Source organism: Mesoplodon bidens (assembly GCF_964165515.1).
Source record: "Mesoplodon bidens genome assembly, chromosome: 6".
Lineage (NCBI taxonomy): Eukaryota > Metazoa > Chordata > Mammalia > Artiodactyla > Ziphiidae > Mesoplodon > Mesoplodon bidens.
The window spans coordinates 105,565,368-105,637,456 of NC_138162.1; the positions used below are offsets into that span (position 1 = coordinate 105,565,368).

At 38.1% G+C, this 72,089-nt stretch overlaps 1 protein-coding gene across 1 annotated transcript; it reads left to right on the plus strand.

The window, feature by feature from the left end:
• Positions 1-6,909: 6,909 nt before the first annotated feature.
• ADAM7 (ADAM metallopeptidase domain 7) lies at positions 6,910-47,447 on the plus strand (the record flags this gene model as incomplete). The annotated part of the gene is given in 22 exon segments (XM_081237941.1): positions 6,910-6,981; positions 8,338-8,414; positions 9,450-9,642; positions 10,929-10,982; positions 14,556-14,624; positions 17,518-17,593; positions 17,596-17,686; positions 19,985-19,992; positions 19,995-20,068; positions 21,483-21,613; positions 22,459-22,633; positions 24,058-24,147; positions 25,174-25,369; positions 25,775-25,877; positions 26,883-27,069; positions 31,502-31,582; positions 32,718-32,796; positions 33,933-34,038; positions 34,628-34,727; positions 38,040-38,111; positions 46,310-46,366; positions 47,403-47,447. Coding segments are annotated over 22 exon segments (2,136 nt in total).
• Between the last annotated feature and the right edge of the window lie 24,642 nt (positions 47,448-72,089).

Below are 72,089 nucleotides of genomic sequence, written 5' to 3' on the forward strand. Positions count from 1 at the left end.
TTTTGCACACTTCCGGTGAAGGTGTTGAGTAGGGAGTTGGCTGTAAAGGTCTATCGCTCAGATGACTGGAAATAGAAAGTGTGAGGCATATCGTAGAGAATTAAACCATAACTGAAGATGAGATGGATGTGGAACAAGTGTACAGTTAAGGGAAAAGAAGATATGGGATAATACCTTGAGGAACTCCATAATTTAAAGGTTGGGTAAAAGATACAGCCCTCAAGTTGCCAGAGAGCTAGAAAGAAATTAAGAAGAGTATGTGTCAAGGTACTTCAATAGAATATTTCAAGGGGGAGGGTATGGTCAACAATACTGAGAGGGCAAGTAGATGAGGAACCAAAGTATCCATTGGCTATAGAAATTGTGAAATCATCAGAGATATTAGTTAGCTATATCAGTAGAATAATAAAGGCAGTGCAAGTGGGATGTGTTAGGATGAGTTGGAGGTGAGGAAATTGGCACAAGAAACATAGATCAACTTTGTGAGAAGTTTAACTGAAAAGGTAATGAAAGAGGGTGATGGTGGCGGTCTGTGGACTATAGGATTGAGGGTAGGATTTTGTGAAAGGGAGAGATTTTAGATTATTTAAATGTCAAAAGATACTTAAAAGAAAGCTTCCCATGGTAGATTGGTTCCATTCATGGGAATATTATAGGGATAATCAATAATGTGAGATAGGGGAGGGGATAAAATCCCAGATAAGGGATTGTATTGCAAAGGGATCTCTCTTCTAATATAACAAGAGAACACATGCGTATAGATAGGTTTGTACAGGTCTTCTGCACATTTGCCCGTTAACGTTTTCTTTTTGTATTGATTTGAAAGAGCTCTATATTATAAGGATATGTGCCCTTACATTTTATTATATATGTTGCATACATTTCTGGAGTTTTTATTTGTCTTTTAATTGTAATTAATTTTTGATTTATGGCATAAATCAGTTTTCATAAATAAGTTTGGATGAAAGTGGTCAAAAGGTGCAAACTCCCAGTTATAATATAAATAAGTACTAGGGATGGAATGTACAACATGATGACTGTAGTGAACAGGGTTGTCTGGTATATCTGAAAGTTGTTAAGACAGCAGATCTTAAGAGCTCTCATCGCAAGGAAAAATATTTTTTTTGGTATCTGTATGAGATGAATCATTTCATAACATATGATGTCAAATTATTTAATGTACACCTTAATCTTATACAGTGCTGTAATCAATTACATCTCAATAAAACTTGGAAGAAAAAAAAGGAAGTTATTTCCCTTCATTTCCCCCTCTTGCCCCAGTGACTCTCTGGGTTCTTTTATCGGGATGGGGGGTGAAATATTCATTTCGATTGTGTTTCATTCAGTACTCTAAAGACCATTATCCTCATGTTCCTGGCCCAGGCCTTTATTTAGCTAGGAAAAAAAGTTCTCAATACTTCTGTCTAGTTTTTGTATCAAATCTTCCTTAACAGTTCTTATAAGTGGCTTTCAGCATAGAAAGACCTTCTTCAACCAAACTTTATATAAAGATTCTTCAATAATTTTTTCCAAGTCATAGGTGATTTTTTTCACTTTTGAATTTTTAATACATCTGGAATCATATTTATATCAGGCATAAAGTAGGGATCTCTGCCCAGCCCACCTCCTCCACCACCACCATCTCAGTGGTTGCCTTTAATTAGTACATGACGTCCACTTTATAGGTTTTAGCCTCAAGCACCTCACAAATTGTGTAACATGATCAAGGAACACTTCCTTGTGCTGGATCAAAACTGCCTGTCTATCTGCTAGGGTCTTCATCCTCACTGCGGAAGCAAGGACCTGTGCATGTCTCTTCTCAAGCACATGTGCCCCACTTTCGCCAGAATCATTCAGAATGTTTCCCAGGAGTTTATTCTTCACAATTTTACTCATTTCTCAGATTAAAGGTATGTCATAATCTTTTTATGAGGGTTTTCCTATGATGCTATGAGGTAATGTCTCTCTCATCATTAAGTTTAAATTGTAAATGATAAAAACATTAATATCCATTGATGATTTTGCTGAGAACATAGCATAGGATTTGGACTAGATTATGGCTAATCTTGAGATTCTACAAGTTTATGAAATGCAGTATCACTCTTAAATACTCTGATGGGCCGTGAGTAGGAGGAAGGAGTGGATTTTACTGAATATCTGCAAGGCAGCAGACACTTTTAGCCATCAGCCACTTTGTATATTAACATGCTCAAAATTCTATATTATTATCTCCACTTCACAGGTAAAGAAATTGAGACTAATATCTACAGATCAGGAAGATTAGATATGCTACTTATGGTCATACTGCTAATAAACTAGTAAAACTTTGGTTCAGATAAGAGCAGATTCCAGAATCCTATACTCTCTTCTCTATACCTCTCTGTAGTGGGGTTGACAGGGCTCACCTGACAGATGACTACCACTTTGATAGGTAAAGCATAGAAGATTATCTCAGTATCTAAAATCCCCTCCACAGGGGAAGGCCTTATATTAGCTATGAGAACTGTTGGCTCAGAAAATTTCCTCCTCCTCCTTCCTAGTCAACTTCTCTCAAAACCTGTTCACAGAGGTTTCACTCATCATAGATTATTCTGTCCAGCCTGGAAGTTTTTATAAATAGAGTTACACTGCATGTGCCCTTTGTGTAAGGCTTCTTTAGTTTAGCATTCCATAAAGAGATTCATTCATGTAGTTCATGTAGCAGAAGTGTGGTTCTTTTACTTTCTGAGTACTACTCCATGATGTGTATGTGTATATATATGTGTGTGTGTATGTGTATATATACATATAGATATGTGTGTATATATATACACACACACATATATACATACACATTACCATTTTTTTATCCATTCTATTGACGGAGACCTTGGCTGTTTCCAGTGTTTGGCTATCATGAGTAAAGCCTGAATGAGCATTCTTGTATATAGTCCTTTTATAAATATACGTTTTCATTTCTCCTTGGTGAACACCAAGGAGTGAAGTTTCTGGATCATAGGGTATGTATATGTGTAGGTTTATAAAAAAATTGTCAGATCATTTTCCAAACTACTGCGAACAATGTATGAGAATTCTAGTTGCTCCAAATCCTCTTTGTCATTTTGTGTTCTCACCCCTTTTTAATTTTAGTTATACTGGTGGGTTTGTGGTGATATTTCATTTTGGATAAGTTTTCAGTTCCCTGTTGAAAACTGTTTAATGTGATTATTGACCATTTGTATATCTTTTGTAAAGTGCCTGTTTAAATATTTACCCTTTTTTTTTTTTTTCTTTTTGCGGTATGCGGGCCTCTCACTGTTGTGGCTTCTCCCGTTGCGGAGCACAGGCTCCGGATGCGCAGGCCCAGCGGCCATGGCTCACGGGCCCAGCCGCTCCGCGGCATATGGGATCCTCCCAGACTGGGGCACGAACCCGTATCCCCTGCATCGGCAGGCGGACTCTCAACCACTGCGCCACCAGGGAGGCCCTATTTACCCATTTTTAATTGGGTTAATTGTCCTTTACTGAGTTGAAGATCTTCATATAATTTGGAGATTAGCCCTTTGTCAGATATATTTCTTGTTAACTGTTTTCTCCATCCTGTTACTTTTTATATTCATTTTCTTAATATTCTTTTAAAAAGTAAAATTTATAATTTTGAAGAAATTTCGATTTACTAAATTTTCTAACGTTTTCATGGTTTTAGCTTTTAGTTTTGGTCTATCATCTTGAATTTGTGTTTGTGTGTGTGTGTGTGTGTGCGTGTGTGTGTGTGTGTGTGTAATCTGAAGGTGGGTCAAGGTTCTTGGTTTTGCATATACATAGCCAGCCTCTTTTGTTGAATTGCCTTTCTTTGGCTTGGATAGCTTTTGCACCTTTGACCAAAAGCAAATGACTATTTCTGAGCTCTCTCTTTTATCCTGTTCACCTACTTTTCAATCCCCAAGCTATGACCACATTGTCTTGATTACTGAAGCTTTAAAGTAAGTCTAAAAGCCAGTGTGGGTAACTTCTACAATTTTGTTCTTCTTTTGCAGAATTAAAAAAAATTCTAGATCCTTAGCATTTCTCTATAAAATTTAGAACTCACTTGTTAATTTTTATTTTTTAAAGAGCCTGCTAGAATTTTGGTTGTGATTTTACTGAATTTATACATGAATCTGAAAGAACTGATATCAACAATATTGAGTCTTCATGTTGCATCTCTATATTAATTTAGATCTTCTTTAATTTCTATCAACAATGTTTTGTAGTTTATAGTGTACAGCTCTCATATGTCTTTGATTAGATGTATTTCTACATATTTAATGCCTGCAATGCTCTTGTAAGCAGAATTGATTTTATTATTTCATTTTTCTATTGGGATGTCTTAATCTATGGATTTATCTATTGTTTCATAGATGAGAGATTTTCATCAGCAAATATTGGCAGTTGTATATCTTTCTTTCTAGTCATTATTCCTTTTATTTCTATGCTTTATTGTAATGGCAAGGAACTCCAGTACAATCTGAGTAGAAATAGAAGAGTTGGCAATCTTACAGTATCCCTGATCTTAAGGGAAAAGTGATAAATATTGAATGATTAATATTATATTGCCAGTAGACTTGTCATTTGTGTACATTATGAGATTAAGATAGCTCCCTGAGAAGCTCACTGAAAGCATTTCATCTGCATCCATTGAAATGTCCATATGGTAATTTACACTGATTGATATTTGAATGTTAAACCATACTTGCATCCCTGTGATAAAACCCTCTTTGCTGTTTACAGTTCACGAAGATTTTCTTAAGGATTTTGACACCATGTTAACGACAGATATTATTCTGCATTTTTAGTTTTGTGTGTGTGTGATGTCTTTGTCACATATTTAATATTAAGAGGTGAATTGGGAAGTGTTCTCTCTTCCTATATTTTCTGAAGAATTTTATTTTTAGATTGTTGAATAGAATTCATGAATGAAACTACCTGTGGCTTGAGGGGTTTTTTGTGTGCATGTGTGGGAAGGAGGTTTTATGATTACAAATTCAATTTTATTGAGAGGGTTATTCAGATTTTCTATTTCATTTTATGTCAGTTTTAAATTGTAATTTACAAGGAAAATGTATATTTCATGTAAGCTGTCAAATTTTTGGTATAAAGTGTTTCATAATATTCTCTGATTATTCTTTTAATATCTGTGGTACCTTTAATGATAACCTTTTCATAATTCTAATATTGGTAATCTGACTTCTCCCTCTTTTTTTTCTTGACAAATCTAAAGAGGTTTATCAATTTGTTGATCTTTTCAAATAACCAACATTTGAATTTGTTTATTATTGCTATTGTCTGTTTATTTCACTGAATCCATCTATTATCTTTATTATTTAATTTATTCTACTTATTTAGTATTTACTTTTTTATGAAAACATTTGATCTTTTTGTCATAGTATTTAAAATATTTAAAACCACGACATTTCCTTCAAGCATTAATTTAGATGCATTTCAAACACCCTGACGTCTTTTATTTTTATTATCATTCCTTTCAAAATATTGTCTAATTTCTTTTAAGATTTCTTCTTTGATTCATGGATTATTTAAGAGTGGGTTATTTAATTTCCAATATTTGGTAGTTTTTACATACCCTTTCTCAAGCTTTGTATGATATCATTTTTAAAAACATGTATTGTAATTTGTTTTATGGCCAAACCTATGTTCTAATTTGTGAAACATACCTTGAAAAGAACATGTATTTTGCAGTTATTGGGTGAAGTGCTCTATAAACAACAATTAGGACAAAGTGGTTGATAGGATTATTTAGATCTTCTATTTTTACTTATATTACTTGTTTATTTGTTCTGTCAACTGCTGAGGGAGGAATGTCAAAACATTCAATTATGATCTGGAATTGTTTATCTTTTCAATTTTTAAAATATTTTCTTCATGTTTTGGAAGCTTAGCTATTAGGTTATACACATGTACTATTATTTTTTCTTTATGGTGAATTTACTCTTTTATCATTATGTCATTATGGAATGCCTGTCTTTTTGGGAACTGTATTCTACCTGGTATCAGTACAGCTTAGCTCCGCATTCACATATTTACTGTTTCCATAATATACTATTTTTCATGCCAACCTACCTGTGTCTTAACATTTAAAATGTGTCTCTTGTAAGATGGCAAGTAGTTGGGTTCTGCCTTTTTAGTAGATTCTGACAATCTGATTTCGAATTGGAAAGTTTAATCCATTAACATTTAATGTTATGAATGATATGGTTGTATTTAATATTGAATTTCTGTTTGCCTCTGATTTTGTTCCTCTGGTTTTCTCTTCCTGCCCTTCTTTGGATCTCTGAATTATTTGATTTCTTTTTTACTCTTATCTACTGGCTTTTTGTTTATCGATTGTTTTCATAGCAATATTTCTCTGCTTTAGTTTAAAGCTTTTGTTTTAGAGGTTACAATATTTACAGTTAATATTGTATAATTTCATGTAAAATGTAAAAACTGTGCAATCATATTAAATTCTTATCTATGTATATATGATACATATATCTTAATATATATTAACCCAACAGCTGTATATTTAGATAAAATATATACAGTATATATATTTATATAGGATACATATACATTACAATTTTTTGGCATTAATTTTCGTGCTTAAGGCAAGAAGATTTTTACTTAGATAATATTGTCTCTAGGTTCTTCTCAAAATGATGCCTTGCTAAAACTGCCAGAATCTTTTACCATCTTTACCAAACCATGAAATCTAGGTAGAAAGGCTTTGCATGTGACTGGGATTGATTTTGCTTATTTGCTTTCAGCATAAGAGGATCTTGCTGAGAAGTGAAAGCAGCCTAGAGCCTACACTCTCACATAACAGGTTTTATCTGCTAACTTTTTAGAATAAGTGAATCTCACTACCTCTCTGCCCGCTTCTCCAGGCCGTTCATGGCCTCAGATTACAGTGAGACATACTACTCCACAAAAGGAGAGCAGATTACCAAGCATCCTCAGATCACGGTATCTTACGGGACCTTCCTATGTCTCTTCTCTGAAACTATTGTTTCCTCGTATGATTTTTAAACCCCATCCTAGCTGTACAAGCAGCTTCAGAAAGTGTTACGTCAGAAATTACTCCTGCATTGACGACTATCACTGAATGATTCTACAACGGAAACTATGACACTCTGACCTCTAAAGGAGATTGATCACTGCCTAACAAGCAAATCAATGACTGCTAATGTATTTTCATTTACCACACTGACTTCTATGTACCCCAAATTGGGTTAAGTCTGGAGGAAGGGTAAAGCAGGACACCAGAGAAGTATAAGGTACCATGATAGAACAGTAATTAATCTAAAGGATAAACCTTAAGAAATGAAACAAGTTTAAAACTTACATCTAACTGACCCTTATGGGAGCCAAATCCTCTTGCCCTGTCCTTCTGATGCACCAACACTGAGTCCTCCCCTTCATTCTCCAAATGAATCTTTGTTCATTAATCATGAATATTACTCTAGTGGATATGAGTTCTATTTTTATATTTATTCCCCTTTGCAGAACATGCCCACTGCAGCCTTCTAGCCAAGGATGACTTTATTCTCTTCTACTAAATGTATACTTTTAACCATATTGCCTGTTTAAGGCAGCTGTCAACTATGAAATCTCAGTCATCATGCAATCTTTGTAAAATAGAACAGTAAGAAAACTGGGTAACATTCTTTTATACAATGAGTGGTTGTTCGTCTGTGAGAGTCTGAGGTGCAGGACCATGGCAAGTGTCACACATAGGCAGGAGTTGAACCTAAGGAACTGATGGAAAGAGAAATTATTTGGCAGAATCACCATGGATGGAACACCCAGTAGGGAGTAATAAAGATACCAACTTGATCGAAGCAGAGAGACAGGAGACAAAGGCACGAGGGGACCTGGTTGGAGAGTGAGACCTAATTTCTGTGATCATCAAAAATTTTGACTTTATTTCATAGGCAACTGGAGAAAATTTATAATAATAGCACAGGAGGGGTAGTTTGATAGGATTTTAAGATGGATTCAAAGAGTAATATTTCAAAGGAAAAGGGTTACATTTCTGAGGTTAGCATCAACTAATAGACTCTTAAATTTGTGAGAGAAGAATTAATACACTGCTTCACACAAAGTAATCATGCAATTAAAATAAAAGGCTTCTAAAGTAGCTTCGAAATTTTCCGATGAAAGAATGCAACGAATGAATGCATGAATGAATGCATAAACGAACATAAGGATAGTTTGTGAAAATGAAATAATGATGTATTGTGAACATAAAATATCTAGATATTAATATTTCTATAATATCAATACATGTACTTATATCATTAGCCTCTTCATCTATTTTAGGATCACTGTTTTTACCAAGGATCCATCATACATGAATTTGATTCTGCTGCCAGTATCAGCACATGTAATGGTCTGAGGTATGTACCGTATCTTTCTACCTTTATGAGTTTTCCTATGAATTTTCAAAGACATTCACTTCTCTCTTCTTAAGACCTTTAAATAGAAAAATTAATGGAAAAAAGCTACTGTATATTTTCAGCATGAGGATCCACTCCAGCCCATTGTTTATGTTCATTTTTGACAAAAAGATGTAAAACACAGCCCTAAGCAAGACAAGTTTTTCAGTATATGATCAAGGGATTCAGAGTTGGAAGGTGACTGGAGCTCATCCAGCCTGTCCTCTCATGTTACAGATCAGGATACTGACATCAGAGACTTGCTCCTGAACATTCATTTTGCTGGTGGTTGAACTCCGTCCAAAAACCAGTCCTCCTAATTTCTAGGCCTGTGAATTCCCACTGCATCACACCACAACGCTTCACAGCTTTTTACTAAATTAGGCAGTGTTTCCAGACTCTGGAAAGTAAAAAATGTCAGAAGTAAAGCCTATATAAGTTGTCTCTAGATCTTGGGCTCAAGGACAAAGGAAGAAGATGTGGGGAGGCAGAGAGTAGGAGAGCAAGAAACCTGTATCTTCATTTTTGAGGATTTTACTTGAGTAGGTCCCAGAATTTTAAAGAATGAGAAACCCCTTAATGACACAATTACCACATAATAGTGTCTGTACCTTCATATATTTACTCTGTAATTAATGAATGATGGACATGAATATTCACAAAATTTTTGCAAGAACTAAGACTTGCCAGAGGTCCTCAACCCCGGGTGGGAATTGTTACTCTACCTATGCTTCAAAGGAGAGATTGGGCTGTTAAACTTCTGAAAATCCAGATGAGTTGACTCTTAGAAAAGTTATTGAGTCAAAGGTTACATGCTATCTTCCCTCTTTGTCTCTCAGAATACCTGGCTACATGCTTACATGAGGCCTTGACCCTGCAGTTTCCCTTACTTAAAAAGGCAAACTCCATAAAGTGGAACAGCTAAGTATTGTGTAAGTAATATAGTAGTAAAATGAAACAGATCTTAAAGAGACATTGTATTCCCGATTTCCACAGGGGGTTCTTCAGGGTGAGTGACCAAAGGTACCTCATTGAACCAGTGAAATATTCAGATGAAGGAGAACATCTGGTGTTCAAATATAAACCCCAGGTGCAGCAACCTGCCAATTATTCTTGTACAGAGTTCAATTTTACCAGGACAGCTGTTCCAAATGACAATACTAAATCCATGGAAGACTCCAAAATGGAAGTGAGTGCCTTATTTTTAAATTATCTTTATCCCAAGTCAAATGCCTCTTACTTTCTTACCGATCTCAAGAGAGAGATTATGCGCCCAATTAATGAAGTGTACAGGCTGCCTGAATCTGACTCTTCATTGTTTGAAATCCGAAATGTCAAACTTTTGTTTTTGTTATCTACACAGAAAGTGTTCATTCCCTACAGCAAATCTCAGTTTATCTCATCAGTTTCTAAGAAGGGGGATATCTACAACCCTACATATAGATTTATAGTATTAGGGCTATAAGTGGTTGGAAAGAATGAAATTTACATCTTGAAATCTCTCTTAGATATTGTCTTTTCTTTCCTGGTCTTTCCTGCCACTTTTCTGGGAGGAGTTGTTGATGATAAGCCAGGTTATCCCCCTTTCATCACGCCAAATATTCTAATTGTTAAGGTGGAATTTCTAGTAGAATGAAGGCACAATGATAGTCCTCCATATTTTAGGCTTTTCTCTACTTGTTCATATCAACTTAAATCCCCTCTACATGTTAGCCTTTAAGATTTGTGAGTGTTTATCTTCTTCATATATCCATGGTGTAGACTGTGTCTGAAACTTACTAGATGCCTAATAGATGGGTTTTTTTGATTGAATATATCAATAAATAAATGATTACTTAGTTCAGAAAAGAATGACAGTCAAATATTTGAACAATATGCCTCTGGTTTATATTCAAGAGCATATGCATGTACCTCAATGCATGACACTGAAAGCTGAAAACTTAGAATTTCTTAGTATTGTGTTTTATAAAATAAAATATCTATAATTAACAACTTTTATGTTTCCTTGGAACTGACACTCCCACAAAGGGAGATCGGGAGACAGAAGAGGAGTAGAAGGAATACAGTCACTCCTGTTGGCCAGTTATATGTCTTGCTCTCAACTGTAAATGGTCCTTTTATATGAGCTTACTTAGTAAGCATTTACTTTGTAAATTAAAAAAAAACCCTAAATGTTAAAAACTGGATTCATGATTCTTTATTTATAATCCTTACATTACCTGAAAGACTAAACAAAAAAATAAAAGGAAAATAAAATATGGAATGTTGTTTCAGGTTTACTAGAATCTGATGCATAGAACCACATGTTTTAATAATATGGTGGGTTTTATTTACCTACATTTCTAGAATTATTAGATATACTCCTGCATGTCAACTTCCAATAATACTAACATTTCTTACCTTGAAAATTTTAGCTTAAAATGTTAAGACAAGAGACATTAACTGTATTTCATTCAATTTTCCATAAATTTCCACAGTATGGAAAAAGAAAAGTATATTGAACTGTTCATTGTTGCCGATGATAACATGGTAAGTTTTCAGATAAACATTTGCTCCCCATTCCTTCTTATAAAACTATAGCTGTGATTTTTAACAAAGAGAAAGTAGTATTTTAATCAGAATTCCATTCCAGGTTCAATGTTCTGTTTTTAGCTTCCCCAAACAGACATATAGAAGAGATGATAATGTCCTTTGGCAGTATAGCAGACTAAGCCAAAATAGAACCTCCCTCCACATTATGAACATATGGAAACGATGAACAACTTCAAAAAATTGAAAATATGTCCACAATCTATATAATTGAGCTAAAAAAACACAGAAAATCTCCAAGTGCTAAAAATGAGGCAGAGAATCTCCATCAAAACAGTAACTAAGGGCTTCCCTGGTGGCGCAGTGGTGGAGAGTCCGCCTGCTGATGCAGGGGACACGGGTTCGTGCCCCGGTCCGGGAAGATCCCACATGCCGCGGAGCATCTGGACCCGTGAGCCATGGCCGCTGGGCCTGCGCGTCCGGAGCCTGTGCTCCGCAACGGGAGAGGCCACAACAGTGAGAGGCCTGCGTACCGCAAAAAAAAAAAAAAAAAAAAAGACAGTAACTAAAATTCAAAGGCATTGGTGATACAACACACAGTATGTAGAATATATTGCCTAAGGCCCAGAGCCACAAAGTGCTGCCCCATCTCTGAAAGGGAACTGGAAAAGCTCTCTAGTGAAACTGCAAAGAGAAAGGAAACGTTTTGTTTGTCTGCCTGTAGCAATGGGCAGGGAAAATATTATGCCTGGGAAAACAAAATCCTAAGCCTGTGTCCTGCACTGATGTGGGGTATGACATACTTTTCTTTAGATACAGAAATGCCACGCCAAGCTTTCAACAAAAAAACTGATTAGGAATTCGGTAAACTGCTAGACTCCAAGTCAAAAATGCCCTATAATCATAGTCCAAGGTAAAACTAATCACACGAGGAAGCGTCAACCAACATAATGAAAAGAAGAATGAGCTCTCCAAGAACTGCAAATCAGCCAACGATATTTCAGATTATACACCTTACAGCAGAGTATAAAAAGATATACAACAACAACAACAAAAAACATGGTTACAGGGTAAGAAGGGTTGTTTTTACTTCTCTATTAGAAAGTTTTAGGCTAAGCAGGGAAAAAATTCAACAAAAATAGAAAAGATTTGAACCACATAAATATAGGTTTGATCTAATCAATTGATGGATGTATACTGCAACCAGAAAAAAGACAATATGTAATCATTTCAAGTTCAAACAAAACATTTTCAAGAATTAAACGGACATTTTGCCACAAAGGAAGCAAAACAGATAGGAAAGGTATATATGGAAAAGATCACCGCTTTTTTTTAACCACAACCAAATTGGAAGGTATAACAAAAAAATTGTTAAACTAGACTACAAAACGAAAATTGATTTGGAAACTAAAAGAAAAATACATTGCCAAATATTAATTGACTAAACAAGTCAAATCTGAAAGTATGAAATATTTATAATAGCAAAAAGAAAACATTAGTTGAGATAAATTTTTCCAGATGCAGGTGGCATAACCGTAATTAGAAGGACATTTGTAGACAAACGTTTATATTAAAAAATAAATTTAATGAATTAAGAGTCTAACTGGAAAAGTTAGAACATAAACACAGAATAAAACCAAGAAAGAGAAGGAAAAATAATTTTAATAATGAGTAAAATTGATAAAAAGCACAAGACGAAAAGAAACTAAGTCAAATGCTACTCCCTTGGAAAGATAAATGAAATACAGGAACTTCTAACAATACTTATTAAGACAAAAATAGAAGTACAAATAAAATTAGAAATGAAAGAAAAACATAACTATAAATATAAGAAAGGTTATATATCATTAAAAAATGTATGTACAACCTTGTGCCAACAAATTTATGAGCAAAAGAATGTAGTACAATGTTAAGAAGCTGACTTGAGAAGAAATAGGAAACTCCAAAAAGAATATAAGAAAGTTTTAAAGTTAAATAAGTAGTCCACAATCTATTGACAAATAACTAGGCTCAGATGAGTTTTAAGACAAATTATACCGAAATTTATTGTAACAGAAAACCCCATCTTTTATACACTGTTTTCAAGAATAGGAAACATTCTTCACACATTTCATAGTTATTATAATGTTCATATTAGTTATCTACTGCTGTGTAACAAACTACCCAAAACTTAGTGTGGGTCATTTATACAGTTGCAGTAATCTGGTGGTTCCACTGGGCTGGCTGGATGGTGTAACCTGGCCTTAGCCACTTGTCTGGTATCTAGTGTTGGGTTTGGCCCATGTGTCCCCAGTAGGCAAGCCTGTTCTTCTGGTATTATAGCTGGGCATCAAAACATCATAAGAGAGACCAGGCTTCAATGTACAAGAGCTTTTCAAGCTTCTGCTTATAGGACACTTATTAATGTCTTATTAACTAAAGTCATATGGCCAAGTCTAGAATCAATGGTTGAGGGAACCACACATCGGTGAAGATACCCAGAAGAGTGATTCCTTAAGGGTCATTACCATAACAACCTATGATGACACTGATAACAAATCCAGACAAGAAAGTAAAACTACAAGCCAATTTCACTCACAAATACGACTGCAAATACCCTAAAAATATTTGCAAACCCAATCCAGCACATATCAAAAGAAAAAGTGTGCGTAACAATGAAGGTTTATTCTAGTAATGCAATGGATTTGATAATTAAGAGGAAATTTATGGGCCTATCAGGAATAGTTTCAGTAGAATAGTGGCATTTAAATCAATGCGTAGTAGGTTGAGGAGTGGGTAGGAAATGAAAATTAAAGGGATTCTAATGTAATATCTTTGGGGTATTCAGATATTTAAGATAACAGGCGAGCAATGGAATGTTAACTATAGGATAATTGCAGCATTCAGAAAAGGCATTTTTTTTAATTATAAAAGAAGCTTGACCATTTGCATTTATCTCTACGGGATACCTTATGTTATTATTAAGTGTATTTTATTAGGTCTAAATTGATAATGTTGAGAACAAGTACAAATAGGGAATCCATTTGTAAGAAGAGAACAACATACAAAATAAGCTGAAGCAGGAAACTGCTTTGTCTTCTTAGCCTTTTCCTGGAGAGAAAGAAGGGGGAAACCACAATTTCTTGCCCCTCTCCATCATATCCCTGGCTCCAGGATGATCCTTGATTATATGCTCCTTAGTTTGTAGCCACCATGGATATAGGAGTGCTGACAAAGTCGTTTTTTGCAATATAATGGTTGCTGTGGAGCTTTAATAAGTTTTGCTATGAATATGGACTCTCAAGAATACTTATCAATTGGTTTAATAAATCAACATAATGTAATATGTCTAATGTGAAGAGGGAACAGAGTTATAAAGAAAACCTTAAAGTAGTGCCAAGGTGAAGCATGACTTTTGAAACTGCTATATCCTATTATTTTATATAAAACATGTATTTCTGCATAAGTTGCCCAGATTTTTTAGCTCTCTGGACGGAAAGCCAATGAACTTTTTTCTTTGAAATATCTCATGATGTTGAATTTTTATTCAACTCCTATGATTAATGAGTATTGATCTGATGTCTATATTTCCAGTATCACAGGAATAATCACCCTAACAAACTGAGGAATCAAGTTTGGGGAATGGTCAATTTTGTCAACATGGTAAGATTTGATACAGTCTGAATCAAGCCAAAAACACAAATGGAAAGAAACTTTTAGGACAGATCTCTGCTGGATTTTTGTAGTAATACTGATATTCAGACAGCACAAAACGTAACAGTTCACCAAGTAGTCTAGCAAAATTCCATTGAAAAACAAATCACAGCAACAAATGGATCATAGCTCTAAGTTTTTGGTTTTCTAAGTAAATGACACTTAATATTTACATAAGTTTCAAATATTGGTCACTATCACAAAATTTATAAAGCAATGTACAAAGATTTGAATACCCATCATGAGTAAATCAAATCCACTATTTTAAATCACTCTTCCACGACCTTTGCATAGCAAAAAGTCTTTCAAGCTATAATTTATTGCCCACGTTTAGACAGAGAAATCAGGGGAAATATTTCTGTAAAATTCACTAAAATGATGAATTCGTCTAACATGAAATGAACTAGAATGCTGTCAAAGAAGCAAGACTGTGAATTATACACATCTTTTAAAGCTGACTCCTTCCGACCAGCTCCATTACCAGGATAAAGAGGCCCAAAGAAAGACATTGTAAGAAATCGCTCCTTTAGATCAGTGGTTTTTGCATTCACCAGTTGAAGGACATTTGATCTTTTTCTAGTTTTTTACTAGAATGTTTGGGGCCTGAATCAGACCTGAGTGCACTGAATGAGGCCACCAGTTTTGCTCCGCAGATGGGGGAAGCCACGGGCTGAACTCTGTTCAAGTTCCGCAGTTGAATGGGCTATGTAGCGTCTCACAGTGAGGGTCCCTGGTCAGACAGGCTGAAGTCTATATTTATTAATGAGTGGGGCTGCAAATTAAATTCCCTGCTTGGGCACAGCAGGAGAAGCAGCCCTGAAACTGGTAAAGCTCTTTGTTTGTTGCCTTAACTCAAGCTGACCCCAGGTTTCCCAGCTGAATAGGATTACTGGCTTTGCTCACAAACTACTGGCTCTGTCTGCCCCTCTCGCAGCTTGAGCACCACTGGGATGCACATCTTTCAGGTGTTGTCACCAGCCCTTCGGGTCAGATGGGGCTGGAAAACACTCTCCACAGTGCACGGGGCTGTCTCAGCCCCCTAGCGTGGGCAGGATGTGGAGGAATTGCTTCAGGGTACTCTCAATTTCCCAAACAGGATTGGAGGGGCTGAGAGCTACCATTAGCCCTGGATATAAATTAATCCCTTTCCTAGGCATAGTGGGGAGCTCCCACACCCAGTACTGGCTTTGCTCTGGGGGTGATCTCAAGGGCTGCTTCTCCTGTTTCTTATATCTTGCAATTGTCTTTATTACTCCTCTAACACTGACCCAAATATAAGACTCTATCTCTCTCTTCTTGGGGTCCCATCTCCAAAATTGTTGCACATTGCTGAACTTTTACTAAAGATTTTCAGTTCAGACTGGGGGCTCATACCACAAACAATTTAAAGTAGCATAGTCTAAAAGTCCTTGACTCTTCCCGTCATATCTCTTCTTACTGGCCCTTTATCCTCCACACTCATTATTTCACTGCATCCTTTCTCACTTTACTTTCATGCCTTCACCTCTTTTGTCTCAGAAATTCCAAAGTTCTTCCTCTGCTAAGAAGAGTGAACCAACTCTCTCAACAACCTTCCAAATATGTATATCCAAACCCATCCAAGCATTCTGTAGATAAAATATGGCTTTATTTTATAGGATATTTTCTCACCAGAAGAGAATACATCCATAGAATAACAAATATGGTTCCCATTTGCACTTGAATCCAGTTTTATGCACCTAAAGCCCACCCATGAATGTAGAGAATCCAAAGGATAAAAAAATTATCTTGCTTGGTGGGACATAATTCGTAAGGTTTATTACACAATACGATCAGAAGGAATGGACATCTAGTTAGGTCTGAGATCATGATTTAACTAAAGGTCTAACTTTATAAGAGTTTATGAGAACCATAGTTCTCACGGTTATGAAATGACTATGGGTCATGGTTATCACGTTGGCACATGAAATTCAATATATTCATATTATGCTGGTTAAGAAAAGTGAAAAATGAATACAAAGTTATTGTTATAGCAATGATGTGAATATTAAACTTCTTAATAATCAGTTACATTCTCTATTAATATTGTTGAGTTGACCTCTATTTCTGTTCCTAACTTAGTGTTCATAGTTTATCATTCATTCTTTCTTTCAACCAACTTTGTACTGGCTGTTATAAAATATAAAATTGATATAATACATAGTTCTTCATCTCAAAAGCATCATAATATTTCCTTAAACTTTTAACCTCTTTTGTCCTGGCATCAAAGTACCTATCAACTAGGTGTTTACAAAAGCAGATGGGAATAGGGGTGAGAAGCCTTGGGCTACAACTATTTCTGTCTGTTCTGAGGCTTTGAGCAATCCCCAATAAGATTTCTTACACAACAAAGTAGTTCCAAAAATCAAACATGGGGAACAAACATGAAAGCTAAGCTATGGGTTTTTGAAAACAATATCAACTTTCTAATCTGCTACAGAACAAACTCATGACCTCAGTAGAGAGACGAATAAAGAACATTCATTCCATTATGTGCCACTGTTCATAAATGCATATTTTCAGGTCAGGTATAATCTCAGAGCTTCAGTAAATTATTTATTTTAGACATATCCTGAGCCCAGCGTATGTAAGGATTATAATAGTTGAAGGAGAATCAGGTGTTTTTGGTCAAGTTTCTTTGCTAGTCATGGCAATTCACCCAGTATTCTGGACGATTCAACTCTACATTCTGTTTCAATACAACTGTTTGTGAAATGAGGTCTGAACTTTTGCTTATGTACTTCACACATTAAAATTACTTTTTTTAGTGTGAAGGAATATAGTGCAACCTGACATTGTGAAAAATTATTTCTCCTTCGAACAGATTTATAAAACCTTGGACATTCAAGTGACATTAGTTGGCCTTGAAATATGGACAAATGGAGACAAAATAGGTATAGATCTAAAACAGAAACTACCTTATTACGTTTTTCGGCTTGGCAAGAAATAATCCTTAAAAAATGGAAGAATTTTGATCATGTTACGTTACTCAGGTATGTCGCTGCTTTATTTTCCTGCATATCTTAGGTGGATTATTAAAAAAGAAAACAAAACAAATAAACCAAAATACTTTTTAAAGCAGCTGATTTTTGGATAAAAGTCACAGGGACAAAAATGTTATGTGTAGCTATATAGAAAATTTCCAGATGAACTTGTAAATAACCTTTCTTCCTAATAATGATTAATATCAGAAATGAAAACTTTGAAACATTCATGTTGCCAGGCAGAGTTGAAAATGTCATTAGGTAAGCAAAGCACCCTTAGAATCCATTTACTTTACTTATCAGCATCCGGTTTTAACTCTCTTCAGCCTTCCATGCCATGCCATTTCAACACTGCACTTAAACCCACCTTTCTGAGAAAGCACTTCATTTTCTGGACATTTTCCCTCAACAGAGTGTATGCATCCAGACCAGCTCTTCAAGGGCATCTATACTTAAGATAACAGATAATTAACCTGATAAATTAAACCTGTCACAGCTTTAATGTTCCTAAGTAAAGGGTTGGATTTTTCTGTAATACTAGGTCATTAATTCCTTAAAAGAGGGGTTATTTTTACCGTTTTGTCATTCAAAATATCTAGTACACTACTCAGCCCATAGGAAAATGATAAATTATGGTGGAACTGATCTGACTTCAACTTTGTGTTTCACATAGTCCTGTCATCATAAGGAATGTTAAATTAGGGAAGAACAACTTTGAAGCAGTGGAGTTTTTTAGCATCTCTTTTGATGTCCTTAAAGCTACTATATAAGAGTGGTACCCGCTTTAACTATTTCATCTACCTATATTACCAGTATTTCTCCTAAAGTCTACAAACATAGCCTGCAAATATGCTTTCTATCATTATCTAAATGTTAACTTTCAGTCTGAACTCAGGACTGTGAAGCTTCCAATGCCCATAGTCAGAGGTCAGGTTCAGCCCTTTGGCAGATTGATGAGTGAACCAGACCTCCAAATACCATTTCTGATTTTCATATCTAGGATGGTCCATAATACATATCTCCAGGGGAATAGTGGTTGGGTTCAGATATTCATGTACTACTGTGCCCCAAAATTATGGAGGTAAAGTAAAATAGTATCATGACCTTCACAGCAGGCAAGATTAGCTCTTTTGCCTATTCCTTGGATGTATGTCTTAAAATACTTAATAAATTAGCCTAGGAAAATTAATTTGGTATAAGTAGACAATCTTTTACTTCCATGTGTGTCTCTTACTCTGAGCAGTAGCTTCACACACCAATAGCATGTCTACAAATAGAGATGTGAGGGAGTGCTACTAAATGACTAACTGGGCATCATATTTAGAACTTCTTATGTTGGTTTCTTACATGTCTTCCCTCTATATTCACATAGATCTAGAAGTGACTGGATACTGTATATGATATCATGGTGTGACTTTTGGTTTTCAGTGACCATGAGCACAGTCAGAATCCAGATCGTGCTTTCTATGGTGCTTCATCTTCATAGCTGATATTCTCCCAAGATCTCCAGAGTCTGGGAAGACCAGAATTCTAAGTTCTTCCAATATGCATAGTCAAATACTAAGACTTTGAAATGTAGGGACAGAAACGTATCAGTAGTGAAGAAAGAAATATAGCATATCTTCTTGATCAGAAAAGTTAAACACGGAAAGGGGTCATCTAGCCTGACTAGCTTTCTTGTATTTGAACCATCTCTATTATACTCTACATATGGTCCTTCAGCCTATGATAGTTCTTTTTAAAGTGGTCCAAGTCTAAATGTTCTTCTTGAAAGCATATCAAATTTGGCTCCCTTTAATATACACATCTACATCTGTCTTTTTAGATAATCCAGAAATAGACCTGTTTTCACATGACAAGTGTTTTAAATGTTTGATTCTACTTATCAAATCCTCTATGAGTTTCAATGGTTGATTAATTTTTTGTTTTAATTTTCAACCACGGCAAATTAATCGTGGTGTTGAGTCCATTCACTATGTTGCATTTTACCCTCTGAACACTTTAAACTTTTTTGGTCTTTTAAGTGGTTTTATCCAAAGTTGACTGTAGGGCAAATTAAAGTCAAGTCAAATGGTCTCTGACATTATTATCTTGGGGGGGAAAAGTACTCTTTTATGATTTCAACTCAAGACTACATTCACTTTCTCAATGCCTATAAAATACCACAGGTTTAAAATGAGCTTCATATCAACCAAGGTCATCCTCAATTCCAGAACTCCAGTGCCAAGGCACTAGCATTGGGGGGGTTCACTGCACTTCAGTGTTTGTGTTAACTGAACTACGAGTTTATCTATATCTCGTTTATAGTGGAAAGTGGTCTACGCACATGCACAAGGAACTTCCTATCCAGGGGCTATATGCCTGCCCTATTATTCCTCCAGTGCCGTTAAGATGGGCTGTGTTTTATTTATGTTATATTACTTAATCAAAATGCTTACCTTAGATTTCTGTACTCTTCTGTGTCCTATTGAAAGGGACCATGTATGCATCCTGTCATACATTCCCACCAAAATGTCACAATGAAACTGTCATGTTTCCGTTATTAAATGGGAAATGTTTTATTAAAAACTATAGATAAGTAATGGAGATAAACCAGTGTTTTCCAGAGTTTGTATGAACGTCATACACGAATTAACCTACAAAGATTAGGAAAGCTCTTTTGCATATTAAATATAGTTATTTGTAAGGACATGTGATGTACATAAAACTTGATGGCTGGTTTAGAAGTAAGGATAATTGTTCTTATGTGGAAAATATCATATCTAGATGGCTTTACCATTCACTTTCAGAAAGCCTAAAACCTACATACTGCTGACTCCCTTTGTTTATCTGATCCCTTACCAAGTCACTACACTTCTAGTAAATGCTGCCCAAATAACACTATCTAAGGTATTCTTTAAGATATCAAGGTTTGGGTTGATTTCCTGTAGTGTCTCTGCCTAATTGTTGTTATGCTTAAGCGAGTCTTGTAAGACCTTGAACTTAAAAGCCAGTACTTATTAAAATGACTACTTGATTTATTATTCCTATGGTTCTTTTTATGATTATGCCTTTGCCCATGGTAGTTTAGAAACAAAATTTTGCATAATAGAGTCAAATTAATCTAATATAGGCTGTCCACTTCAATTATGACATTATAACCCATCCAGGACACATTTTAAATGTCATATGAGTAAGATGAAATCACCAAATTAAGGGTGTTTTACAGTAACCTGATATCCCACCCCTCTTTGGAAATTTAATTTTTTCATTAATATAGAGATTAAAACATGAAATAGAACTAAGAACAGAGATAACTATCAACTCTGTGTTGGATTTTACATTACTGATCTTCTGACATTTTTCATAGTAGTAACTGCCTCTTCATGATTGTATAACATTATTGCCTAATGTGAGACTATAAATTGGAAACCCGAAACTCACATATTTTTATTTTTACTCCCTTTGAATATCTAGTAATATAAGACAATTAATAATGTTTATTTTATTGTGTAGGACTTTAATAAATTTGAGCTGTTTGTAAAAATGAGTCTGTATAAAACCAACAATGACTATTACTGCACCAAAAAAAAAAAATTTCCAAGTGTTAGTGTTAGAGACATCCAAAAGGTTACTTGTCCAACCTCATTATATAACTGAAGAAACTAAGGTGCAAGAATGGAAGGTAACTAAGTCCACGACCTCTTAGATAAAATACTAGTTAACCAGAAGCTAGAAACCAGCTCTCAACCACTAGTTCAAAGCTTTATGTACTGTAGTGTACTATCTTATAGAAATTTCTAATGCACATCTTTTTTGGCATCAGGATCTTTTACCTGACCTAAATGCAATTGCAAGCAAAATGGCACATCAGTTGGGGCATAACCTTGGGATGCGGCATGATGATTACCCATGTACCTGTACTTTGGGAAAATGCGTGATGGATAGTGATGGAAGGTGAGGCTTAAACAACATAGAGAATATATTTCAATGTTGGGGGAGTGGCTTTCTTTGAGTAAAACTCAATATTGTAGGGACATATTGTTATTATCTGGAATTTTCCTAATATCTCCTGGGTAAGAACTCAGTAACTGATATCTAATTTTACATCATTATCTACATAATTAGTAATATTTTGGGGGGACCACAACATTCCACTCAAACGTCTCCAAGACTTTAAAAGTCCATCTGTATCCAATCATTGTATCAATAATAATGACATGGGAGTCAAAACAAAAGGAAGATGGAAGGGAGGCAAGTTTCAGCTTAAAAAGAAATATATCACATTCCTAAGATGTGTATGAGTGTACTAAATATTAATACTTTGTTTCAGAAAATGTTTATAGAGAACTACTTTGTGCCAGGCACTGTGTTAACTAGTGCTTATTTTTAAAAACTTTGAACACAAGTCAGTCCCTGTATTGAGAAGCTTGTATTCTTGCATGGATGGTAGGCAAATATATAGATTATTTCAAGTGGGACAAATAAAAAGTGATATGGGAGCAGCAGGCACAACTGGTCTAAACCATGGGCTTCAGGAAGGATATTCTGGAGGATATATAGTCTGAGTATTTTCACTAAAATAGTATGTGTTGGCTGTGTTTCAATAAGACATTTTCTATAATAAAGAGCCCAGCTACTACTCTGCTGTAACAGTAAGACAAGAGTAAAAAAGGTAAATGGACCTTGAGTCTATCATTTACATATTTTTTTGTTCTAAATTCTTCATAGAACTTTCATAGCTGTTCTACCACTATGCATTGATATGATTAATCTTTATTTTTAACTCATCCTATCTCTAGTATTCCTGCACTAAAATTCAGTAAATGCAGCAAAACCCAGTACCAGCAATATCTCAAGGATTATAAGCCGACGTGCATGTTCAATATTCCATTTTCTTATAAGTTAAGTGATTATCTATATGGTGGAAACAAGAGGTTGGATGATGGAGAAGAGTGTGATTGTGGCCCTGTTCAGGTATTTGCAAATATGTTGCCTTTACGTTTACAAAGTGTAACCTCAGCTAGAACCTAGACAGGGATGTAGCCATTAATCAACCACGGTAATTCTTGTAAAGCTTTAAAAACTGTGCTTTAAAAAAAAATGGAAACAAGTTGTTGGTGCAGCCTCAATGCAAGGCTTCTTACCAAGTCATGTCATGATCTTGCTGGAGATTCAGAGCATCACATTAGCCTGGTTTACACATTAATTGGCTCTTCTTGTGAGAAGGGCTCATAGGTGTCGTTAAGTCTGATCTCTCGTCTGTTCTACAAAATCCCTCACAGTCAGTCAGTCGAGTTTTACTCAGGGTCTTATGAGGCTAGTCTATATCCCTGTTGACCAGTTCACATTATTAGAGAAGTTAATTGAGCAGAAACCTTCTAAACTTACACATATTTATTGCAGTCTCTGGTACATTTAGAATAAGCCTTGGAGGCATATTTTAAATTAATTCTTATTCTGCTTTTCTCTAACATAGGAGCTTTTTCTTTCAAGAGCTCATCATATAGGTATGTGTCCTAGATAATGACTTCTCACATTATCAAGTGCTCATAAATCACCTGGGCATGTTGTTAAAATGTGGATTCTGATTCAGTAGGTCTGGAGTGGAACTGAGATCCTATTCCTACCCATCTGCAAGGTTGTCTAAGGCTGCCGGTCCAAGGACCACATTTTAAGTAGCTATGCTCTAGACAATGCACAATTCAAAATTCATTCTGGCCATGAAGAGACTCCAAGATCAGAGCTGAGGCAGCGAAGGTCCAGAGGTTACAGCTTTTATTTTTCAAATGTCTCAGATTAAATGGAAAGAGAATCCTAACTTTGGAAAGTGATGTTTTTGCCTATGTGCATTTTTTGGAATGGTTCTACAGTTTCATTCCAACACTTGAAGTACCTTACATGACAGGATGCAGACAGTATTTTGCAGTTTTAACTTTGTTTCAGCAGGTAGGGTCTAAGTGTCCATCCTGTTATTATTATCTAACAATGCATTTTGTTAAAAGTTCAGCCCGAAATATTTAGCATCTTGAGGAAAATATAAAATCGGAAGTTGTATTATCTCACACCCAACATTTAGCATGAGAAGCAGCAGGACTCTTCCAGAGAACAGAAGTCATCAGGAGAATGGAAGGTCACAAACTTTGGGCTTTGTATGCTACCAGTGAGAATCATTAGCTGTGGAGTACTGAACAGCACGAGAGAAGGAAACAAAGTAAAAGTCCCAAACACCAGTTGCAAGCAGTAGTCTTTGTATACATATCATAGCCAAGGACCATATATTTGGATTTAACTCTGAAAAACAATTATGGCTAAATTGCACAGAAGCACCACAAATTAACTCTTCAAACAGGAGCCAAACTACAAACCGCTTCTAATTTTTCATTTTTGATTATTGCCAGGAGCGTACTAATCCTTGTTGTGATGCACACAAATGTATGTTGAAGCCAGGATTTCGTTGTGCAGAAGGAGAATGCTGTGAATCTTGTCAGGTAAGATCCTTTGCTAGGACTGAGTTTCTCTGTTTTCAGTTTATTAAGTATACATAGAACCAAAGAGTCGTCTGGCCACTGGATGACCTTCCACCACTAATCCCAGATTGGAGCTAAGATTGCTCGTACCCAATACAGCCTCTTCTGAGATGCTCAGACTTCTAAATACTAAGCAGTGTTATGGTCTGGGGAGTGGAGAAGCAGGTAAGCAGTGCTTGGACTTTCAGGAGTGGAGTTATACGACTAACATGATTCTTGCTTTTTTTGTCGATCATTACCAACCTATTTCACCTCAGCTGAGGGGGAAAATGGCATCCCAACAACAGTGAACTGAAAGGGAAAAGGGTTATCCTGGAATGGGAAAGTGACAGTGACTAGTAGCTGGAGATATATTCCTAGGAAAGATGACCAAAAGTCCAAACGCCTCTGTCTAAGGGTTTATTGACACTTCTTTCACGCCACTGGATTGCGAACTGACAAAGGAAAGGAAGTGTGTTTTATTCATCTTCAAATCTTTCCAAAACCCAGCACAAATTAAATGCATATTGAATGGCTGAATGGGAGAGAATATTTCCATGTTGTGCCCTCCAGCAGTGAGAGCCTGGGTATTTTTTTAGTTCATCTGAAAAGATCTGATTTATTGGGAGTGGTGATTCCTCATTAGAGTCAGGCGTTCCCAGCTGTGCATGTACGGTGGGGTGGGGTGTGAGAAAGGGATGTACTAAAGGGGTGAAGGAGGCAAGATGAACAGAACATATGCTTCATTTCTCCATTTTATGTCCATTCCAACTCTTCTCAGTGCTGCTCTAATACCAAATTTCAAAAACACCAACTTGTCGTTCCTAAAATTACATAAAAACCAAGAACGCTAATAATTCTCAGTGGAATGGAGAGGGAAGTAATGATCTATCCTTAAAACATTTTTAGATAAATTAAATGGGTCAACCTCCTTACTTCCTCCTACTTACTGAACCTTTCCTAACCTATGGGTGTCCAAGATTCAATCTATTCATTTTTCTTCAACAGTTGAAAAAAGCAGCGTCTATATGCAGACCAGCAAAAGATGAGTGTGATTTTCCTGAGATGTGTACTGGCCACTCTTCCGGGTGTCCTAAGGACCAATTCCAAATAAATGGATTTCCTTGCAATAATGCAAAAGGCTACTGCTTCATGGGGAATTGTCCCACCCAGGATGATCAGTGCTCTGAATTGTTTGATAAAGGTGAGAGACAATTACAGTGAATGATTGATAAAGATAATAGCCGTTATTTCTGTTACTGTCCTTTAGGAATCTGGGGACAAGATTGGAGATAATGCCATTTGTGGCAGATATTACCTGGCACCTTTCTGAATAATACCTTTCATATTCATTGACTTTACCGCTAATATTAATTGACTAGCTCAGTATGTGGGTTAAGGTATGTTTGTTTCTTTTTTATATCCATATTCCTTCCTAAAATATCCTCCCAAGCAATAGGATAGTTTTTAAGTTATTTATTTGTCCCATTCTGCTTCACTGCGACATGACACTGAAATTTCAATTATATTAGAAAAGTAAGGCATTTTATGATTTGTCATATTCATGCTTTCATTGTTTTACTTTTATCATACTCTTTTTGGGTCCCAGAGGCAAAAGGCAGTTCTGATATCTGCTACAAGATGAATAAAATTGGAAATAAATTTGGATACTGCAAAAACAAGAAACATGTATTATTTCCTTGTGAAGAAAAGTAAGTGCCTTGTAAAGAAAAGTACGTGCCCTCTCAGAGTGTTTTGCAAAATCAGAACAGCTCTTGTTCTGACAGCTGCCAGCCTGTTTTTACTGAGGAGATTAGGAAGAATGGGAAGCAAGAAGGGAGAGAGCACACATCCCTGATGGAATTAAACGGCACTTACATTCTGTATTTTATAACTGAAAGTCATGGAATACAAGGAGGAAAGATGGGAAAGATTTAAGATTCTTAGGAAGAAAGGGAGGAAAAGAAGCTACAAAAAAAAGAGAGAAAGAAGCAAACAGATGGAGGGCGAAAATAAGTAGAAAAGGGGAGAAGAGGAAAAAAGAAGGAAAGCCATCAGAAGAAAGAAAGGTAGACGCTGAAGTTGAAGACAGAATGGGACAATTGGATGTTAGATCTGATTTTTAAAAAGCATGTGCTGACCCCCACTTCTGGGTTTGTTTCTGACATTTGGCAAGGCTTTCTGTGTGCCCCCAAACAGGATTTGGACTGAAAACAACAATAATAAAAACCTAGAATCAAGTTCAACTTTGCTTCTAAATATAATCCTAAAAATGGGCAGTAGCTTAACTTCTCTCACTTCCAATTGCTGCCTAATCTGTAAAGAGGGGGTTATGATAATAGCAACTTCATAGATTTGTTGTGAGAATCAACTGATGTGCTCCATGCAAGAAAGAGTAAGAAGGAAATCTTAATATTTGATTAAAGTTATGCTAATTCAAATTACTAATAAGAAATATTCTCCTGTAAACTTGAGCTAATATTGCTTTCTGAGAATTACATAGATATCATAAAGAAATACAATCATTTCACATCTTTGTCTACTCATCTCAGTTTCCAGGGTCAGGAAACAGGGTCCAACAGTTTACCCAGCCTCTCCTGGGCTCTGACAAGCCTGGTTTAGAAAAAAGTGACCAGGCCACTTCACTTCCAACCTAGTCTCTAAAGTTCTATTGTATTTCTGGTCCCAAGTGTGACAATACTCTTCTTTTCCTTCAGAGATATCAAATGTGGAAAGATATGCTGCACAGGCAGGCAGCATTCTTCTGTCCTTGGAGAAGAAAAGATCTATCAGCTTAAGAAGCCTCTGAAGCAGAATGCCACTGAATGCAAAACTTCTTTTTTATACCACGATTCTAAGGATTTTGGCCTGGTTGCTCCTGGAACAAAATGTGGAGATGGACTGGTAAGATGAACGCCCTTTGTTTTATTACAACTGCTTGTCCAGTCACTTAAAACCTCATTGGATCCTATAAATGGTTCCAGAGGGCTTATATATGGGAATACAGAAAAAAACTCTGCAGTATTTTTTTAATTGAGCAGAGTAGCAATAACACTATAGTAAATATTCATTTTGCTTAATAGTTGTTATACAAATTATGAAAATATTATAAATGTGCTTAATTAGTGTCTAATAGTAGATGCTCAATAAAATTACAGACTGCATTTTTTAAAATTTATTTGACTATGAAGTAGCCATAGAATCTTCATTTCTTTTATTCATTCAGACGTATTTACTGGGCACATACTATGGTGCCAGTATCTGTGCAGGACACACTTGATGTAAAGATGAGTGTACTTGAGAATTTCATAGATTAAATTAAGTGTATCACTACAATCCAACTCAACTGTTTTCATGGCGATGTGCACAAGTCCAAAGGAAGTGACTGACTTCACTTGTAGAACAGAGTGGCATCTTCTGATGCCATTAAATGAGCGACATTTCAACTCTGACTTTATGAACAACATTTTTCAACACACTGAAGATGAGAAAAGACTTTTTAAAAAGAAATATACCTACATGATATGCAAAGGTACAAGTCTATGGCATAGACAGGTAGCTGACAATTTCAGAGTGACTGGCGCTCCGAGTGAAATGGCAAAAAATTAAATTGAACAAGTAGAGTGAAGCCTGATCGGAAAGGCTTTATCACTCCAAGATGAAAACGTGAGAATGTAAACTAAAACCAGTAGCCATCTCATCAAGGTTTATAAACACAAGAATATTTGAAAAAATATAACGCTGTAGAGAAAATCAGCAATTTTGCAGTTGAGCAGTTTCTGTGCTATGCACCACCCCCTGACACTGCCATCCACAAGCATTACAGTATCATTCATATAATGAGATAGATAAATGAATTGGAAAGTAAAAATTCAGCATGTAAAAGCAGAATCAGAATTTAATAATTTCACAGAGACCTCTATTTCAAGTCCATAGATTTAATTATACAGTCTCCCATTAAAAGGACTAAATAAACATAAAAATGGCGAGCAGTTAATAGCTGTGAAAATTTGGGTATGTGTAACAACCACAAACTAGAAAGTTCAAGGACATTCAGTAAGATAGAGTGTATGAGGCACTGGTTTGAAGAAAATACCGAATAATTTTCTACTCACTTCAGGTAAGGAAAATCAGCCAGAGGTAGAAAGCAAACATATGACATCCCTTTCATAGAATGGCAGGAATTAAGCCAAGAAATTGATAGGGGAGCAGTTGTTAAGGAACACTTTGTGATTGTGCAAACACATCATGACCACGTACCACCACATAGAGTGCCTAATTCCTTCTAGAGAAATCTTAGTACAGAAGTGCACCACTCACAATGGTACCAATTCTTGAACCAATTCCTACTGAGGGAATCTATGCATAGCAAACGCTAGTCTGTAGAGGTATCACAAAGACACTACTGACAGAATTTGTCATTTTCATATTTATTCTGAGATACTATTTTTTAGACTTGAGGAACATTAAATGCCTAAAAACATTCTAGTTTCTCTTAGTAGTTATTCTTTCTGGGCAAATTTTAATTTGGCACGGGAAAAGAGGACAAACATATTCCATTACCCCTGGGTGCCCTTTTCCTTAGTTATACTGTAGAACTTACAAAATAGATAAGAAAAAAAAGATGAAAAATAAAAGACGAGAAACGGTAAGAGAGAAAGATAGTAGACTGCAGAGAGAATGAGAGTAGACAAGAGAAGAAAGAGAGGAAATTAGCTAATTCTTTCATTCTCTACCAGAGAAGAATTGCTCAAAAACTCTCTGTAGTTATCTCTTTATGAAACATACAGAACAGCAAAATCAAAATAAAATACATCTCAGTATTTTCCTTTAGTTGAGCCTGAAATACTTGAAATCAGGTCTACATGGGTTTTAAAACAATGTTTCTCAGTGTTTAATCGTGTATATAGAAAACCCATTCTATAAGCATAGGGAAAGAAGATAAACAACAGACATGAGAGAATTCAGTACAGTGAACAAAGGAGACCAGTCTGAGATATCAAAGATGATAGTCTCCTATGAAACAGATGCATTTTTAAAAAGAGGAAAACCCTTTAGAAATAAGTTAAATTTATATTTTATACTTTAGAAGGATATTATATCTATAAAATGATATAATTTGAAATCAAGAAGCACTGACTTCAAAGTGCAAAATGAATCATGATTGCCTGTTTATATGCAATTTATGCAGTAAGCCATGGAATAGAAACGCCAGGAAAAAAAAAAAAAAGGAAATTGGAAGCTAAACTTCTTAACACAGAAAAATAAGATAAGGAAAATTTTAAAAATAAAAGAAAATGAATAAAAGCAAGAGAAACAGTGCTAAGAAACCTGATACAGTGTTAACGGGAATTCTAGATAAAGGAAACAGAATAGAGGTAAAAAAAAATGTAATTAAGGAAATAATACTCAAAAATGTCCCTGAGCTTAGGAATGCATAAAGTAAAAACTCAGTACTGGGAAAAAATCATAAAAATAAATGAGCATTTAGACTTACCTTCATACCATGAAGTCAACAATAAAGAAAATGTTCAATGAGCACAAAAGAAGGCAAGTATTATTTTTCAATAGGAAAAATTATCAAGTTACCATCATATTTATCTCCAACAAAAAATGCTGGAAGATAATGCAGCGAAATCCAGTTTTGGGAAACAGAAATATGGTGACCCTAAAACCATATATATAACCAAGCTATTATTCAGAGTGTAAAGTAATAGAACAACACCCTCACAACCTTATGATTAAGACAATTACAGTAAAATTAGACAGCATTTATTTTCTGAAAAGAAAAATAGTGAAGTACTCCAGCCAAATGGAAAATGAATTTAAATTGAAGTAATATCTTCACTTTCGTATTCACTGAAACATTATTCACAATAGCCAATGGAAACAATTTAAATGTCCTTGGACAGGTGAATGAAAATGTGATTATATATGTAAATATATATATACACATATATGTGACTTTATATATGAATATTATTTAGCCTTAAAAAATAGAAATCGTTTTTAACAACATGGATGAACTTGGATATTTCACTTATGCTAAGCAAAATAAGCCAGACACAGAAAGACAAATACTGTATGATCTCACTTATATGTGGAATCTAAAAACATTAAAGTCACAGAAGCAGGAAGGAGAATGATGGTTGCTGCGGATGAGGGGTAGGGAAAGCAGAGAGACATTGGTTAAAGGATACAAACTCTCTGTTATAAAATGAATAAATTCTGGAGATCTAATGTAAAGCATGGTGACTATAGTTAATAATACCGTAATGTGTACTTGAAATTTTCTGAGAAGCAGATCTTAGGTGTTATCACAAAAAAAGTAACTATTTGAGGTGATGGGTGTGTTAATTAGGTTGTTTGTGGTCATCTCACAATGTATAGGAGTACCTAAAGTCATCATGATATACACTTTAAATATATACAATTTTTAGTTGTTAATTATACCTCAATAGAGTTGGAAAAACATTTCCAGATGTAAGTTTCTTTTCTAAAAAACAGGTAAAAATAAAAATCACAGTTGACAAATAAATGAGCTAAGATAAGCCAGGCAATAACCACAAGCAACAAAACAACAGTAATTTGGTCATAAAACTTACCCCCCAGGGGCTCCCCTGGTGGCGCAGTGGTTGAGAATCTGCCTGCCAGTGCAGGGCACACGGGTTCGAGCCCTGGTCTGGGAGGATCCCACATGCCGCGGAGCAACTAGGCCCATGAGCCACAATTACTGAGCCTGCGCGTCTGGAGCCTGTGCTCCGCAACAAGAGAGGCCGCAATAGTGAGAGGCCCGCGCACCGCGATGAAGAGTGGCCCCCGCTCGCCACAACTAGAGAAAGCCCTCGCACAGAAACGAAGACCCAACACAGCCAAAAATAAATAAAGGAGTTCCTTTAAACAAAAACAACAACAACAAAAAACACTTACCCCCCAAAACGAGCATAATTTAAAACAAAAGTAATAAGTATAAATAAGAAGATTAATTGATTTTGACAAAATGCTCAACCAGCAACTGTGAAATAAACAATCATGGATCCTTGTCAAACCAGAAGAAAACCAGATAGAAGTAATAGAAGAAAATGCTGCAATTACAGTGGTGGAATCTTTGATAGATTAACATTTAAAGAATTAATAAGGACATAGACATTATAATAATTAATGTTTGTATACAACAGTATTTGAACGTGCAGTACACATTTCAAATAACCATCGAGTATTTATAGAGGATTTCTTCTTCCACAGAAGATTCTACATGTGGTTTTTCACAATAGAACAAATGACGCAAATTCTAAGAGCAAGTAATTCTAATTCACCTTGGTGACTTCATTTCTAGGCGTGCAGCAAGGGTGAATGTGTGACTACTGCACAGGCCTACAATTCAACCGACTGCTCCTCTCAGCGCAATGAAAATTCTGTAAGGTTTGACTCCTTTTAAAATTAGTGTCTTACCAGTCATTTATTTACACAAGACTTCATTCCTGAGCCCATGTATAAGTGCAGGTGTGTGCATGAGCGTGTATGTATGTATGTATATATGTATGTATAGTGATCTTTAAATCAAATATGCACTGGGGATCCATTTTTTTCATGTATCATCAATAATATTGATCCAAAAGCCAAACCAAGTATTATACATAGATAATGCCGGTGTTGCAAGTATATGTCTTATCATTGGACTGGTAATCTAGAAACCCAGGAGCTTACATACGAATGAAGTTTAAACATGAAGTTTAACATTGGATCTATCATAATTTCACTTACAGTTAAATTATACCAATATCAACATTAGCCTAAAGCTTCTGAGAAAAACAATAAAAGCAATTTTTTTCATTCATTTATCACTGTCCAATACTAGCAGTACCTAGCAGTTTGCATGTGTGGGTAATATCTTTCCTAAGCCAAATTAATCAGTAACACGTATATAGAGTTATACTCTTTCAATTATTTTCCATATATATTAAATATTAAAAGCTTCAAAACAACATCAAAAGATAAGTACTATTTCTATGCCCACTTTTAGAAACGGCGAACCAGTCACACTGATGGTATGTGCAAGGAAAAGCTGAGAATTCAATACAGAAAGAGTGTGTGTTCTTAACCATTACACAACGCTCTTTGATGGACTAAACATTATACCATCACTTTTCTCCCACGTTAATATTATCTCACTGTTACTAAGCCTAGTTAGAGTCTCCTCTTTGGCTATGACACGTCCAGCTCTAGCTGGGCTGTTCATCTAATAAGATTTATGGCTTCTGGAAAAATAAGTCAAACTATCTGGCTCATCTGGTTTTGAATTTGTCAGGATCATTCTCTTCTTCCAAGGCCATATTCAAAGATAGCTGCTCCTTGTATTTTGTTTGCTTATTCTTCCCAACACTGATTTTGGTATGCAGTTTAGTTAATTAATCGATAAAAAGTTCATGAGTGTGTGGGTGTGTGTATTTTTGGGGGGGGGTGTTTGATGTAGAGCTGGCACTAAGCTAAATGAGCGGCGAAACACGACTTACGTCAGCCATTTGATGAATTATGATTTATGGCTCTTCCAGGTGGATGACGGTGAACTTGAGTGCCAGTGTGAGGCAGTACAGGCATCTGCGGAATGGGAGGAAACCTTAAATGTCACCAGTGAGCATCCTAGATTAATATAATATCTTTCATGTATCAAAAGCCTCGCCAGTGAGAATGCTTTTTGCTTATACTCTAAGTCTACTACACATTTGTTGTATTTCTGTATGGATTTGTATGGTCTTCTTGGTACGCTGGATATTTAAATACCCAAGTTTGAATTTACTAAAATTTCTTTTTAAAATGAACGTATCTCCTTCTAGTTAAATTTGGATGAGTTCTTCTAAGAACCCGTAACACAGTAAGGCCTTTTCTATAGTCAATAACTGATAATCCAACTTTTCCTGCTGACTGTGATTCCCTTAAACACAATGGAATCTTGGGTGGAGTGTTAATTGTTAATACAGATAATAATTTGTGCAATGTTTTGGCCTTTTACTTTATTTAAAAAAATAACCGGGGGGATTCCCTGGTGGCGCAGTGGTTGAGAATCTGCCTGCTAATGCAGGGGACACGGGTTCGAGCCCTGGTCTGGGATCCCACATGCCGCGGAGCAACTAGGCCCATGAACCACAACTACTGAGCCTGCGCATCTGGAGCCTGTGCTCCACAACAAGAGAGGCCACGACAGTGAGAGGCCCACGCACCATGATGAAGAATGGCCCCCGGTTGCCACAACTAGAGAAAGCCCTCGCACAGAAACGAAGACCCAACACAGCAAAAATACATAAATTAATTAATAAACTCCTACCCCCAACATCTTCAAAAAAAGAAAAGAAAAGAAAAAAAAAGAAATAGCAGAAAATTTCGAAGTAGGCGTGAGCATGAATTTAAAATAAATAAATAAATAAATAACCGGGGCTTCCCTGGTGGCGCAGTGGTTGAGAGTCCGCCTGCCGATGCAGGGGACACGGGTTCGTGCCCCGGTCCGGGAAGATCCCACATGCCACAGAGCAGCTGGGCCCATGGGCCATGGCCGCTGAGCCTGCACGTCTGGAGCCTGTGCTCCGCAACGGGAGAGGCCACAACAGTGAGAGGCCCGTGTACCGCAAAAAAAAAAAAAAAAAACGGTGGAGGGAGAATTAAAGCCCTTTAAGGAAGGAAGAAGCAGAATTGTAACAGCTCAGTTAAATGTTAATAATCCATTGTCCTAAAGCTGATGTCCTGGCCGAAGTTCATGTGTTTTAATGTTACAGATAGCTCCATCCTGGTGGTTGTGCTCATCCTGGTTATTACTGGTGTTGTGGTTGTCATAGTATTAATTTGTTACAAAAAATGTATTAAGTTGAAGCAAGTTCAAAGGTATGTCTGTATTCTCTGGGTGTTGAAGGGGACCATGACTGAGACTATGTAAGCTTTATGGCCATAGAGATGGGAGAAAAGTATAAGCCTCTTACTGAAGACCAAGAAATAGTAGTAATAAGTCAAGCTTTTACATACTTCCCTTTCATTGAAATGTTTATCCCAGTGACTCCCAAACTTTGCCGCACACTGGAATCAAAAGAGATTTAGGATTGACATACATATACTACTATGTATAAAATAGATAACTAATGAGAACAGACTGTATAGCACTGGGAACTCTACTCAATGCTCTGTGGTGACCTAAATGGGAAGGAAATCCAAGGAAGAGGGGATATTTGTATACGCATGGCTGATTCACCTTGCTATACAGCAGAAACTAACACAGCATTGTAAAGCAACTATACTCCAATTTTTTTTTAAAAAGGGATTTTAAAAAAATACTAAATTTGATTCCTCCAGCAGATTTAATTGTTATAGAGTGTAACATGATTATCAGTCTTTTAAAAATCTCCAAGATGATTTAATATTAACCACAGGCTTACCTCATACTTTAGCTGGTATCAACATTCAATTCCTTTCTTGACAGCCCACCGAGAGAAATCCTAGGAGTGGAGAATAAAGGATACTTTGGTGATGAGCAGCAGACAAGGACTGAGTCCATCTTACCTGATAGTCACCCCCTACATGTAAGAAAATATCATTTGCACTAGTTAATCAATTTAAATAGTTGTAGGTATGTCTGCAGTGGAACTATCACTAAGCTAAGTGAGGTGGGAAATGCAGAATAGTCTAACATGATTCCACACCAATAATCTTCAGCTGACAGGTGGGGAAGGAGAGGATGGCAGGACTCAAACACACCAAGACACTATTTCAGAGCAGAATATATTGGTTAAATAAAATACTAATTTGTGCATGACTGGAAAAATGTACAAGCATAAATCATATTCTGGGATATAAAACAAATCTTAATAAATTTAAAAGAATTGGGGTCATACAAAATATGTTCTCAAAATAAAATTCTATTAGAGATCAGTATCAGAAAAATACTGGGAAAAATCTTTTTCTCGTAAAAACTTTAAAATGTACAACACTAAATGATAGCGTTAAGAGATAAATATTCGGGGGTAAAAGTATAATCACATGCAAGGAGGAGGTCATTATTTTAAGTTGGGCAAGTGGCTAATTTTGGGGGAGGAAGTGGGTGACAGTAATGATAGGAAACTTGAAATGGCCAAGTTTTATTCCTTAATCAGTGCAGTGATTGCAAGGATATTTACCTTAAATGGTTCATTAAGCCATGAATCTGTTTTGTGTGTGTTTTTTATCTGTATTGCATTTTCCCAAGAAATGACTAAAAATGAATAAGGGCAACAATGCCAATTATTAGTGGGGATATAGAGAGTAAAAACTCTCATAAAAGCTAACGAAACTTTAAATGGTACAACCAATAGGTAAAATTCATACTATACCCTAAACATGATCATACACATTCCCTGTAATCCAGCAATTCCTGTCATTATGAAGAGACCAAACAGAAATGTGTACATGTGTATATCGGAAAACATCAACAATAATGTTCCAACAGCATTATTTGCAAAAAGTGAAAATAATACGAATGTCCAATAACACTACAGAGAAGGAAAAATGAACAAACTACTGACATTTACAACATACTATTGTATGTGATATCTTACTGTCACATGCTTTTTGACAGCACACCAAACCCAAAAGCAAACTGTATGATTCAACTTATATAAATTCAAACTGACAAAACTACTCTATGGTACTAGAAGTCAGGGTAGTCGTACCACAGGGAAGATTTTCACAGGGAACGGTAAAGTTTTATGTTTTGATCTGGGTGGGGTTCAGTTACCCATAGGTGCTCATTTTAAAAAATTCACCCACCTCATACTTTCTGTTTGTACATTTCTTTGTGTATCTTTTACATTAAAAGAAAAGTTTATTAAAATAACACCCATAGCAATATATGAAAACCTAATAAAAAAGCTGACAATCCTGTAAAAGTCCCTGCAAGCAGTGGCTTGTTCAGCACCTTTAACAACAGCTGTGATTTCCAAAGCATTTGACTCAGTGGGGAAAAAAAAAAATGTGAGTGCTGGTTAGGAAGCTACAAAAGCATCCTTTTAAAAAAGTTAACCAGTGAGGAAAGAATTTGCGATAATATACCGATGAAACTGCCCACTAGGACCTAAGTCTTGAAGGAAGTATGAACTGATCATTGTTAGATGCAGATGCCAATGAAAATATAACAGTGCTAGTATTTTAAAATTAGGATTTTTTTTTTTTTTGGTTAGTGGTAATCTTGCTCCACGGCTCCAGAGATTTTGAATGCTTTACCCCAACTCTCCATGTCCCATAAGCCGTGTGCTTTTTACTGTACAATATTACAGAACAAGCTCCACCTTACCCCCAGGAACACGTATATGACATTACAGTAGAAAGGCTTTTACTGAACTTCTCTTACTTATGTCTGTATAGTTACCCTTTCTCTGGTAATATGGTTTATCATTTTTATCCATTCATACATTTTATTATGCCAGTGGTGACCCAAATAAACAAGTCTTCATTGTCCACGCAAATGAAAGGAAAATATTGTGTCATAATTTTTTAAGCTTACACTGAGATTTTCTGATATGAAAACACAGGATGCTAATATCAGGTTTAAATAAGAAACTGAATGTAGATGCACTTAGTACTGTGTTTGGTATATATTTAGCACTTAATATGTGCTAAATATCCACTATGCCTCATGCAGTGTCGCAGTAACTTTCCTAATTACATTTTCTTTAAATTAATGTGCAAAACAGTTGCACTCCCAGAGAAAGGATTCAGGTGGAGTTAGCCTGAGCATATGATCAATGATAGATAGTCACCAGAGGTTCAAATAGAGCCTGGGGCATATTTATATTGAATACAAAATCCTTAAGGGCTTTTTGGATTTTTAGTTAAATGGGGGAACTTAGAAGAAGAGCTTAATAAATATTTGTTAGGGCTTCCCTGGTGGCGCAGTGGTTGAGTGTCCGCCTGCCAATGCAGGGGACGCGGGTTCGTGCCCCGGTCCGGGAAGGTCCCACATGCCGCGGAGCGGCTGGGTCCGTGAGCCATGGCCGCTGAGCCTTCGTGTCCGGAGCCTGTGCTCCGCAACGGGAGGGGCCACAGCAGTGAGAGGCCCGCGTACCGCAAAAAAAAAATAACAAATAATAAATATTTGTTAAATATATGAATGAATTTAATTAACCATATAGCATAATATATTATAAATGTAGATTGTATAGGACAGTTTGGGTCCTTGAATCTCTTGTTTAGGTTTTTTGTATTATTTGTCATAAAGTTATATGAATAATAATGATTTAGCTCACTCCTGTTTGATACATTAGTTACCCATCAAAGGCCAGTTCTCAGCAAAATTGTGGTTTGGAAAAGATCTGTGTTTGGTGTCCTTTCCCAGTTACATTAATGATATTTGGTTAGCTTTTCTGTCTGGTCCCCAGTGCCTCTCCTAGGTCCTGTTTCCACTGAACCATGCTGCCTGGTTGTATTAATGTCCACTGGGGGTTAAAAGAAAGCACTTCAAAAAGGGTAACTTCAGCAGGGTACATCTGCATTACAATAGTAAGTTCTGGAAATCCTCAAAGACTTCCAAGGTCCAAAGCGCTGTGCCTGGTTGTGGAATTTCAGGCATGCAGACAATTAGAGACTCTAAGATTTGGAAGTTAACAGACTGACCTTGAACTACTCATATCATAACATGTAAAGAAACTCCCACTCTTATATGTATGCTTGATTTACAGATAAGTTGTTAGACTCATCCATCACAAGAGAACAACCTAGGCAAGAATATTGTCTCCGTGTGTTTCAATATTTGTACATTTACTAGGACTGTATCCTAGAGACGACTAGCAAATGTATTTTGTAGGCTTGGAAAATAGTCATATTTGTTTGAGCCCTAACTGCAGGTCAAGAGTATCTCTTTTCATCAGCCAAGACCTGCAGAGTCCTTGGTGAGACTTCCAACCAGTTTCTTGAGTCCACGCTACATCACGCTGGTATGGTGCCGTGGCTCTTTTCTGTTGGCTGTGCTAGTCTGTGTACATTTCACTAATAATCTTGGTGCCACTTAACCACTCATTGGTTCCTTGAAAATTTCCAACAATATAACATGGCTCTCTGACTTGAGGCAGAAACAGGAACTTCCTACTTCTCAGCAGGGCTGGGATTAGGGTGATGAAGAGCACAGTGCCTCTTGTAAGTACACAGTCAGATACTGTCATTATTTAAAATATTGACTGTGCTCATGAATTCTTGGGAATTAGTTCTGATTTTTTTTTAAACAACACATTAACGTATTATTTATTGTGATCACAGAGTTTGTTTGTACCCCTTAAATGTTGCTCCTGGGACAAATGCCTTGCTCACCTCGCCCTGGTCCCAGCCCTGGTTCTCAGGGGTCAAACCCAATGACAGCTTCCAGAGAGGCCTTGATCAGCAGAGGGCTTTCCACTAACTGAGGAGGTGTCTTCCCTGAATAAATATTGATGAGAAAGAAACAAATTGGCTAAATCAGCCCACACATGCACGAGAAACATGGAGCCAAAAAAGAGATATTACCAGGTTTCTAAGAGCACCTGTACCACTGGAATCTTTATCTACACGTGTATCCTCAAGGTCACACAGAACACTTCTTATTCAGAACTGGACGCCAAAATCACCAAGATTCTCAACTACATCTTTGTAAATTCGGCAATTCTCATTACGCATCGTTCAATGGCTAGAAGGGTGTGATTAAGGGAGTGTTGTCTGTGGCTCCACAGAATCTGCCTGTCACACAAAAGGGTCTCAGAACGTGCTGTATAGTCAGGGTGGCACGGAACGAGCGTACCTCCCCATGCCCTGCTCCACCAGCACAGTCCCTTTTTATAAATTGGTTTTACTGGGATTTCAACTGAGATTTTTTTTTGAATGAAAGCTCTAGTACCTGAAAAATGTTTGGCAATCTTCTTACCAAATATATTGTTGGAGAGAGTTACAACAAGGAAACATGGCTTCTGATAGAACTTCTTAGGACGTCCGGAGAAGATGGCGGAAGAGTAAGACGCAGAGATCACCTTCCTCCCCACAGATACACCAGAAATACATCTACACGTGGAACAACTCCTACAGAACACCTACTGAACGCTGGCAGAAGACCTCAGACCTCCCAAAAGGCAAGAAACTCCCCACGTACCTGGGTAGGGCAAAGCGGAGAGATTCCCGCACACAGGATCAGGCCGACCGGCACTCACCAGCCCGAAAGGCTTGTCTGCTTGCCCTCTGGGGCGGGCGGGGCTGGGAGCTGAGGCTCGGCTTGGTCGGAGCGCAGGGAGAGGACTGGGGTTGGCGGCGTGAACACAGCCTGCAGGGGGTTAGTGCACCACAGCTAGCCGGGAGGGAGTCCGGGGAAAAGTCTGGACCTGCCGAAGAGGCAAGAGACTTCTTCTTCCCTCTTTGTTTCCTGGTGCGCGAGGAGAGGGGATTAAGAGCGCTGCTTAAAGGAGCTCCAGAGATGCGCGTGAGCCGCGGCTAAAAGCTCGGACCCCAGGGACGCTGGGGCTGCTGCTGCCGCCGGCCAAGAGGCCTGAGCGCAAGTGCAGGTCACTGTGCACGCCCCGCTTCCGGGGAGCCTCTGAAGCCCGCCACTGCCGGGGACCGGGCATCCAGGGACGGCTTCCGCGGGAGAACGCACGGCGCGCCTCGGGCTGCTGCAACGTCACGCCGGCCTCTGACGCGGCACGCTCGCCCCGCCTCCGTGCCCCTCCCTCCCCCCCGGCCTGAGTGAGCCAGAGTCCCCGAAGCAGCTGCTCCTTTAACTCCGTCCTGTCTGAGCAAAGAAAAGACGCCCTCCGGCGACCTACATGCAGAGGCGGGGCCAAACCCAAAGCTGAGACCTGGGAGCTGTGAGAACAAAGAAGAGAAAGGGAAATCTCTCCCAGCAACCTCAGAAGCAACGGATTAAAGCTCCGCAATCAACTCGATGTACCTTGCATCTGTGGAATACATGAATTGACAACGGATCATCCCAAATTGAGGAGGTGGACTTGGAGAGCAAGATTTATGATTTTTTCCCCTTTTCCTCTTTTTGTGAGTGTGTATGTGTATGCTTCTGTGTGAGATTTTGTCTGTAGATCTTTGCTTCCACCATTTGTCCCAGGGTTCTATCCTTCCGGGTTTTTTGTTTGTTTTAATTAATAATTATTTTTTATTTTAATAACTTTATTATATTTTATCATACTTTATTTTATTTTACTTTATCTTCTTTCTTTCTGTCTGTCCTTCCTTCCCTCCTTCCTTCCCTCCCTCCTCCCTCCCTCCCTCTTCTTTCTTTCTTTCTTTCTTTCTTTCTACTTCTACTAATTCTTTCTAGCTACTTTTTCTCCCTTTTATTCTGAGCCATGTGGATGAAAGGCTCCTGGTGCTGCACCCAGGAGTCATTGCTGTGCCTCTGAGGTGGGAGAGCCAGCTTCAGGACACTTGTCCACAAGAGACCTCCAGGCTCCACATAATATCAAACGGAGAAAATCTCCCAGAGATCTCCATCTCAACACCAGCACCCAGCTTCACTCAACGACCAGCAAGCTACAGTGCTGGACACCCTATGCCAAACAACTAGCAAGACAGGAACACAACCCCACGCATTAGCAGAGAGGCTGCCTAAAATCATAATAAGTCGACAGACACCCCAAAACACACCACCATACGTGGACCTGCCCACCAGAAAGACAAGATCCAACTTCATGCACCAAAACACAGGCACTAGTCCCCTCCACCCGGAAGCCTACACAACCCACTGAACAAACCTTAGCCACTGGGGACAGACATCAAAAACAACGGGAACTACGAACCTGCAGCCTGCAAAAAGGAGACCCCAAACACAGTAAGATAAGCAAAATGAGAAGACAGAAAAACACACAGCAGCTGAAGGAGCAAGATAAAAACCCACCAGACCTAACAAATGAAGAGGAAATAGGCAGTCTACCTGAAAAAGAATTCAGAATAATGATAGTAAAGATGATCCAAAATCTTGGAAATAGAATAGACAAAATGCAAGAAACATTTAACAAGGAACTAGCAGAACTAAAGATGAAACAAGCAATGATGAACAACACAATAAATGAAATTAAAAACACTCTAGGTGGGATCAATAGCAGAATAACTGAGGCAGAAGAACGGATAAGTGACCTGGAAGATAAAATAGTGGAAATAACTACTGCAGAGCAGAAGAAAGAAAAAAGAATGAAAAGAACTGAGGACAGTCTGAGAGACCTCTGGGACAACATTAAACGCACCAACGTTCGAATTATACGGCTTCCAGAAGAAGAGAAAAAGAAAAGGACTGAGAAAATATTGGAAGAGATTATAGTTGAAAACTTCCCTAAGATGGGAAAGGAAATAGTTAATCAAGTCCAGGAGGCACAGAGAGTCCCATATAGAATAAATCCAAGGAGAAATATGCCAAGACACATATTAATCAAACTGTCAAAAATTAAATACAAAGAAAACATATTAAAAGCAGCAAGGGAAAAACAACTAATAACACACAAGGGAATCCCCATAAGGTTAACAGCTGATCTTTCAGCAGAAACTCTGCAAGCAAGAAGGGACTTGCAAGACATATTTAAAGTGATGAAGGAGAAAAACCTGCAACCAAGATTACTCTACCCAGCAAGGATCTCATTCAGATTTGATGGAGAAATTAAAACGTTTACAGACAAGCAAAAGCTGAGAGTTCAGCACCACCAAACCAGCTTTACAACAAATGCTAAAGGAACTTCTCTAGGCAAGAAACAAAACAGAAGGAAAAGACCTACAATGACGAACCCAAAACAATTAAGAAAATGGGACTAGGAACATACATATCGATAATTACCTTAAATGTAAATGGACTCAATGCTCCCACCAAAAGATACAGGTTGGCTGAATGGATAAAAAACGAGACCCATATATATGCTGTCTACAAGAGACCCACTTCAGACCTAGAGACACATACAGACTGAAAGTAAGGGGATGGAAAAAGATATTCCATTCAAATGGAAACCAAAAGATAGCTGGAGTAGCAATTCTCATATCAGACAAAATAGACTTTAAAATAAAGACTATTAGAAGAGACAAAGAAGGACACTACATAATGATCAAGGGATCAATCCAAGAAGAAGATATAACAATTGTAAATATTTATGCACCCAACATAGGAGCACCTCAATACATAGGCAAATACTAACAGCCATAAAAGGGGAAATCGACAGTAACACACTCATAGTAGGGGACTTTAACATCCCACTTTCACCAATGGACAGATCATCCAAAATGAAAATAAATAAGGAAACACAAACTTTAAATGATACATTAAACAAAATGGACTTAGTTGATATTTATAAGACATTCCATCCAAAAACAACAGAATACACATTTTTCTCAAGTGCTCATGGAACATTCTCCAGGATAGATCATATCTTGGGTCACAAATCAAGCCTTGGTAAATTTAAGAAAATTGAAATTGTATCAAGTATCTTTTCCAACCACAATGCTATGAGACTAGATATCAATTACAGGAAAAGATCTGTAAAAAATACAAACACATGGAGGCTAAACAATACACTACTTAATAACGAAGTGATCACTGAAGAAATCAAAGAGGAAATCAAAAAATACCTAGAAACAAATAACAATGGAGACACGATGACCCAAAACCTATGGGATGCAGCAAAAGCAGATCTAAGAGGGAAGTTTATAGCAATACAATCCCACCTTAAGAAACAGGAAACATCTCGAATAAACAACCTAACCTTGCACTTAAAGCAATTAGAGAAAGAAGAACAAAAACACCCCAAGTTAGCAGAAGGAAAGAAATCATAAAAATCAGACCAGAAATAAATGAAAAAGAAATGAAGGAAACAATAGCAAAGATCAATAAAACTGAAAGCTGGTTCTCTGACAAGATAAACAAAATTGATAAACCATTAGCCAGACTCATCAAGAAAGAAAGGGAGAAGACTCAAATCAATAGAATTAGAAATGAAAAAGCAGAAGTAACAACTGACACTGCAGAAATACAAAAGATCATGAGAGATTACTACAAGCAACTCTATGCCAATAAATGGACAACCTGGAAGAAATGGACAAATTCTTAGAAATGCACAACCTGCCAAGACTGAATCAGGAAGAAATAGAATATATGAACAGACCAATCACAAGCACTGAAATTGAGATTGTGATTAAAAATCTTCCAACAAACAAAAGCCCAGGACCAGATGGCTTCACAGGCGAATTCTATCAAACATTTAGAGAAGAGCTAACACCTATCCTTCTCAAACTCTTCCAAAATATAGCAGAGGGAGGAACACTCCCAAACTCATTCTATGAGGCCACCATCACCTTGATACCAAAGCCAGACAAGGATGTCACAAAGAAAGAAAACTACAGGTCTATATCACTGATGAACATAGATGCAAAAATCCTCAACAAAATACTAGCAAACAGAATCCAACAGCACATTAAAAGGATCATACACCATGATCAAGTGGGGTTTATTCCAGGAATGCAAGGATTCTTCAATATATGCAAATCAATCCACATGATACACCATATTAACAAATTGAAGGAGAAAAACCATATGATCATCTCAACAGATGCAGAGAAAGCTTTCGACAAAATTCAACACCCATTTATGATAAAAACCCTGCAGAAAGTAGGCATAGAGGGAACTTTCCTCAACATAATAAAGGCCATATATGACAAAGCCACAGCCAACATCATCCTCAATGGTGAAAAACTGAAAGCATTTCCACTAAGATCAGGAACAAGACAAGGCTGCCCACTCTCACCACTCTTATTCAACATAGCTTTGGAAGTTTTAGCCACAGCAATCAGAGAAGAAAAGGAAATAAAAGGAGTCCAAATCAGAAAAGAAGAAGTAAAGCTGTCACTGTTTGCAGATAACATGATACTATACATAGAGAATCCTAAAGATGCTACCAGAAAACTACTAGAGCTAATCAATGAATTTGGTAAAGTAGCAGGATACAAAATTAATGCACAGAAATCTCTGGCATTCCTATACACTTATGATGAAAAATCTGAAAGTGAAATCAAGAAAACACTCCCATTTACCACTGCAACAAAAAGAATAAAATATCTAGGAATATACCTACCTAAGGAGACAAAAGACCTGTATGCAGAAAATTATAAGACACTGATGAAAGAAATTAAAGATGATACAAATAGATGGAGAGATATACCATGTTCTTGGATTGGAAGAATCAATATTGTGAAAATAACTCTACTACCCAAAACAATCTACAGATTCAATGCAATCCCTATCAAACTACCACTGGCATTTTTCACAGAACTAGAACAAAAAATTTCACAATTTCTATGGAAACACAAAAGACCCCGAATAGCCAAAGCAATCTTGAGAACGAAAAACGGAGCTGGAGGAATCAGGCTCCCTGACTTCAGACTATACTACAAAGCTACAGTAATCAAGACAGTATGGTACTGGCACAGAAACAGGAAGACAGATCAATGGAACAGGATAGAAAGCCCAGAGATAAACACACACAGATATGGTCACCTTATCTTTGATAAAGGAGGCAGGAATGTACAGTGGAGAAAGGACAGTCTCTTCAATAAGTGGTGTTGGGAAAACTGGACAGGGACATGTAAAAGTATGAGATTAGATCACTCCCTAACACCATACACAAAAATAAGCTCAAAATGGATTAAAGACCTAAATGTAAAGCCAGAAACTATCAAACTCTTAGAGGAAAACATAGGCAGAACACTCGATCACATAAATCACAGCAATATCCTTTTTGACCCACCTCCTAGAGAAATGGAAATAAAAACAAAAAGAAACAAATGGGACCTAATGAAACTTCAAAGCTTTTGCACAGCAAAGGAAACCATAAACAAGACCAAAAGACAACCCTCAGAATGGGAGAAAATATTTGCAAATGAAGCAACTGACAAAGGATTAATCTCCAAAATTTATAAACAGCTCATGCAGCTCAGTAACAAAAAAACAAACAACCCAATCCAAAAATGGGCAGAAGACCTAAATAGACATTTCTCCAAAGAAGATATACAGATTGCCAACAAACACATGAAAGAATGCTCAACATCATTAATCATTAGAGAAATGCAAATCAAAACTACAATGAGATATCATCTCACACCAGTCAGAATGGCCATCATCAAAAAATCTAGAAACAATAAATGCTGGAGAGGGTGTGGAGAAAAGGGTACACTCTTGCGCTGTTGGTGGGAATGTGAATTGGTACAGCCACTATGGAGAACAGTATGGAGGTTCCTTAAAAAACTACAAATAGAACTACCATATGACCCAGCAATCCCAATACTGGGCATATACCCTGAGAAAACCATAATTCAAAAAGAGACATGTACCAAATTGTTCATTGCAGCTCTATTTACAATAGCCTGGAGATGGAAACAACATAAGTGTCCATCGACAGATGAATGGATAAAGAAGATGTGGCACATATATACAATGGAATATTACTCAGCCATAAAAAGAAACAAAAATGAGCTATTTGTAATGAGGTGGATAGACCTGGAGTCTGTCATATAGAGTGAAGTATGTCAGAAAGAGAAAGACAGATACCATATGCTAACACATATATATGGAATTTAAGGGGAAAAAAAAGTCATGAAGAACCTAGGGGTAAAACAGGAATAAAGACACAGACCTACTTGAGAATGGACTTGAGGATACGGGGAGGGGGAAGGGTAAGCTGTGACAAAGCGAGAGAGAGGCATGGACATATATACACTACCAAACGTAAGGTAGACAGCTAGTGGGAAGCAGCCACATAGCACAGGGAGATCAGCTTTGTGCTTTGTGACCGCCTGGAGGGGTGGGTTAGGGAGGGTTGGAGGAAGGGAGATGCAAGAGGGAAGGGATATGGGAACAGATGTATAACTGATTCACTCTGTTATAAAGCAGAAACTAATACACCATTGTGAAGCAATTATACTCCAATAAAGTTGTAAAAAAAAAAGAAAACTTCACTTATCCTAAACTATCATTACCTCACCCCACCCCCATCCCCTCCATTCCCTAGCAATTCACAGTCTTAGGTTTCTCATGGATCAAAAAGAGGTGGTCTGTGTGTATATGTGCTCATGTGTATGTGTGCCTATGTGTGAAATCTGGTTTGGTTCCTGACACAACAAAATGTGTTTATTATAGAAACCTGCAAATAAAGAGCCAAGAGGAATCGCAGATCCCAATCCAAGTGCCAAAGTGGTAGGTTCCTGTGACAGACGGTTCCCTCCTTTTTAAATTTTTCAAAGACTAGCCTCCTTTTGTGTTCTTTGTCTACTCATTGATTGGAGAGATCCTCTGTTCTTATCAAAAGATAAGGAGGGTTGAAACTGTTTCCCCTAATATGCTTAAATTTCTAACTGATACTTCAGCAGTGCATGTTTTAGTCCAAGAGTTTTCAACCTGACTGAAGGAGCAAGCTAGAATTCAACAGTGTCAGAGTCTGAATATATTTTGGAAATAACAACAAAAACAAAATTTCTTTCTCAAACTTTTCTTGGCTAGAGTATGCATACCCATGGGTTCTCATGAGGTATTTTAAAGGACATAGCAGTACTGGTAATCATAGAAAAGGTATCCTTTCCAATGGAACAGTTTTTTTCATGATAACTTTGCCCAAGTTTTCACTTACAAATCAGTAACTGACTATGCCTGAGGGATGATTTCACTTTTGAATTATTATGTCTAATGTCAGAAAATTTATCAAAAAAATGTGATTTTTGCCAAAGGGAGACAAAATGAGCATTGTTTGGCTACATTTCAGAGTTTTTGTTTTCATTCCTTCATTCATCCATTCAGTGACTTTTGTTGAGTCCCTACAATGTACTGGGTTAATGTGAAGCTTTCCCCAAGAAAGCATTCTTACTAGAAATACTGCCCAATACACTTTCCCTGTTGGGATGGAGAAGGAAAGACTTTTCTAATGGTCCTTCCACTCCACAAGGATGAACCTGTCTCATACTGGGGAGTAGAAAGAGATAAATGCTCCTTAGTGCAAGCAAACTGGCTTCTTGTATTGAAAAATAAAATGATTTTCTTTCTTTTGTGATAGGCTTGTTGATTTTATTTTATAATGATGGCTTAATTAGCCATGGCTAAGGCGATCTGGGAAAATGTGAATAAATGAAGTACAACAGAATCCAGAGAGGTTACTGTAATTAGTAGATATAAATGAAATATAACATGCTTATAGATTTTGCAGAAAACAATTTACTTTTAACCATCTCTTTTTATTTAGAGCTTGAAATTGGATATCCAAAATGGCTGTGCAAGGCTAGGCTGAGGATTCTGGATGTAAGATCTTCTTAACCTTCCCTAGATGTTTGCTACACATATTTCTGGTAGTTTTTCAAATGTTTTTTATCCAGACAGAAAACGGTGAAGAGAAACAACATCTTCTATAATATTTACCTGTAGAATGGCATAGACATAGGCTACCAAAAAAATCTACCATTTTTCAAATGCTCCTTAGCTTAATACAAAAAATAGTCTTCTTGCTCTAGTATTTTCTTACAAAATATTAATCTAATTACTTTTAAAAAAAGAGTCAAAACTTAGAGGACAGTAAATTACAACACTGAGTCTAAGAAGTAAAACATCTCTTATAACAGGTTATTTCTTTGGGAACATAAAAGTACTTATCTTAATTTGAACCTGACATAATTGCCATTAATTATGGTTTAAATGAACATCTCTCCTGCAGAGATGCCAAGGAAATCGGTACAGGAAACATCAGATTCCACTAGTTAATTAAAAGGTAGACAGGGCTTCCCTGGTGGCGCAGTGGTTGAGAGTCCGCCTGCCGATGTAGGGGACACGGGTTCGTGCCCCGGTCCGGGAGGATCCCACATGCCGCGGAGCGGCTAGGCCTGTGAGCCATGGCCGCTGAGCCTGCGCGTCCGGAGCCTGTGCTCTGCAACGGGAGAGGCCACAACAGTGAGAGGCCCACGTACAGCAAAAAAAAAAAAAAAAAAAAAGGTAGGCAGTGAAAGAGGGAAAAGAATAGTCACTTTCACTACAAAAATCCTTCTTAAACTTGTGGTGGCAGCCAAAGAGGACATGAAATGCTCCTGTTAATTCTAAATGACTAGAAGTTAATTCAAAATTCCTTATTTTTTAGACTTCCTTAAGAACTTGACAGAAAAGTCAGAGCATTACAAAAATTTCAGAAAATTGACTCCAGCAGAGAAGAAAGACAATTCCCACGAAGGGCTTTGAGATCCTTACAATATACGGGTTTGAACACTTCCCGTGCAATTTCTGCACTGTTTCCTTCCCTTCCTGTCAGTTGACGGTGATGCGCAGGATTGTCCTTGGAATGATTTCAGCTCCTTCTTATATGGGGGCTCCTCAAAGTGTTCTCATGTGTTCTCTATTTTCTTTTTTGTTAACTGCTAAAGCTATCTGCAATTATTTTTTCACTTACTGAAATAAAGTTTTCAAGGGCTAACTGCAAATTTTCTGGTTCAATGAAATAAAGACTGCAAATCAAAGAAGAAAGCTGATGGTTCTTGGTGAATTTCTGTGGCCCTGCTGACTGGTTGATGGGAGGAGTGAGTGAAATCAGCAAAGGACAGCAGTGACTCAGCACTTTGTACCTAGTGTGCTTTCAAAAAGCATCTGTTTTTCTAATCAAAGCTATTCCTTTAAGAAACAAAACTGGCACCTTGGATGGGCAATGCATTCATGCACCAAGGGCATTTACCAGCCTGTGGTAATGAAATAAGGTTTCACAGTATATACTGATAGGTGTTATAGATTTAATTTGTCCCATTTTCCAGAGTGACATGAGTCTGGTCTTGGTAGGAGATACAGAGTCTGCCTCTGTGCTCTGGCCTCCACAAAAGTGCCTGTCTCCTGTGTATCCTCCACAGGATAAGTTGGACACTTAAAAGAGATGATGAATATTTACCTGATTAAAATAAATCTTTATCTGTTAAAAAAAAAACAATACCGATAAAGCTATGCTTAATGCAAAATATACTAATTGAAATATTTTATGTAAATTTTTGAGAAAAGAGAAATTCCATATCATATACACTAGCCTCATTAAAGCAAACAATAATCCTCATGTCCAAGACAAATATCATATGATATTGCTTATATGTGGAATCTAAAAAAAAAAAAAAAAGGTACAAATGAACTTATTTACAAAATAAATAGTCACAGATGTAGAAAACAAGCTTATGGTTGGGAGGGGAAGCGGGGGGAAGCAGGCGGCAGGGGGAGGGTTAAATTGGGAGACTGTGATTGAGATATACACACTACTATATATAAAACAGATAACTTATAAGGACCTACTGTATAGCACAGGGAACTCTACTCAATACTCTGTAATGACCTATATGGGAAAAGAATCTAAAGAAGAGTGGATATATGTATATGTATAACTGATTCACTTTGCTGTACACCTGAAATTAACACAACATTGTAAATCAACTATAAACAATTTTTTTTAAAAAGACAAAATGAAGGGATGTTCACATATCCATATTTGCCTGAACAATACGTGTTGATGAACAATATACATTTTGGTGATATTCCCCCTTTAAAAGAATCATTTTCTTGATTTTTAAATAATAAAAACCCAGCTGAACTTTGATGATGCTCCCAGCCCAGGCACAGATCAAGGGCAGAGGGCCAAAGGTATATCGGCTCCCAGAATTTGAGCAAAACCGCTGCCCAAACCTCTGACCTGTGAGTGATACAGAACCAAGGAAACCCACAGAAATCAGTAAAATATAAAAAGAAGTCAAACTGAGCAGAGACATGAGTGGCTGTACATTGCAGTGGGTAGAGGGCAGTTGGGGGATAGATTCTGCAGTTTAACTTCCCACAAAATCACTTTAAAAAATTCTCCAGGGCTTCCCTGGTGGCGGAGTGGTTGACAGTCCTCCTGCCGATGCAGGGGACACGGGTTCGTGCCTCGGTCCAGGAAGATCCCACATGCCGCGGAGCGGCTGGGCCCATGAGCCATGGCCGCTGAGCCTGCGCAATCGGAGCCTGTGCTCCACAACGGGAGAGGCCACAGCAGTGAGAGGCCCGCCTACCAAAAAAAAAAAAAAAAAATTCTCCAAAAAATAAATCAGAATCCGTATTTGTTATAATATATTGTCTAAATGCTACAGTGCCAAGGAATCTCAAGTATATCTTTACATCATTTCTTCCAGGAATGCAGTGATGGTGACCCACACGAAAACAAAACAAAACCAGCATTGCCAATAGCATCCATTACAGTCCTGCCTCGGTATCTGTGGAGGATTGGCTCCAGGACCCCCCAAACAAGACTCCTCCCAAGCTCAAGTCTCTTACATAAAGTGGCAAAGTATCTGCATATAACCTAAGCATATCCCCCCAGTATACTTTACGTCATTTCTAGATTACTTATAATACCTAATACAATGAAAATAGTAGCTTTGTAAATAGTTGTAAATAAAATGTAAATGCTATGTAAATAGTGGCTGGGATGTGGCAAGTTCAAGTTTTGCTTTTTGGAACGTTGTGAATTTTTTTAAAAATATTTTTTCATCCTCAGTTGGTTGAATCCCTGCATGCAGAACTCATGATTACAAAGGGATGACTGTATTCTCAAATATCAACCAGCTCCATATACCCAATTTGCCTTTTTCTCAAAGCATCTGTACTGACACGAGATTGTGGAATTAAAAAAAAAGCCACACCTTTTAGCACACACATGTGCTAAAACTGGGAAATATATTCTAAAGAAAGCTAATAACCTCCTTATAAACATGCATATGTATGTGGCAGGTCTGTCTGTACCTGACAACCCATCAATGAAGTTCTTAGAATGGTCACTAGGTGGCGACATAGGAAACTAAATCTCCTGTGAGCGGGCAGCTCGCTGGACGATTTCATCCCTTTGTCGGACACCACCAGGCCGTCAAAATCGTGACTTTAAATAAACTTACTAAGAAAAGTGTTAAAGTCCTGTTCTTGATTATTAAGGAGGTAACTCTGTGAATTTAGTCAGACACAACTTCCTGTCTGCCAGGGTCGTGGGTTGAGGTAGAAAAATAGGGATCATTATCACTGAACAAAAGGGGAGCTGGGCTGGCAGCCTGAAAGCTACGATTGGAGATTTTAAATTGGAAAGACAAATACTATTTACTCTCAGTTCTGCAATCCAGTCTTCTTGAAGCTGACCTGTCAATAGTCCAAAAAAACCCAGTCTCCTGAAGACTCCTGTGAGATTTTGCTTTTGTTTTTAAATTTTGTATTATCTGTGTACTTATTTTTTAGAAGGCCAGCAGATTAGCCACTTCTGCCGTGGAAACTTGAAGAGCTCCCCCTTTTCCAGGGACACCTAATGGATAGAAAATGTCAGGAAAAGCCACAGCCTGTGTGACTTACATGACTTTTTGGTGGACCCTTGATGACAACTGATCATCACCAAAGACTGAGAAATATTGATTAGACTCCTGAGCTTATTGGAAGCTTCCTGATCACTTTCTAACTGAAGGTCAGGCTTTTAAGAAACTCAAAAGCCGTTCTGTAAGGAAGTGGCTGCCTCGTGGCCTTGACAGAATCCATTAACATCTTTCTCCAGGAAAAGCGGTAACCGTGAGCTATACGTAATGGATATTGATTGCTAAGGAAAGAAGATACATATAACTTTAAACCTCAGGGGTCTCCAGGAATGAAAGACATAGAAAAAGATGTCTTCAGCGTCACCCGAGTGCTAGCTCAGAAGAAATTATGCCAGAACTGTCTTAGAGAATCTTAGATAACTGAATGTAAAACCCAGTGTTCTTGCCATGGATACCAGCAATTTGCTACAAGGAGAGCAAATACAGCATTTACTGAGTGCACACTATTTGTTAAGCATTACTGTAAGCACTTCATATGTACAATTTCATTTTAAAATTAAAACAATTCTGAGTGAACTAATATTATTATTCTCATTTTATAGTTTGAGAAAATCAAGGTCAAAAGTCAAATAATCCACCGAAAGAGAGACAACTGATTAAATTACATAGTCAGGACATCAACCCAGGAAGTCTAACTCCAAAGAGTATGCTTTCAATCACTCCCACGCTGCTGGTGTAAATATAATTTTGATTATATTATAGGGGAAAAGCAGAGGCCTCCTCCAAATTCAGATTCCTGGAAAGGAAATTAATATATCTCACTCCCATTCTCATTTTCCATCCACCAAACTTCCCAACCTTTGCAGCCACAGGAACAATGATTCATGGGTTAACACAGCAAGGAAAGAAAAGGGAAGCCAGGAATCAGTCACCTCACGATTTAGCCGATTTACCCTAGTTGAGATGCTGTTGTCCACAGAGAGCTGTGTTTGGGGATACAGCTGAGGCTTTAATACCTTTCACCGTTCTCCTGGCCACTCCCTAGGGGGTGCTTGTGATCCTGGAATCTTTTCTGTGTTTTACAACTACTTCAGGTTCTGGACGATGCTTTCTCAACAGAACGGGGCTCTCCCTGCGTGATGTTTTAGTTCAGTTTAGCACATGCCTGGGGAACTGTCTGGTGCTGCCTCCACCATCTGTGTTCAGGGAAGGAAAACCAGCGGAATCATTGACACTTAGCAGCTGATGGGTCACGGGGTGGCAGGCATCAATAAAGAGGCAGAACCCTCTGATGAAGCCTTCTTCCTTGCTTTAATTTAAAAAAAAAAAAAAAAGCCCCAGATGAGTGGTCACCTTTCACAGGCAAGGAAAGAGAGGGTATCTGTACTGCACCCTTTCAGACTCCAGGCACCTGCTAGACCTTTACACACTTCTCCTGGGATGTCCACTGCAAAGTTCTGTGACAACTATTATTTTATAGACAAGGAAACTAACGATAAGTGGTCCCCAGACATACAGCTGTAAATGGGCCTCAGACTAAAACCATGATCTGAACTGTTACCCATTCCAGTTTTGAGGCTGGAGTGGGTAACAGTCAGGCACCAATGTAACAACAACATAACAGGTCGCCGGTGAATGACCTAAGAGTTTATTCCTGGGGAACGCGACTTTGATCTAGAAAGGGGCTGCCCAACGAAGTGCAGTGGGTGGGCCTGGGTTTTGGCCATAAAGCAACAGATATCAATTTCATTTTTCACATCTTCTCCAGGTTCTTCAAAGTAATGATTAGAGGGAAGAAAATATTCAAAGGTCTGTCGTCATTCCAACAGGACTCAAAAAAAAGGACTTGCTGGATAGAAAAACATGAATGATTTTAGGCAAATCCTTCAGCATTTAAAAATCATTCTCATCCCATATTTAAACTTTTCCATTCCTCACTTTATCAAGATCAGCCTCTTGATATAAAAGTTTATGATGATGACCCAGGAAAGGTGACATTTTTTTAAAAAAGAAGAAATCTGAGGTCCTGACTCTGGAACATGCTTCCTCAGGTCCACCTGGCAAAGTAGCTGGAGATTAGTTTGATCTCAGAAATGTGTGTGATGCTCTCTCTGAAGAGGGACTTAGATTAAGATATTATTATCTACTGCAGTCTTTAGGCTGCCAAGGAAAGGAAAAGACATGATCTTCCGAGATCGGTTCAAGATGGAGGAGAAGAAGGACTTGCTCTCACTTCCTCTTCCGAGGGCACTGGAATCACAACTAACTGCTGAATGATCATCGACAGGAAGAAACTGGAAATCACCAAAAAAGATACCCCACATCCAAAGACAAAGGAGAAGCCACAATGAGACGGTAGGAGGGGCACAATCACAATAAAATCAAATCCCATAACCACTGGATGGGTGACTCACAGACTGGAGAACACTTATACCACAGAAGTCCACCCACTGGAGTGAAGGCTCTGAGCCCCACGTCAGGCTTCCCAACCTGGGGGTCCAGCAACTGGAGGAGGAATTCCTAGAGAATCAGACTTTGAAGGCTAGTGCGATTTGATTGCAGGACTTCGACAGGACTGGGGGAAACAGAGACTCCACTCTTGGAGGGAACACACAAAGTACTGTGCCCATTGGGGCCTAGGGGAAGGAGCAGTGACCCCACAGAAGACTGAACCAGACCTACCTGCTAGTGTTAGAGGGTTTCCTGCAGAGGTGGGGGGGGGCAGCTGTGGCTCACCAAGGGACAAAGACACTGGAGGCAGAAGTTCTGGGAAGTACTCCTTGGCGTGAGCCCTCCCAGAGTCCGCCATTAGCCCCACCAAAGAGCCTGCAGAGGCTCCAGTGTTGGGTCGCCTCAGGCCAAACAACCAACAGGGAGGGAACCCAGCCCCACCCATCAGCAGACAAGCGGATTACAGTTTTACCGAGCTCTGCCCACGAAAGCAACAGCCAGCTCTACCCAACACCAGTCCCTTCCATCAGGAAACTTGCACAAGCCTCTTAGATAGCCTCATCCACCAGACAGCAGACAGCAGAAGCAAGAAGAACTATAATCCTGCAGCCTGTGGAACAAAAACCACATTCAGAGAAAGACAGACAAGATGAAAGGGCAGAGGACTATGTACCAGATGAAGGAACAAGATAAAACCCCAGAAAAACAACTAAATGAAGTGGAGATAGGCAACCTTCCAGAAAAAGAATTCAGAATAATGACAGTGAAGATGATCCAGGACCTCAGAAAAGGAATGGAGGCAAAGATCGAGACGATGCAAGAAATGTTCGACAAAGACCTAAAAGAATTAAAGAACAAACAAACAGAGAGGAACAATACAGTAATAAATGAAAAATACACTAGAAGGAATCAATAGTGGAATAACTCAGGCAGAAGAATGGATAAGTGACCTGGAAGACAGAATGGTGGAGTTCACTGCTGTGGAACAAAATAATGAAAAAAGAATGAAAAGAAATAAAGACAGCCTAAGAGACCTCTGAGACAACATTAAATGCAACAAAATTTGCATTATAGGGGTCCCAGAAGGAGAAGAGAAAGAGAAAGGACCCAAAAAAATATCTGAAGAGATTGGAGTTGAAAAATTCCCTAACATGGTAAAGGAAATAGCCACACAAGTCCAGGAAGCACAGAGAGTCCAATACAGGATAAACCCAAGGAGAAACACACCAAGACACATAGTAATCAAATTGGCAAAAATTAAACACAAAGAAAAATTATTGATAGCAGCAAGGGAAAAATGACAAATAACATACAAGGGAACTCCCATAAGGTTAACAGCTGATTTCTCAGCAGAAACTCTATAAGCCAGAAGGGAGTGGCATGATATACTTAAAGTGATGAAAGTGAAGAACCTACAACCAAGATTACTCTACCCAGCAAGGATCTCATTCAGATTTGATGGAGAAATCAAAAGCTTTACAGACAAGCAAAAGCTAAAAGAATTCAGCACCACCAAACCAGCTTTACAACAAATGCTAAAGGAACTTCTCTAAGTGGGAAACACAAGAGAAGAAAAGGACCTACAAAAACAAACCCAAAACAATTAAGAAAATGGTCATAGGAACATATATATCGATAATTACCTTAAAGGTGAAAGGATTAAATGCTCCAACCAAAAGACACAGGCTCACTGAATGATACAAATACAAGACTCATATATATGCTGTCTACAAGAGACCCACTTCAGACCTAGGGACACATACAGACTAAAAGTGAGGGGATGGAAAAAGATATTCCATGCAAATGGAAATCAAAAGAAAGCTGGAGTAGCAATACACATATCAGGAAAATAGACTTTAAAATAAAGAGTGTTACAAAAGACAAGGAAGGACAGACACTACATAATGATCAAGGGGTCAATCCAAGAAGAAGGTAGAGCAATTATAAATATATATGCACCCAACATAGGAGCACCTCAATACATAAGGCAACTGCTAACAGCTATAAAAGAGGTAATCAACAGTAACACAATAACAGTGGGGGACATTAACACCTCACTTACACCAATGGACAGATCATACAAACAGAAAATTAATAAGGAAACACAAGCTTTAAATGACACAATAGACCAGATAGATTTAATTGATATTTATAGGACATTCCATCCAAAAACAGCAGATTATACTTTCTTCTCAAGTGTGCACGAAACATTCTCCAAGATAGGTCACATCTTGGGTCACAAATCAAGCCTCAGTAAATTTAAGAAAACTGAAATCATATCAGGCATCTTTTCTGACCACAAAGCTATGAGATTAGAAATGAATTACAGGGAAAAAACGTAAAAAACACAAACACATGGAGGCTAAACAATACGTTACTAAATAACCAAGAGATCACTGAAGAAATCAAAAAATACCTAGAGACAAATGACAATGAAAACACGACAATCCAAAACCTATGGGATGCAGCAAAAGCAGTTCTAAGAGGGAAGTTTATAGCTATACAAGCCTACCTCAAGAAACAAGAAAAATCTCAGATAAACAATCTAACCTTACACCTAAAGGAACTAGAGAAAGAAGAACAAACAAAACCCAAAGTTAGCAGAAGGAAAGAAATCATAAAGATCAGAGCAGAAATAAATGAAATAGAAAGAAAGAAAACAATAGCAAAGATCAATAAAACTAAAAGCTGGTTCTTTGAGAAAATAAAATTGATAAACCTTTAGCCAGACTCATCAAGAAAAAGAGGGAGAGGACTCAAATCAACAAAATTAGAAATAAAAAAGGAGAAGTTACAGCAGACACCGCAGAAATACAAAGCATCCTAAGAGACTACTACAAGCAACTCTATGCCAATAAAATGGACAACCTGGAAGAAATGGACAAATTTTTAGAAAGGTATAACCTTCGAAGACTGAACCAGGAAGAAATAGAGACTATGAGCAGACCAATCACAAGTAATGAAATTGAAACTGTGAATAAAAATCTTCCAACAAACAAAAGTCCAGGACCAGATGGCTTCACAGTTGAATTTTATCAAACATTTACAGAAGAGCTAACACCCATCCTTCTCAAACTCTTCCAAAAAATTGCAGAGGTAGGAAAACTCCCAAACTCGTTCTATGAGGCCACCAACACCCTGATACCAAAACCACACAAAGATACTAAAAAAAAAGAAAATTACAGACCAATATCACTGATGAATATAGATGCAAAAATCCTCAACAAAATACTAGCAAACAGAATCCAACAATACATTAAAAGGATCATACTCCATGATCAAGTGGGATTTATCCCAGAGATGCAAGGATTCTTCAATATACGTAAATCAATCAATGTGATATATCATATCAACAAATTGAAGAATAAAAACCATATGATTATCTCAATAGGTGCAGAAAAAGCTTTCAACAAAATTCAACACCCATTTATGATAAAAACTCTCCAGAAACTGGGCATACAGGGAACCTACCTCAACATAATAAAGGCCATATACAACAAACTCACAGCAAACATCATTCTCAATGGTGAAAAACTGAAAGCATTTCCTCTAAGGTCAGGAACAAGACAAGGATGTCCGCTCTCACACTACTATTCAACATGGTTTTGGAAGTCCTAGCCATGGCAATCAGAGAAGAAAAAGAAATAAAAGGAATACAAATTGGAAAAGAAGAAGTAAAACTGTCACTGTGTGCAGATGACATGGTACTATACATAGAGAATCCTAAAGATGCCACCAGAAAACTACTAGAACTAATCAATGAATTTGGTAAAGTTGCAGGATACAAAATTAATGCACAGAAAGCTCTTGCTTTCCTATACACTAGTTATGAAAAATCTTAAAGACAAATTAAGGAAACAGTCCCATTTACCACTGCAACAAAAAGAATAAAATACCTAGGAATAAACCTACCTAGGGAGACAAAAGACCTGTATGAAGAAAACTGTAAGACACTGGTGAAAGAAATTAAAGATGATACAAACAGATGGAGAGATATACCATGTTCTTGGATTGGAAGAATCAATATTGTGAAAATGACTATACTACCCAAAGCAATCTACAGATTCAATGCAATCCCTATCAAATTACCAATGGCATTTTTTAGAGAACTAGAACAAAAAATCTTAAAATTTGTATGGAGACACAAAAGATCCTGAATAGTCAAAGCTGTCTTGAGGGAAAAAAACGGAGCTGGAGGAATCAGACTCCCTGACTTCAGACTATACTATAAAGCTACAGTAATCAAGACCGTATGGTACTAGCACAAAAACAGAAATATAGATCAATGGAACAGGATAGAAAGCCCATAGATAAGCCCACGTACCTATGGTCAACTAATCTATGACAAAGGAGGCAAGGATATACAATGCAGAAAAGACAGTCTCTTCAATAAGTGGTGCTGGGAAAACTGGACAGCTACATGTAAAAGAATGAAATTAGAACACTCCCTTACACCATACACAAAAATAAATTCAAAATGGATTAAAGACCTAAATGTAAGATGGAACACTATAGAACTCTTAGAGGAAAACATAGGAAGAACACTCTTTGACATAAATCACAGCAAGATTTTTTTTTGATCCACCTCCTAGAGTTATGGAAATAAAAACAAAAAGAAACAAATGGGACCTAATGAAACTTAAAATCTTTTGCACAGCAAAGGAAACTACAAACAAGATGAAAAGACAACGCTCAGACTGGGAGAAAATATTTGCAAATGAATCAACGGACAAAGGATTAATCTCCAAAATATATAAACAGCTCATGCAGCTCAACATTAAAAATACAAACAACCCAATCCAAAAATGGGCAGAAGACCTAAATAGACATTTCTCCAAAGAAGACATACAGGTGGCCAAGAAGCACATGAAAAGCTGCTCAACATCACTAATTATTAGAGAAATGTAAATCAAAACTGCAATGAGATATCACCTCACACCAGTAAGAATGGGCATCATCAGAAAATCTACAAACAACAAATGCTGGAGAGGGTGTGCAGAAAAGGGTACCCTCTTGCACTGTTGGTGGGAATGTAAATTGATGCAGCCACTATGGAGAACAGTATGGAGGTTCCTTAAAAAGCTAAAAATAGGGGCTTCCCTGGTGGCGTACTGGTTGAGAGTCCGCCTGCCGATGCAGGGGACACGGGTTCGTGCCCCGGTCCGGGAAGATCCCACATGCCGCGGAGCGGCTGGGCCCGTGAGCCATGGCCGCTGAGCCTGTGAGTCCGGAGCCTGTGCCCCACAACGGGAGAGGCCACAACAGTGAGAGGCCCGTGTACCGCAAAAAAAAAAAAAAAAAAAAAAAAAAAAAAAGCTAAAAATAGAACTACCATATGATCCAGCAATCCCACTATTGGGCATATACCCTGAGAAAACCATAACTCAAAAAGAGTCATGTACCCCAATGCTCACTGCAGCACTATTTACAATAGCCAGGACAGGGAAGCAACCTAAGTGCCCATCGACAGATGAATGGATAAAGAAGATGTGGTACATATATACAATGGAATATTACTCAGCCATAAAAAGGAACGAAATTGGGTCATTTGTAGAGACATGGATGGATCTAGGGACTATCATACAGAGTGAAGTAAGTCAGAAAGGGTAAAACAAATACCGTATATTAATGCATATATGTGGAACCTAAAAAAACGGTACAGATGAACCGGTTTGCAGGGCAGAAATTGAGACACAGATGTAGAGAACAAACGTATGGATACAAAGTGGGGAAAGTGGCGGGGTTGGTGGTGGTGGGATGAATTGGGAGATTGGGATTGACATGTATCCACTAATATGTATAAAATGGATAACTAATAAGAACCTGCTGTATAAAAAAATCAATAAAATAAAATTCAAAAATTCAGAAAAAAAAAGAAATGGTCTTCCATGTAGCACACTGAGCACATTTGATGCCTCAGTACTGAGGCACTGCCAAGCAATTCAGAATAGAAATCAATTCATCCCATCTCATTAATGATGCTTTGGTGGTTTAACAGGTTTCTATGCTGAAAATCTCACCAGCTGGACCCTGTGCCACTCAAAATCCCACCTTCAGAACTGAATTATCAGACACAAGGCCAATGTAATGTCATACTCCTGCCTGGGTTCACTTGGCTCTTCAACTGAGAGAATGCTCAGAAAGAAGAGTGAGAAATCTAAAGAAGAGTGGATATATGTACATGGATAACTGACTCACTTTGCTGTACAGCAGAAGCTAACAAAATATTGTAAAGCAACTATACTCCAATACAAATTAACTTAAAAAAAAGGAAAGACGGGGCTTCCCTGGTGGCGCAGTGGTTGAGAGTCCGCCTGCCGATGCAGGGGACACGGGTTCGTGCCCCGGTCCGGGAGGATCCCACATGCCGCGGAGCGGCTGGGCCCATGAGCCATGGTCACTGAGCCTGTGCATCCGGAGCCTGTGCTCCGCAATGGGAGAGGCCACAACAGTGAGAGGCCCGCGTACCACAAAAAAAAAGAGTGAGAGAATGAACATCATTTCCGGATCACAGAACAGGCAAAATATGACCTTCTTCACTAGGAAGTCCCCCACTCAGTGACACTTCTAAAAGCAAACAAGCAAAAACTAGAAACAGAGACCAATAATCCTTGTAAATTTCAGAGGGAAAAAAAATGGCATAAAAATAACAAAATGAATCCCAAATATGGATTGATAGCATTTAGGTTCTTCTTGTTTCATTCTCCATTTACTTCATTATTCAACAAGGATTCATTGCACACTGGCTGTGTTGGAGGTATGGTTCTAGGGACATGAAGATATACAGGTGGATAAAGCTCTACCCTAAGAAACGCAACCCTCACGGGAAAGCAAAACAGGCCTCTACATGGATGGTCATAAAATAGTGATGAAAGGCACCAAGGAGAAGGCAGTAGAGGGGGTTGCCCAGGGGAAGGAAGGGGAGGTGTGTACTGTGTGGCCGAGTGGAGAAGCCTTCAAAGAGGCATGTGAGGCTTCCCTGGTGGCGCAGTGGTTGAGAGTCCGCCTGCCAATGCAGGGGATGCAGGTTCAAGCCCTGGTCTGGGAAGATCTCACATGCCACAGACCAACGAAGCCCGTGCACCACAACTACTAAGCCTACACTCTAGAGCCCATGAGCCATGATGATTGAAGCCCGCGTGCTTAGAGCCCGTGCTCCGCAACAAGAGAAGCCACCGCAATGAGAAGCCCGCGTGCAGCAACGAAGACCTGATGCAGCCAAAAATTAATTAATTAATTAATTTTAAAAAAAGTTATAGTGTAGTGAAATTTCAAATCACCAGTTTTAAAGAGAAGAACTCAAAACCTCAGAGGCAAGTTATAGGTTATAAAGTGGAATCAAAATCAGGGATATCATTATATTTCTCAATACTGTATAGGAGGTTAGGAGAAAATAGATCAATGCCTTCAAATACTGAGGGAAAATGTTTTTCAAACCGGAAGTCTAAACTCAGCTAAAATAAGTATGAAGGTAGAATAAACATTTTCACCATGCAAGCTTTCAAAATTTTAGCTGTTATTCACCTACTGGAAGTTGGTAGGGGAGGTGCTCCAAAATGTAAGAGAATAAAAGGATAAAGAAGACAAAAGATTTGAGGAACAGATGATTCAACATAGTAGAAAAGCAAAAGAAATTTCCCAGATGTGGGTGGAGGGAGGTCCCAGGATGACTGCTGTCCTAGGGAGTCCCAGAAAGTCGCTGGTCAGATGGCAGAAAGGATAGAAAGCTCCAGAAGAGATGTCCTCAAGAGGAGATAAACAAAAACACAATAGTGGACCTGGCTGAGAACAAAGTGTCTTTACCATCCTGAGATGTGGTTTCCACTTCTTCTGGAGCAGTGGTTCTCAGTGAGGGTGATTTTGTTCTTCAGGAGACATATGACAATGTCTGGAGACATTTTTGGTTGTTCCAACTAGATGGAGGTGTTAGAAGGAGACCAGTGATGCATCTAAATATCCTACAATGCACAAGACAGCCTCCTGCCCTTTACCATCCCATCCAAGGATTATCAGACCAAATTATCAATAGATCCAAGGTAAAATAAAACCCTGTCCTGGAGAGTTTAATACAAAAATATTTTAATGGGGCTATTTGAAATCCAAGGAAAAAAATGTACAAGGAAAGAAATGTAATCACATATACTGTGTTGTTCAACTATGAGCGGTATTTAAAACAACTATGCTATACCTATTTTGGAACGATTAGGAAACAAGTGGTAAGAAGAAGGAGGTAAAAGAGTGGTGAGTCTTTATCGTTCTTAGATGGAAGATGGTAGATAATTCCTAAAATTGACAAATGTACCAATGGAAACATAAGTGACTTATTTAGAAATATGGAGGTATCTGGTAGTGGAAATAACTTACAGTACTGGTTGTTTAGTGTATAGTGACTGGGAAAGGATGGGGCAGAAGCTCCTATCTTTCATTATAAATCTTGAATATCATTTGATATTTTAAACTATATGTATGTTTCATGAAAAAAAATACCTTTAATGGACATAAGGTCTCTGTTCATCCTGAGACCCAGTAATCTAATTCAGAAATTAGACTTCTGGTTCATGTAAGTGAGTAAATAACTTAGACAATTTCGATGAAAATGTAATATTTTAATTTTCTGATTGAGACACCAAAAGATGCAATTTTTCTGATCTTCGCAATAAATTTTCCTTTATATTTCAAGTTGGTTTCCCCCAGTGGAGAATTCAGGCTGGGCAGACTAAAGGGAGTGTAGAGAGGGGTTGATTCAGCAAGCACCAAGATGGTTCCATCAACATCCTGCCAGAGGGACAATGTAAAATTGTGATTAAGAGACATAATTGAGCCTGATCCAAAGAGACATGTGCAGAGTGGGTCCTTAAACTGCAATACAGGAAGCATCAAGAGCCCACATATTGAAAATCAACTGGAATTGGAGAGCTTGGCAATTTGGAGAGAACTGGCTGGAATGAGAAGACTAGGAGGTGTCCTGGAATAACTAGAGAGGTGGGAGCCCATGACCGCCACTAAGGTTGTGTAAATTCTCCATATACATCAGCATCTGTGAGTTCACCCAGTAAAGAGGATGGAGCAGAGAAGAATGTCAGACTATCTCATGAAAGGAAGACTCAAAAATTGAACAAATACACAAAGGGTAAATTGTTCTCTTACTGCGAAATTCGATGCATGAAGCCTGTAAACCACCCTAAATTAATGAAATAGATGGGATTACCACTCTTCAGGTGATCAAGACAGAACCCCGCTTTGCTGCAATGCTGAAACAACATCATTGGATGACAGTGTCACTAGAAATCTGATTGACTTGACAAAGCATCCTGCTTTTGACTAAGAAGTCTAGCATTGAAGGCTTGTTTCTTCTGGGTAATGGGTTTACTTACCTCTTTGCCTTAAGGGGCACTGATAACATAGACCTGTTATAATCAAGTCTTCAATAATACACAGGATTTTTTTAAGTGATTTACTATTTTAATTAGACGTGGTGGTGATTAAACTATCTTACATTACACTACAGTAGTTAGAAGATGACAGTGCAGTATTCTTATTACTGAGAATAATTTTTATTAGCAGATTCAGAGGATGCACGCATGTATAAGTAGAGATGGTTTAAACCATATGGTTAAACCATATGGTTAAAACCATCTCTATGGTTGTATGTTTCCAAACACAACTGTGAGATTATCCAGAATCCGCGATGTATGTAGAATAAAAATATAGAATTTAGAAATGGAAGATGCTTTTAAAATTACTCTGTTCCACTCTTTCATTTGTCAAAGAAGATGTTCAAGCCAAGAGAGGTTTTTCTTTTCTTTTTTTAAAACTTTTCACTTTGTTGTAAAATCCTCAAGGTCTAGAATAACTCTATAAATGATACTGGTTAGAAAAATGTTGCTGCATCTACAGGTGACATTTCCCATTTGTAATAAGGTCATTTGTGCTTTACTCTTCAGTGACTGAGCCCACGGCTTTGCCAACCACCGGTGCGCCAGAGATGGCTGAAACTAAATTCCCATCCGGGAAATGATAGAGGTAGGTTTCTTTCCTGCTCTAAAAGCTTATAGCTCTTCTTTAGCAGCTGGCCTATTTGTCGAGCTGTAGAAAAATCTATCTTTCATGAAGGAATTTCATTTCACAGATTCAAAAAGCAGTTCAAGGCTATCAAAGGTCATTGGGCCATTTTCCTCATTTTTTTTCAGGTGAGGAAAAGTGACACCCACAGAGCCTGGGGGACTGGCTAGCTAGCAACCAGGTGGAACTAGATCCTTCCACACCTAGCACGTGTCCTGGATTGCTTCCACTGTACCATGTTTCTCTGATACCTTCTCCAATGTAATTCCACCATCAATAATGAACTTGCAATGACCCATTATGGAGCAGTTTCAGGAAGAGTTCCATCTACTCATTCAATGTCATTCTGGGTCCCCATGGATTTTTATTCCAAGCAGAGCAGCTAGGATGAGAAAGAATGAGACTCCATCAGGGTTTCCTCTTCTTTTGTGGCAACTTTATTGAATGCACCACTTGCTAGCCTGTCTTCTATTGAATGCTCTTTGCTCTAGTGATTTAGCATTGAAAACATTAGGAACATTTGTAAGATAGATATTCTGCTAGACACTTTGCCTGTTATCTCATTCAGTTCTCACATATCTCTGAGGGGCTGTGTGTACGTATGTGTGTGTGTGCATGGGTGTGCGTGATTACCTTTATTATGTAGATTACAAAACTGAAGCTCTGAGAGATTAATCTGTCCAGGTCCCATACCTAGAGAGTGGCAAAGCTGGAGGTAAACTCTGGTCTCTCCAAACCCAAATCCATGCTCTTTTCACTGCACCAGTTTCTTCACTGAATGCATCAATTCTGTCCCTAAATTAAGTAAAAGTAATATTTGTTTCCATGCAAGGTTTACAATGAACAGAACTGCACTTGAATTTATATAGCATTTTGCATTTCCCAAAGGTTTGGCATCCTTTTTTATTGCTTGCTCTATGGGGAAAATGTTTACAAGTGATTTTTGCAAGTCATGATGGTTAAAACAAAAAAGCAAGGAGTTAGGGCCCTGCGTAGCGATGGTTCCGGCATTCTGTGCCGTCAGACCCAAGGAAGGATGACAACTTTTAAAGTTCCCTGGGTTTTGTTAATGTCCTAGATTGATAAGCCCATCAGTTTCAAGTCCAGAATTGGTATAGGATTGATTGCCAGGGCCATTGAGGACTAAACTACCAGGTCTCTCTATTAAAAAGCAAAATGAAAAACATTACAAAGATGGATTTGGGAGTCACAGAGAACTCACGGTTGTGATTTGTGGAAGTCTTGTTACCACCACTGATACATCAATGACTCCATGTAATCTAATGAGCCATCATAAGCCTTAAATCACCTAACATTACAAATCCACTGGGGTGGGTAAGCAGGAGACAGTGTCACTGTGTCACAACACTTCTATGCAGTGGCCGATACAGTGACTGCTTTCCCACCCATTTCCTTTGGTGCTATTGATTAGGCTGCATGAATTTACATAAACACAGCAGAGAGAGTAGTCTGGTTTATACTGCAGTGACCTCTACTTAGAAACATCAATTCTCCAGAAACTCTAGCCTCATGGTTCCCAGAACTGAAAACTTGAGAATAGTATATTTAAGTAAAATTGAGGTGCTGCAAGGTTGAACTAAGATGTGGGAGTTAGTCTTCTCACCTACCTCCAGCTACAGAAATAGACTACGCAAGATGATTTAGATCATAAGCAGAAAGAAAAACAAGAAATGGAGTACTGACACAGGGACCTTACCAGCAGGCATGAAAAAGGTGCAGCAACAAATTCTTCTGTGAAACATTGTGGCTAAAATCTATGGGGCTGGCACTTCCCTGGTGGCACAATGGTTGAGAATCCGCCTGCCAATGCAGGGGACGCGGGTTCGAGCCCTGGTCCGGGAGGATCCCACATACCGCGGAGCAACGAAGCCGGTGCGCCACAACTACTGAGCCTGCGCTCTAGAGCCTGTGCTCCGCAGCAAGAGAAGCCACCGCAATGAGAAGCCCGTGAACCGCAAGGAGAAGCCCGTGCTCCACAACGAAGACTGTCCCCGCTCACCGCAACTAGAGAGTGTGTAGCAACGAAGACCCAACGGAGCCAAAAAATAAATCAATAAATTTTCAAAAAAATCTACGGGGCTGCAACTCAAGTCTAAGGCAGGTGCTAGAAAAATCTGAACTTGCTCCTTGTTCTGCACTGATTTTTTTTGGAGTAATATTAGACACAAAATCTGAATTTGGGTACCTATTTCCACATCTGTAGTTTGGGGCATATATCTTTTTGACCTACTAGCATATCTTATTCATGTAGAGCACAGCAGTTTTTAATTCATAGATGACGCTAAAGTTAGCTTTATTGAATAACTTAGGATTTGGTCTTCTGATTGCCTGTAGCATGCGACATCATTAAGAGACAGCATAGTTTGGTGGTTAAGTATATGTAGATGGGACTCATAAACCCTGTGTTTGAATCTTAACTACACTGCTTAACACATGTAAACCTGGTCAAGTTCGGAAATCTTTCTGGGTCTGATTTTCCTCAAGTGTAAAATATAACAGTACCTATCTCATGAGGAAAGGAGCGAATACATGTAAAGAAATTAGGACATATCCTGCACATAGAAAATGTTAGTACATGTCAGCAATATTACCATGTTAAAAATAGCTTCATGGGGCTTCCCTAGTGGCGCAGTGGTTGAGAGTCCGCCTGCCGATGCAGGGGACGCAGGTTCGTGCCCCGGTCTGGGAGGATCCCACATGCCGCGGAGCGGCTGGCCCCATGAGCCATGGCCGCTGGGCGTGCGCGTCCGGAGCCTGTGCTCCGCAACAGGAGAGGCCGCGACAGTGAGAGGCCCGCGTACCAAAAAAAAAAAAAAAAAAAAAAAAAAAAAAAAAAGCTTCATTAGCTCTATGAGTCCTTTATTCTATTTATAATTTCTATTAAAGGTATTTATGAATACCAAAATGCCCAGTGAAGAGCAAGGGAAAGTGAAGGCAACGATGAATAAACAAAGAGCAAGAATAAACATCTTACACATCCCAGATTCCCCAGGTTGCTGTCATGCCCTAGAGTACAAACACATCAAAGCATTTTAACAATGCACTTTCATAAAATACAGTGCATTACTCATTAACTCAGGAATGTGAAAATGAAAGGCGTCTTCTTACAACTGGGAAAGAGGACTAGAGGGCAGGTTTGCTATCTAATTCCCTTGTTTGCATTCAGTATTACTGTTTGCATTCTTTCTCTGGGCATAAGATGTTTATCATAAACTTTGTCTTTGAGGCCGTTAATTTGCTGGCTCTTCCTCCACGTGTATACTCATAACAGTCCCACTGGGGAAGCACTGTTTCAGATTCTACATCTTATGCATGACTCAGAGGTTTACACATTCCACTGAATTATTTCCAAAGGAATGAGGCAATAAAATTTCTAATTTTGTCTTTAAAACACATAAGTAGGGCTTCCCTGGTGGCGCAGTGGTTGAGAGTCCGCCTGCCGATGCAGGGGACACGGGTTCGCGCCCCGGTCTGGGAAGATCCCACATGCTGCAGAGCAGCTGGGCCCGTGAGCCATGGCCGCTGAGCCTGCGCGTCCGGAGCCTGTGCTCCGCAATGGGAGAGGTCACAACAGTGAGAGGCCCACGTACCGCAAAAAAAAAAAAAAAAATTAAGACAGTGTGTAAATATAGATAAATAGGAACAAACAGTAATACAAAAAATGAAGAGTTCAGAAGCAGACCCACACATATACTGACACATGTCAGAGCAGTGGCAAAGGGTAGTCTTTCTCTGAATGCTGCTGTCTTTTGATAGCCTTCTGGGAAAAGATGAATGAACATCTACCTCTATCTTACTCCATATACAAAAATCAGTTGTTGGTGGACTGTGACCTAATTTTGAAATAATAGAGAAGATAATGTACAAGAATGTCTTTATAATATTGAGGAAGAGAAAGCTGCCCTTATGCAGGAGACACACACACACGCACGTGCGCGCGCACACACACACGCACAAACATCATTAATGATAAAGGAAAAGACGGATGAATAGAATAAAATTAGCAATTTCTGGTCATCAAAATATACCATTAGAAATGTCAAAATACAAGCCACAAAATGGGAGAAGATACTTGAAAAACAAAGTTTAAGAGCATTTGCAGTACAAATTAATAAATGACTCCTACTTATCAGCTAGCATATAGACAGATAATTGGATAGAATATCAGGCAAGAATGCTAAATAGGCATTCACCAAAGAGGATAACCAAACCACCAAACAGCAACAGACACATGCAAAGGTGCTCAACCTCATGAGTCATCAAAGAAATACAAACTGCAATGAAATACTACTTACTCTCCAGAATGACTAATATTAAAAGACTGATAAAAAAATGTTGGCGAAGAGATAGAACAACCGAAACTCTCATATACACTGCTGGTGAGAATGTAAATTGGTATAATTATTTTGGAAAACCCTTCGGCAGTCTGCTAAACATATATCAGTGTGTGTGTGTGTGTGTGTGTGTGTGTGTGTGTGTGCATTTTACAATCCAGAAATAACACTCCCTAGTTTAGGTCCAAAAGAAATACATGCATACATGCATCTGAAAACATGTACAGGGATGTCATAGCAGTATCATTTTTAATTTCAAGTGATTGAATAACAGAATATATTAAATATATTGTGGTATATTCATACAATAGAATACTACAGAGGAATGAAAAATATCATTTACTGCTACAAGCAGTATTATAGATGAAGTCACAGGCATAATTTTGAGTAAAAGAAGCCAAACACAGAAGAGCGTATGCTACATGACTGTGATTATGTAAAGGGCAAAACCAGGAAGAACTAAGTGGGAATAGTAGTAAGAGTGCCATCTGGGATGCAGATAATGTTCTATTGCAATCGCTCTGTGAAAAGACATTTTCACATTTAATATCTGTGCACTTATTTGAATGTACATTACGTTGTAATTACCTGTTATTAAAACATTAAAATATGGTCTTTGCAAATTTCATGTGGGGACTACAGATTCACAGATAAGACATGATCTTTCCCTTGCTCATTTATCCACCTTCATTCTAGTAATATTTTCCTGTGGGTCACTAATACCAAAATCTGTAGATGTAGCCCTGACATTGCTACCCTGCCGTCAACCAGACTTGATGCAATGTGATCGCTTGAGCACTTCCTCATCTCATCCCACAATTCCATTCTTTCTAAAATCACTGAGTCCATTTTCTCCTCCCGTGTCTGACAATTCTGCTTGACACCCTCCTGCCTTTTCCTGGACAACTGTAGTGACCACCTAATTGACCTTCACAGAGGCATTTTATATGTATTGTAAATATAATTCCTTCAAGACTATAAATATGACGATGCCATTCTTTGGCTCAAAAATGTCAACATTCAGGCTTCCCTTGTGGCTCAGTGGTTGAGAGTCCGCCTGCCGATGCAGGGGACACGGGTTCGTGCCCCGGTCCGGGAGGATCCCACATGCCACGGAGCGGCTGGGCCTGTGAGCCATGGCCGCTGGGCCTGTGCGTCCTGAGCCTGTGCTCCGCAACGGGAGAGGCCACAACAGTGAGAGGTCCGCGTACCGCAAAAAAAAAATCAACATTCTTCAATTGCCTACTGATTGAAACCAAGGCCTCTGAACCACATGGTGTTACTATCTATTTCTGTTTCCTTTGTTCATAATATTTCCTCTGCCAAGAACGTCTTTCTTACCAACTTCAGAGACCTAAGTTAAAACGTTCTACAATGTCCAGTTCAAATGCCACCTCTTCCATGAAATTTGTTCCTTAATTCCTTCCTGATTCAACTTCTCCCTCCTTTCCAAGATCATCACTTTACTTCTATAGCTCTGGTGTGCATCTATCAATTTTCACCTTACATAAAAGGCCGAATTTGCATAAACATACTAAATGCGTAATTGGAAAGCATGAGTTTGAATGCTACCTTTGCCACTTATTAGCTGTGTGATTTGGGGCAAGTCATTTAACTTGAGCCTCCATGTCTTTTTTGGTCAAGATATGAGACATGCATAAGACTTTCCAAGACCCATCACACTATAACCCTTATCATCAAATAAAAGCCTTTCACATCTCTAGGGAGTCTTGGGAGTCAAATAAAAGACACTTGGTTAGGTGACCTCTAGGGTCTCTCCAAGTTTCATGAACCTCTCCATGTTTTACAGACACTTGTGTACATTTTCCTACCCTCTGCAGTGCTGCAAGCTCCTAGGAGATGGTGTTTGTGATTTACTCATTTTTACTCTCTTAGCCCAAGTATAGTACCTTATATACTATACATGCTCAAGAAATATTTGAGTAAATCATGCAAAAGAACCATATATTGGCAGAATGGTATCTTACATAGAGAGTCAGGTAACTAAGGAATTTGATTCAGAATGGTCAAAGATGCTGTAATCAATGAAAACGTCACAAACTAAACCCAAGTGTCATGTCTCAGAGTCCGAGACGATAATAACTTGATAGTTCATCCAATCACAGATAAAATAGTGAAAGGAACTCCAGTGATCATCTAATTCAAGCACGTCATTTTATACGTGAGTTCCCTCAAGTGCTGAAATGCTTTTCCCACTTAATGTAACAAGAAAGCTACAGCTAGAAGCAAGGTTTCCTCTCTTCTCTACAGATTTCTTCAGCGTTTCACATTGCTTTCCTCTGGAAGTTCTATTGTTAGGCAACCGTGAGCTCTTTCAACCACTTAAGTTTTAAGTGCATTTTGTAAAATCTCTCTGCTTGACAGATCTGAATGATGGTGGTGTTTAGTAGGGAAAAAGAAAAAGCCTGGAAATGGCCAGTTTGTGAGCTTATGGCAGCTAAACCCAATCCATTTCCCCAACTGGAAAGTGGGACTGTCCTGCCTGTTGGAAATAATGAGCAGGGTAATGGCATTACAACATCAAGCACTCAGCATCCACACATGCCCTGGGAAAGCGGACTGAAGCACTCACATCTCTTTCAAGGGCAGTGAATGTTAATCTCAGTATGTCCGTCTAGAATACAGATTTTACGTAAAATTACATTTTTAAATTATTTTCTTTAAGAGGATTTTCACTTGGGATGTTCTGTATTTAATCTGATTTTTATAGCAACTCCAAGCAGTACAGAGGCCTTTCTCTCTCACCTGATTATTTTCAACTTTCCCTGGAAAACTGCCCTGGGATCCCTTCTGGCCCACTGCTGAACTCTGGTTCTCTTAGTTTCCTTGGCTGCTTGACCAAGGCAGCAAGGGGAAATTGAAGCTGATTCTATAACTGGATTCAGCACTGCTGCTCCTATTCATCTGCAATGCACCACAAAATCTCTTCCAAGCAGAGCTAGCCTTAATTCTGGTAATGTTTTCATTCCTGTATTTTTTAATGTATAATATACTTCCATTTTGACATGTGGGCCACACATTTAAGAGGATGCAGTCTGTTGTTCTTCAGAGCCTTGGAAATGATGAACAGATTGTATCCAATTACTACTCTCCTGACAACTCTTTTGGCCAAGAGGCAAACTCTGGACATAGGTACTTTCACCAAAAACTGGTAATTGTGGGTTTTTTTAAGATCTTAATCCAACCCTGCCAATGATAAGTCACCTATTAAGTTACAGGTGATAAAAGAGCCAAGGTTATTTTTATACTTAAAAGTATCTGAAAGTGTCCAAGTGCCATATACATTTTATTGAATAACTTCTTGAATCACTTGTAATAAAACATGTTAGAATTACAACTTATAATTATTTAGTTTTATGTAGCACTTTTCAGAATATAAAGTATTTTATTTTTGAAGTTCATAATGACCCTGTGAGGTAGACAGCTCTGTAAAGGTAAGCATCAGCTGCAGTTTATACAGATGAGAGAACTGAGACTCAGAGAGGTAACATGACTTGCCCAAAAGCATTCCATGGAAATGCTGGGACCTGAAACCAAGACTTATAACTTCAAATCCACTACTGTACTAATAATGCTTCTCTTTGTCAAGAGTCAGTAAACTATACTTACTGAGCTGTTTATCCCATCCTCTGCTTGTTAGAAAGCAGTGATAATTCTAATTATCTAATACTAATACTAAAAGTAGCTAATACTTTTGGAAGTCTGTCA